This window comes from Mixophyes fleayi, chromosome 7 (assembly GCF_038048845.1).
Source record: "Mixophyes fleayi isolate aMixFle1 chromosome 7, aMixFle1.hap1, whole genome shotgun sequence".
In the NCBI taxonomy this organism is placed as follows: Eukaryota; Metazoa; Chordata; class Amphibia; order Anura; family Limnodynastidae; genus Mixophyes; species Mixophyes fleayi.
The window spans coordinates 60,594,566-60,666,654 of record NC_134408.1 but is presented as its reverse complement, the minus strand read 5'-3'; the positions used below and the strand labels follow the sequence as shown (position 1 = coordinate 60,666,654).

Sequence of the window (72,089 nt, the reverse complement as noted above, 5' to 3'; positions counted from 1 at the left end):
GTCAGCAGTATCTAAAACAATTTGTAGCACTACAAGTGCTTTGGGCTCATAATGGATTCAAAGCAGTCCACATATGAGCAGAATGATCAACCAGGTTCTGTCACCAGTCCTGATGGTAGGGTTCCCAGTACGTCATCTGGGAAAGGTGATGTCAAACTACACAGTCTTTTGAAATCAGTCAAAAAACCACACACCCCAAAAAAATGTACCGTGTTGAAGGGCTGCAAGAAAACAGTAAAGCATTAGAGGATAATGTATGCTCTGAATCAGAAATGACACCAATCCCTGTGGAGAGTCCTTCCACCAGTGGTATGTCTAATCGTGAGCATTCTGTTAGTGACAGTGTACCCATAAAGAAGGTTCCTTTCAGCAGTTCTGCTGATGTGTGCCTGAACAGCCCGAGTATAGTCGGTGATACACCAATTGAGGATGCCACTTTTGAATTAGAAGAGGATGAGGGGGAGATTTGTGTAGGCGACGAGGGCACTAATGATGATGTTGATGATTATGATGCAGACAGATACCAAATTGCCTTTCTCAATTTCTATTTATATTCTAGACTCTATAACGGATGAATAGTTTTCTATTTTACTACTAGTGGAGAGGGGGTCTGATGCAGACAGATACCAAACTACCTTGGTCCATTTATTTTTATTTTCTAATTCCACAGTCTATGCAGGCTGCTTTTTTTCTATTCAAATACAAGTGAGAGGGCGGCGGGGGGAAGGGGGGCATAGATAGCCACCAAACTACCTTGGTCCATTTATTTTTACTTTCTAATTCCACAGTTTATGCAGGCTGCTTTTTTTCTATTCAATTTCAAGTGGAGGGCGGAGGGGGGGGGGGGGGGGGGGCATAGATAGCCACCAAACTACCTTGGTCCATTTATTTTTACTTTCTAATTCCACAGTCTATGCAGGCTGCTTTTTTTCTATTCAACTTCAAGTGGAGGGCAGGGGGGCATAGATAGCCACCAAACTACCGTGGTCCATTTATTTTTACTTTCTAATTCCACAGTCTATGCAGGCTGCTTTTTTTTCTATTCAACTTTAATTGGAGGGTGGGGGGGTCATAGATAGCCACCAAACTATCTTGGTCCATTTATTTTTACTTTCTATTTCCACAGTCTATGCAGGCTGCTTTTTTCTATTCAACTACAAGTGGAGGGCGGAGAGGGCATAGATAGCCACCAAACTACCTTGGTCCATTTATTTTTACTTTCTAATTCCACAGTCTATGCAGGCTGCTTTTTTTCTATTCAACTACAAGTGAAGGGTGTAAAATGCACCCAAAGACGATGGCTACATTGTCAATAATCAAAGATGGAGGAGGTAGACAACCAGGTTTGTCTGTATAATTTGCAGACAAGTGTTCGAATTAAGGACGGCCTACCAGGGATTAAACTGTTTTTTTCATAATTTATTAGCTTTAGAATTACATTACTTATCCAAGAAACTGGTGGAGCACTAAATTAGGTTATTTTAGACCAAAAAAATAGTATTTTTTTCAAAAATAGCAAAACAAAACCAAACAAAACCAAAACCAAAACCAAAACACGCAAGAGCGGTTTGGCAAAACCAAGACCAAAACCAAAACACGACGGTAATCCAGATCCAAAACCAAAACCAAAACCAAAACACGGGGGTCAGTGAGCATCTCTAGTTTAAACAAACTTTTCAAAGACCGTGTGCGAAAAATGTGGCATGAATGGATGTCATCTGGTCAAGCCCGACTGACAAAAGTTGGAAATCTGATGAAGCCCGACATAGAATTGGTAGCAAAGTGGGTTCGTGATGCATGGGAAGAGATTCCAGAGGACATGGTGCAACGCGCCTTCAAGAAATGTGGCATTAGTAATGCTATGGATGGCAGTGAAGACAGCGCTTTGTATGAGAACGACAGCAGTAATGGTGATGACTGTGATCTCTGTGATGATGACAATGTCTATGCTGATAGCCTCACACCAGATAAAGTTGAAGCTCTGTTTGGACATAAAGATGATGAGGAGGAATCCAGTTTTGAAGGATTTTAACTCTTGTGTTTTAGCTTGGTTGCTGATTGAGCTTAGGTTATTGTACTTTTAAAGTTATTGTTGATACCATATTGGTTTTGTTGACCCTCTTTTCCACTTACAGAGCTAGTTTACTGTTTTTCTTTGAAATAAATATTCAAAAACATTTAACCAACTGATCCCTCAATTAATGTTATTTTATTGGTATCTATTTTTATTTTTGAAATTTACCAGTAGCTGCTGCATTTCCCACCCTAGGCTTATACTCGAGTTAATAAGTTTTCTCAGTTTTTTATGGTAAAATAAGGTGCCTCGGCTTATATTCGGGTCGACTTATACTCGAGTATATACGGTATCTGAATAGACATGAAACAGTTGCACGGCTAATGAATGAAGTACTATCAGCCTGGCGACCAATAAAAATGGTAAAGGTAAATTCAGGTTTGGGTGCACACTGTCTGTCCTTGCACAGTGGGGGCTGTGGAGCTCTTAGTCTCACAAATGAGATGAGGATCTTGTGACACTAGCAGCGAGATCAGGCCTCCACTGATCACACTGTGCAAGTAACCACCCTAAACATCTGTGACAGAACACAGCAGCAATGGTACTGTACAGAGCAAAATTAATGTGTGTGTGGCATGGCTCTGTTATATGGGGAAGATCAGCAGAGGAGAATCAGTACAAGAGGGGCATGGTATGGGGAGACTTAACATGGAAGGGCGTGATATGGGGAGAAACAATTCAGGGGAGCATGAAATATGGGAGCTTATAGAGGTGGAACCATGATATAGTGAGCATGCACTTGAAGGGGCATTATATAAGAACATCAATAAAGGGCAGGAGACATATGGATGAGCATCAGGAAATAGTAATGTTATGCCATTGAACACAATGTCCTACCGCAAATGACACATACTACTGTCTACGACTTGAATGGCAGAATGAGAGTAGACACAGATATACAGTCAAGTCCATAAATATTGGGACATCGACACAATTCTCATATTTTGGGCTCTATACACCACCACAATGGATTTGAAATTAAACCAACAAGATGTGCTTTAACTGCAGACTTTCAGCTTTAATTTGAGGGTATTTACATCCAAATCAGGTGAACGGTGTAGGAATTATAACGGTTTCTATATGTGCCTCACACTTTTTAAGGGACCAAAAGTAATGGGACAATCGACTCAAAACCTATTTCATGGACATGTGTGAGCTATTCCCTCATTATTTCATCATCAATTAAGCAGGTAAAAGGTCTGGAGTTGATTCTAGGTGTGACATTTGCATTTGGAATCTGTTGCTGTCGACTCTAATATGAGATCCAAAAAGCTGTCACTATCAGTGAAGCAAGCCATCATTAGGCTGAAAAATCAAAACAAACCCATCAGAGAGACAGCAAAAACATTAGGGGGTAAATGTATCAAGCTGAGAGTTATCTGGCGAGTTTGAAAAGTGGAGATGTTGCATATAGCAACCAATCAGATGCTAGCTGTCATTTTATAGAATGTACTAAATAAATGGTAGCTAGAATCTGATTGGTTTTTCAAACCTGCCGGAAAACTCTCAGCTTGATACATTTACCCCTGGGTGTGGCCAAATCAACTGTTTGGAACATTCTTAAAAAGAAAGAAAGCACCGGAGAGCTCAGCAACACCAAAAGACCCGGAAGACCACGGAAAACAACTGTGGTGGATGACAGAAGAATTTTTTCCCCGGTGAAGAAAAACCCTTTCACAACAGTTGGCCAAATCAAGAACACTCTCCAGGAGATAGGTGTATATGTGTCAAAGTCAACAATCAAGAGAAGACTTCACAAGAGTGAATATAGTGGGTTAATCACAAGATGTAAACCATTTGTCAGCCACAAAAACAGGAAGACCAGATTAGAGTTTGGCAAACAACATCTAAAAAAGCCATTACAGTTCTGGAACAACATCCTATGAACAGATGACACAAAGATCAACTTGTACCAGAGTGATGGGAAGAGAAGAAAGAGTATGGAGAAGGAAAGGAACTGCTCAGGATCCAAAACATACCACCTCATCAGTGAAGCATGGTGGTGGTAGTGTCATGGCGTGGGCATGTATGGCTGCCAATGGAACTGGTTCCCTTGTATTTATTGATGATGTGACTGCTGACAAAAGCAGCAGGATGAATTCTGAAGTTGTCGGGCAATATTATCAGCTCATATTCAGTCAAATGCTTCAGAACTCATTGGACGGCGCTTCACAGTGCAGATGGACAATGACCCGAAGCATACTGCAAAAGCAACCAAAGAGTTTTTTAAGGCTATCAAGTGGAATGTTATGCAATGGCCAAGTCAATCACCTGACCTGAATCCGATTGAGCATGCATTTCACTTGACGAAGACAAAACTGAAGGGAAAATGCCCCAAGAACAAGCAGGAACTGAAGACATTTGCAGTAGAGGCCTGGCAGAGCATCATCAGGGATGAAACCAAGCGTCTGGTGATGTCTATGCGTTCCAGACTTCAGGCTGCAATTGACTGCAGAGGATTTGCAACAAAGTATTAAAAAGTGAAAGTTTGGCTGAGCAAATCAGGCAACATCCTCAATTCCCAGGCATCACTTTAGCTGACACCACGCACAAATTATGTATTTTTGCAGACGGCATTTTGCTGTACGTGACTAGCCCGGAGACCTCACTTCCATTATTACATGATTTGCTACAAGAATTTGGAAGGGCTTCCTATTACAAATTAAACACAACTAAAACGGATGCTCTCCCTATTAACTTGGCAGAACCCCTTCTGGGTCGCCTCAAGGCAGCCTTTCCATACTCTTGGAGGCCCCTACACATGCCCTATCTAGGAATCATGATTACCTCCCACCTATACTCCCTCTTGGAGGCCAACTATGTCCCACTATTGATACAATTAAATACTCTTGCAAAAGCGTGGCAACATCATGAGATCTCCTGGCTAGGCAGGATAGCCGCGTTTAAAATGTCCCTCCTACCCAAAATGATGTATTTATTTAGGACTTTGCCTTTTAAGTTGCCCAAACTCTATATGGACAAATTATGCAACCTACTTACCTCTTATATATGGAAGGGGAAACCCCCTAAATTAGCTCATAGACCGGGGGTTTAGCCTTACCAGACTTGGTCAAATACCAGGAAGCAGCCATTTTAGCTCAGCTTTGAGACTGGTCTCTTCCAGGTTCCCGTAGATCCTGGGTTGACCTGGAGAGAGGCCTCAACATTGCATTCCCACTGGCTGATCTTCTCTGGATTCCCAAGCCCTGGAGACCCCCTCAGGCTACTATACCACGTCTCACTAGTGATGCTCTTGCAACATGGGACAAAATTCCTAAAGACCTCTAACCTTGTCAACCTCCCTATCTCTAATCTCTTCCTCCTTGCAGTATCGAAACTTTTTCCGAATCTAAATCTCTCCCTGTGGCATTTAAGGGGCATCACTAACCTCAAACTGCTCTATTCTGACTTAGGGCTACTTTCCTTCTCTGAATTGAGGGATAAAATCCATATTCCTAACCAGGATTTTTACAAGTACCTCCAGGTCAGGCATTGGTTATATTCCTTGCACCCATGGGGCTCCTCCCTACAACTCCCACCAGCCCCCTTTTTTTCCAGACTCTTAACTGGAAGTAACAAAGCGGCTATCTCCTTCTGGTACACCCACCTCAACACAGACCATCACCCGATAAAAACCTCTACCCAGATAGCTTGGGAGAGGGATATTGGCCGGGAATTTGAGCCGGATCAGTGGGATAAAATCTACCAAAATGCCCATCGAATGTCGAGGTGTTTGAACCACTCAGAGATGCTTTACAAGTTGCTTTACAGACTTTATATGACCCCCGATAGGTTGCACACGATATGGCCAGATCAGGTCAGGACCTGGTGGCGTGGATGTGGAGAGATATGGGATATTTTTCATGTTTTCTGGAGTTGCCCAGTGGTCAGAGTGCTTTGGGCAGAGGTGTACGCCTTAATATCCAAAGTTATTCGAACTCCGATTCCTAATACTCCAGTAGTTGCTCTCTTACATTTCTTTCCTCCACAAGTGTTATTAGGTGATCGGTATGTGATAGGTAACATCTTTAGAGCTACCCGTGCGGTGATTGCCCAAGCCTGGAAATCAGCTACGCTGCCCTCCATAGCCAAGATAATAACTAAAGTTCAGTTAAGTTGTGACATGGAAATGTTGGGGGTCCCTTACTCCTCCTCTGCCTCCTCTCCCGACATCAAGTGGTTTGAATGGAATCATTATGTCTCCAAATCTGTGGCCTTGCCCGCCCCTGGGGGATCCCCGTGTAACCCCCCCACAGTAATATCCTATGATCCATGTTGTATCTCAAATGATATGTAAATTCTGTAAAATGTTGCGGTTGGTTTTGTTTCATGCTACTGATACGTATTGATTGCCTCCCCCCTCCCCCTTGTCCACATTTACCCCTTGTTTATTACAATGTATGTCTGTTCGGGTTTTTTTGTGTACCCTGTAACCAAATGGAAAAACTTTAATAAAACCATTATTGAAAAAAAAAAAAAAAAAAGTGAAATTTAGATGTAGGATTGTTTAGTTTGTCCCATTACTTTTAGTCCCTTAAAAAGTTTGAGGCACATATAGAAACCGTTGTAATTCCTACACTGTTCACCTGATTTGGATGTAAATACCCTCAAATTAAAGCTGAAAGTCTGCAGTTAAAGTACATCTTGTTAGCTTCATTTCAAATCCATTGTGGTGGTGTATAGACCCCAAAATATGAGAATTGTGTCGACGTCCCAATATTTATGGACTTGACTGTAGCTATTTACAGCAAGAAAATGTGCATTTTTATTAGAGATAGTCACTGACCCCCGTGTTTTGGTTTTGGATTCGGTTTTGGATCTGGATTACAGTCGTGTTTTGGTTTTGGAAAACCGCCATTGCGTGTTTTGGTTTTGTTTGGTTTTGTTTTTCTATTTTGTTGGAAAATCAATGTTTTTGGGCCTAAAATAACCCAATTTAGTGCTCCAACTGTTTCATAGATAAGTAATCTAATTGTAGAGGTAATAAATCATCCAAAAAACAGTTTAATTCCTGGTAGGTAGGCCTTCATTTATTCTACACACAAAACAGATTGTCTTCCTCTCCATCTATGCATATTGGCAATGCAGCCATCTTCTTTGGATGTATATTACACCCTACACTTATAGTTAAATATGTAAAGAAATGGAAAAAGGCAGTTTGCTTTCTGTCTCTATAGGCCCCCTCCACTTGTTTAAAAAATCAAAAAATTCAGCTGTTATAATCTGTACAATATTAATTGAAATGGACAAAGCCAGTTTGGTGTCTGGCTCTATAGGCCCCCCTCCACTTGTCGAATATACAAAAAAATGCAGTCGTTATAGACTGTACATTATTAAGAGAAATGGACAAAGCCAGTTTGGTTTCTGGCTCTCTAGGCCCCCCTCCACTTGTCGAAAATAAAAAAAAAATTCAGCCATTATAGACTGTACAATATTAAGAGAAATGGACAAAGCCAGTTTGGTTTCTGGCTCTCTAGGCCCCCCTCCACTTGTCGAAAATACAAAAAAATTCAGCCGTTATAGACTGTACAATATTAAGAGAAATGGACAAAGCCAGTTTGGGGTCACTCTGTCTATGACACCCTACCCTTAAGGAGAAATTGCCCAAACAGCAGCCTTTCAAGACGGAACGTGATATGGAAATGCCCCAAGTCCCTTTCCTCTTTGGGGGTAGATTGCACCCTACACTTACATAGAAAGTTTTAAAAAGATGTTATCGTCATCATCTTCAGCTTCATCCTCACCCTCATCAGTGTGTACGTCATCATCACAGATTATCAATTCATCGCCGCTTGAATCCGCCATTAGAGAACAGTCAGTGCTTGGATGTCTTGGATGGTGAAGGCCTTCCTCGTGGAATATGTAGTTCATTTTTATAAACATCATTTTCTCCACATTTTTGGGAAGTAACCATCTACGGCGATCACTGACTAAGTTCCCTGCTGTGCTGAACACTCGTTCAGAGTACACACTGAAGGGTGGGCAGCTTAAGTATTGCAAAGCAAGTTTGTACATGGGGTTCCAAATGGCCTGCTTTTCTTCCCAGTAAGGAAAGGGACTATCTGACAATTACATATCAACTACCTCTTGAAAGTAATCCTCCACCATCCTTTGCATGTTTATACTCGTATTGGATGGAGTTATGGGCAAAGTGACACATTTTTTTGAAAAATCCTTCAAACCAGCCCAGATGTTATATTGTTCTGGTCTGCCCCCTGCGTCTTCCCTGCTTCTTTTTGGGAAATTACATTTTTTACGAGCAGCAGCAACTTGAGAAAGTGCAGGAGTACATGTCGTCAAGCCGAGGCCCAGTTCAGCGGCCAACTTGCTGAGCAATAGCTCTTTGCAAAAGTTCACATCTCGCTCATTTACAAGTAAAGACTCAATGCAGGTTTTAAACCTTGGATCAAGCACAGTGGCCAAAACGTACTGATCCGAGTTTAAAATCTTAATATCTTGAGGATCATTGTGAAGCGAATTAAGTACTTGATCGACAAGGCCAACATACTTTGCTGAATTGCTTGCTTTCAGCTCCTCCTTCATTTTCTCAAGCTGCTTTTCCAATAGTCTAATTAAAGGAATGACTTGGCTAAAAATAGCAGAGTCTGCACTCACCTCACACGTCACAGCTTCAAATGGTTTCAGCACCTTGCACAGCAATAAAAGGAATCCCCACTGTGCAAGAGTGAAATATATCCCCCCTCCTTTCCCAATGTCATGGCTTGTGCAATATGCTTGGATGGCTTTGCGCTATTCCTTTATCCTCTGAAGCATGTGCAGGGTGGAATTCCACCTAGTTACCACCTCTTGCTTAAGTTGGTGGCAGGGCAATTTAAACTGCTCTTGGAGCCGCTGTAATCTCCTACATGCTGTGGCTGAATGCCTAAATGGGCCTGAAATTTTACGGGCCACCGAAAGCATCACCTCACAGGTTTTTCGTAGGAAGCTCTGCACCACCAAGTTGATGGTGTGAGCAAAACAGGGAATGTGTTGGAAATCACCCAGCTGTAATGCTCGCACTATATTGTTGGCGTTATCAGAAATGACATACCCTGGGGAGAGTCCAAGTGGTATAAGCCATGCATCAATCACATCTCTCAGTTTGCGTAACAAATTTCAGCTGTATGCCTGTTAGTGAAGCCGGTGATACAAAGAGTGGCCTGCCTGTGACAAATGTTACGTAGTGGTGTACATGCTGCTGCTGTTCCTGCTGGTGTAGGTGAATGACCAACCCAGTGGGCTGTCACAGTCATAAAGTCTTTAGTTTGGCCACTTTCACTTGCCCACATATCTGTGGTGAAGTGGACAGTGGGCAGAATAGCATTTTTCAGCACAATCTCTACATTTTTACACACTTTTTGGTATAGTTGTGGATTTGCTTTACGGGAGAAATGGTGTCGCGATGGAATTCTGTAACGCGGACACAAAACCTCAATTAACTGTGAAAAACCAGCAGCGTTTATTGTGGAGATTGGACGCAGATCTAACACTATGGCGTCTGTGATTCGCTTGGCGACTGGGTGACTGTTGTCATATTTGCTTCCCCTCGCAAATGATTGTTTCACAGTTAATTGCTAAAATTTAGGACTGCTCATTTTCTTGACCTGCCTCTGGGATGACGATTCACCCCCAGCAGCAGCAACAGCAGCAGCAGTGGGACTAACGCTTTCTTCAGAGGAATTAATAATAGTGCAGGAGTCATCCAGCCTTAAGTGGGATGCCGGGCTAACTCCGAGCGCTACTAAGGATATCGATGAGAATGGTGTGGTAGGTGTATTTTGTAGCCGTCGGGATGTCAGTGAGCGGAGGGGTCTTAGCTGATGATGGAGTGCTTGTAATTTTTTGGGAAGAACTTTCAGCTTTTCCCAACACTTTGCCATGAACTCTCGTTAAATGGCGTAACATAGACGAGGTTTCAAGATGGTTATGGTCCCTCCCTTGACTGTCTGTGGCTTGACATACACTACAAATGGCTATACAATTGTTGTCTGGATTTGGGAAGAAATAATTCCACACATAAGAAGTGGATTTTTTTGTTTTATGCCCAGGCATGACAATGGCCTTTTTCTTGTCACGTGCCAGAACTGCTGCCACTGGTGCAGGACTTACACAAAAAACCTCATCCTCATTAACATCCTCATTAGCGCCCTCGTCGCTTACACAAATCTCCCCCTCATCCTCTTCTAATTCCAAAGTGGCATCCTCAATTTGTGTATCACCGGCTGCACTCGGGCTATTAAGGCACACATCAGCAGAATGCTCACGATTAGACACTCCACTGTTGGATGGACTCTCCACAGGGATTGGTGTCATTTGTGAATCAGAGCAAACATTATCCTCTAATGCCTTACTGTTATCTTGCAGCTCGGCTTTGATGTGTAACAGTAGTTGTGCACAGGGCCGTCTTCAGAAAAAATCAGGCCCAGTACGGGCCCCCCGTGCCACCCGGGCCCCCCCCTCATGAGCGCCCGCCCCCCATGAGCAACACATACTTTCATACTTACCTGGGGGTACGCCGCTGGTCTCCGCTATTCTGTCTTCAGCCTGGCTGTCACCGTGACAGCCAGGCACCACGATCCGATCGCAGGGGGGGAGAAATCATTCCCCCTGCGATCATGTGATCTGTCACAGGCAGAGCACATGATCGCAGGGGGAATGAATCCTCCACCCCTGCGATCGGATCCTGGTGCCTGGCTGTCACGGTGACAGCCAGGCTGAAGACAGAATAGTGGAGACCAGTGGCAGACCCCAGGTAAGTCTGTGCTGAGCTGTTGTACTGGGCCCCCTGGTGAGCCCGGGCCCGGTACAACAGTACCCCCCGTACCCCCCTGATGGCGGCCCTGGTTGTGCACCAATTGTAGGCTCGGTAACTTTTTGGGATATGCCACTAATAGGCAAAGGTGAAGGCCTCATTCTCTCTTTGCCACTGCGTGTGTAGAATGGCATGTTGGCAATTTTTTTTTTTAGCGGCACTTAACTTTTACTCAGTAACATTTCTTTTTCGCTTCAACACAGTAAATTTTTGGGGGGTTTTTGTTTTTTGGACTGACTTCGAAACACTGTGTAGTTTGACATTGCCTTGCTCAGATGACGTACTGGGAACACTAACATCAGGAATGGTGACAGAACCTGGTTGCTCATTCTGATCATATGTGGACTGCTTTGAATCCATTCTGAGCGCAAAGCACTGGGGAGTGCTAAAAATTATTTGGTAGATACTGCTGACAGATATGACTTTTGACAGCCAGAAATATTTATGCACAATTATGGGGGACACCCCAAAAGCACTGGGGAGTGCTAAAAATTATTTGGTAAATACTGCTGACAGATATGACTTTTGACAGCCAGCAATATTAATGCACAATTATGAGGGACACCCCAAAAGCACTGGGGAGTGCTAAAAATTATTTGGTAGATACTGCTGACAGATAGTAATTTTGACAGCCAGAAATATTTATGCACAATTATGAGGGACACCCCAAAAGCACTGGGGAGTGCCTAAAAAATTATTTGGTAGATACTGCTGACAGATATGACTTTTGACAGCCAGAAATATTTATCCACAATTATGGGGGACACCCCAAAAGCACTGGGGAGTGCCAAATATTAAAAGAATAAAATAAACCTCTATCCTCCTCTATTCTCTAGCGATTTTGTTTACAGCAATTGGAATAAGAATATTTTATTCTCTGTCCCTGCTCTAATCAGCCTGTGACTACACCCTGCTCTCTCCCTCTGTCAAATGGCGATGGATTGCTGTGTATTTATAATCTTGAAGTATCGCGAGAACCGAGCCACGAGATCCGACGACGTCACAATGACGTTCGGCCTCGATTTAGATTTGCAGCGGGTGGGAGAGTACCGAGCCACTCAGCTCGGTACTCGGATACCCAAAGTTCGGGTGGGTGCGGTTCTCGGGGAACCGGACCCGCCCATCTCTTTGCTGCTCACCATAAACTAGTGCTTGAGGCAGCTCCCAAAGTTTGCCTTCTTATAGACACTTCCTGCTGTACATATGGCTTTATAGCTAAGGAACTACATATAATGTGTTGTTTTTCTTTTAAAATAACACTTTATTTTTCATACAACAGATTTTATGCAGAGGCAACTCAATATTAATATAATCACAGAGATTTAGTAATATCCATGGCTCAGAGCAGCCACCAGGACTGCAATAAACTTCTCCCAGGCAGCTTGGACTTTAGGAGTGAATGCAGATCCCAGCTTGCCAGCCAAGACGATCACCAGCACCTCACCGAAACGCTGTGAATAGAGAGCAACATGATTAGTTTATTAAATCAGGTGAGGGGGGAATTGCGCATGGAAGTGAAAGGGGATAAACATACATTTATTTCTGAGATCATTGTACAGGTATTGTGCAGCTCATATGTACAGATGGGTCTGATACAGAACCTCTGTCTTTCCAGAAATTCCAAACCTAGAGTGCTCCTGGTTTTCACCCTAGACTGCTTCTGATTCTCACCCTGGAGTGCTTCTGATTCTCACCCTGGAGTGCTTCTGAATCTCAACCTAGAGTGCTTCTGATTCTCACCCTAGAATGCTTCTGATTCTCATCCTAGGGTGCTTCTGATTCTCACCCTAGAGTGCTTCTGATTCTTACCCTAGAGTGCTTCTGAATCTCAACCTAGAGTGCTTCTGATTCTCAACCTAGAATGATTCTGATTCTCATCCTAGGGTGCTTCTGATTTTCACCCTAGAATGCTTCCGATTCTCATCCTAGGGTGCTTCTGATTTCACCCTAGAGTGCTTCTGATTCGCATCCTAGAGTGCTTCTAATTCTCACCCAAGAGTGCTTCTGAATCTCAACCTAGAGTGCTTCTGATTCTCACCCTAGAATGCTTCTGATTCTCATCCTAGGGTGCTTCTGATTTTCACCCTAGAGTGCTTCTGATTCGCATCCTAGAGTACTTCTGATTCTCACCCAAGAGTGCTTCTGAACTAAAGTGTTTCTGGCTGCAGTGGTGCTCAGGGATGAGCATCACCTGAATGGCTGAAATTATTTTGGTTTGGGAGCTGCAAGTCTCACAGTTACATATTTATTATGTGTGGATATTTCCCTCTTGTTACATTGTGATTGTCTAATATTTTATTCTTGCATAATGTTAGCTATTTTCTTTATAATACGATTAGGGTAATCATTAAAATATTATTTACTTTCTAACTTAATACAATCTACTCAGAATTATTTGAAACAGAACTGAATGACAGTAAAATGATCTACTATCATGCATCTTTATCACTGTACCTTGAAATTTTCGGGGTCCACATGCAGCACCTGGGCGTGACTCTTGCTGAGGTCAGCCAGGTAATGTTTAATATCATCCAGATGTTTAATGGCATTGTCAATAGTGGTGAGCACCTTCTTGCCATGCTCACGGACCTTGGGATTACCAGTGATGGCAGTAATATTGGACAGGTTTCCAAAGCTGCTGAAATACCTCTGGGTCCAGGGGAAGACGAAAAGCAGCCTAATGCATACAAATAATTTGGAAAAGAAAAATTAGTAATATGTTCTGTTTTCAACTCTTTCTTTTTATGTCTATACTACGCTACTTACATAATTCTAATATATTAACACATTTTCTACATACATAAAAAAATTGTTATTCTTTTATTTTCTAAAATGTATTTTATACTGTATACCATATAAATGGATTTCCTGCACTGTGCAATGTACTATCTTAGAAATTTAAAGTTATGTGTTACCTGCTCAGAGCGTCCTGACCATCCTTTTCAAGATTGATTTTAGACCATGCAGCAGTGATGGCGGCTCTCTCTTCAGCTGTCCAGTGGACCATGGTGTCTTTCTGATAAGAGGTTGTTAGTACAGCTGCAGTAACAAGATGTGATAGTGGACACATGACAGACCGTTCCTATTTATAAGAACATTTTTCAAGGTCCACCCATGCTACACTATTGCTGTGTCATTCTTGTCCCCTTATCCACCAAAATCTGATAGGTCTGCAAATGGAAACTGCATTTTAAGCATTTTCAAACTGCTTTACTTACAGTGCACTAATTTCATGTAGTTTTACAATTGCTTTATGATTATATTTCTTTGTGCAATTATAAGTTGTGTTCAAAAATATGACATAGAGAAACATTTGCTAGAAAATCATACCTCTTTTTAAAGATCTAGGCTACAGTTAAACTACATAATGGTGCCTCTAATAATTATTATACTGCATTGCCAAAAGTAAAGCTTAGGCATACTGTGGCAGTCAAGATGCGGTGGAACAGCAATTCCCAGCATGCCTTGTCTTTTCTTGAGGTCCATTCATGCTACACTATTTCTATGCCATTCTTGTACTCGTATCTACTAACATCTGTAAGGTTTGCAAATACAAACGGCATTTTAAGCATTTTCAAACTGTTTTACATACAGTGCACTCATTTCAATCAACAAATTTAGTTTTACAATAAATTGTTTTATATGTTTACATTATTTGTGCATAATCATTTCTTCAAAAATATAAAAATAACCACACTTAGACAAATGTCTAGCAGAAAGTTATATTCAGTTTTATAGATTAGGGCTACAGTAAAACTATATAATGTAAAGACTAAGGGATGCTTCTAATAGTTATTATACTGAATTACCAAAAATAGAGCTCAAGCAAACTGTGACACTCAAGCTGCTTTTGAACTGCAAATCCCAGCATGCCCTGTTAGCTGAAGGGACTTGTAATTTCACAGTACCTAGAGAGCCATAGGTTGCTTAAGCCTTCTAAAAGTATTTAAAGCTGTAATTATTTCATTATAGTGATGAAAATACCATTGTGTATTTCATATATTACTAGAACAAATATGACCATTGTGCGGTGTCTTTTGGGGTAAGGCAGGGTAGAATTTCACCCAAATTCAACAGCACGCGTAGCTTGAGATCCGTGCCTTGATAAATTCGGGAATGTGCAAAGCCGATTTGCATGCATATTGAAACCAGTGCATGTTGCACTCCTTGGGTCAGATTCATTAAGCAAAGTAAATCCAAAAAAAGGAGTAAATTTGCAATTTGTTTTAAAAATAAAGCTTTCAAGTATTTATGTTGTAGAGGAAATAGCAGCTTTATGTGCAAAATAATAAACTCATGTATACCCCTTGGATTACAACATGGTTTTGCCAAGGTTCAAAGGTACTCATTTCTTTGTTTTTCTTTCCTTAATGAATCAGGCCCGGTTTGTCCATGAGACAATTTAATAATTTTTTTGCCTTACTGTCCTTAATGAATCAGGCCCATTATGCGTGCCTTGATGAATCAGGCCCCCAATGTGCATATGCATTTTTTGCGGTTTGTAAATTATCCTTAGTGCCTCCAGCTGGTCATTGGGTATACCGAAGTCTTGTGTGTAAAATATGTCTGGAAGGGATAGCATATATCTAAATACACTAGCATTGCTAGATAGCAATATGTGATGAAGAAGATGTGCCTGACTAGGGATTATCTCCTATATCCTAGGTGGGAAGCAATCAGCCTTCTATAAATGAACTAAAAATGTGTATTATTTTAATTCAAAAATCGATGTACCTATTTAAACAACAATTGTAACAATAACTTAATAGCAAAATAATAAAATGGACCAAGTCATATAAAACCACTTGCACAGAATTAATAAACAGTAGGAGTCAATCCTTGAAAGTCTCTGAATCCAAATTTACGCATTAAAACATGTCCATACAGAAAAAAGATAAAAAAAAATTCAAGAGAATTGTTGTAAATGGAATACTTGCTGTTGAGAAGTGTGCACACTTTAGAATGTTCAAAGGGCCAGTTGTCATGGAGCCTAAGTTTGGAATAGGCCTCGAAGCTCTGCTCTAGATAGACTTGCTGTCACGGTTGGCTTACAGGAAATTGATCCCTAGGCTCTGCTGAACATGGCTAAGCCCACCCATGGGCGCGGAGTCTAACAGACAGGTGGTTTTCACCAGGAATCCCCGCAAGGAGGTATGGTCTTAGCTGCACCAAGTCTGCAATTCGCGGTCCCGTGAGTGAGTGTACAGCAGAACGATGTGGGGGAGCCAGGTGAGGTGGATGGAGATGAAGGAGTCCACAGATGAGTGGTATAAATACAGGCACAACAATAATATAGGCTGATGGTCAGCAGCCAATGAGTCACTAGGAGAATAGGTGCTCTGTGGTATACAACGAGAGGACAGAGGCTGTCACTATGAAGTACTCTGGAGATGGTAATGGAAGTACTGGAGCAGCAATAGTTCAACACAACCAGATGCTGAAGGCTGACTGGAGTGGTGGAGGTAACTCGTAGTAACAGCTGATGAGTCCTAGATGAAATAGCAGCTCTGAACGGTAGTGATGAGAGAACTGGTACTGTCACAATAGAGTACACTGGAGATGGTAATAGAGGTACTGGAACAGCGATAGTTCAACACGGCTGCAGACTGAGAGCAAACTGGAGTTGTGGAGGTAACTCGTAGTAACAGCTGATGAGTCACAGAGAGAGTAGTGGCTCTGAGTGGTAGCGATGAGAGAACTGAAGCTGTCATGATGAAGTACACTGGAGATGGTAAGTGAGGTACTGGAGCAGTGAAGGTTCAACACGGCCAGAGACTGAGAGCAGGCTGGAGTAGCGGAGGTAACTCAAGATAGCAGCTGAGGAGTCACAGTTGTAATAGCGTCTCTGAGTGGTAGTGATGAGAGAACTGGAGCTGTCATGATGAAGTACACTGGAGATGGTAAGAGAGGTACTGGAACAGCGATGGTTTAGCACAGACCATGAACTGAGAGCAGACTGGAACACAGGCAAACCACCAGGAGAACAGGAACCAGAACCACAGGCTGCAGGAAGTGAGCTCGAAGAACAGGCATCAGACAGGTGAATCCAGGAGGTTTAAATAGTGCTCCAGAAGTGCTTAGCTAATGAAAAAGAGGGAGGAGGTCCTGAAGTGCAATAGGCTTGCACCTGCACAGATCTGAATATAGCTGAATAAGTGAACTGGAGAATGTCTGATGCTAGGACATGGCAGTTTCCAGATGAATGGACTGCTGGTAATGAGACAGGTACTATCTGTGGGACCGGAGCGTTACACTTACCTCCAGAGAGGTGCGGAGTCTAATGGCAGAGAGGTATTCACCAGGGATTTCCGCAAGGGAATATGTAATGAGCTGCTCTATAGCTTTGGTTCGCGGTCCTCTTAGGGGGAATAGAGCAGGGTGAGATGGAACCGTGGAGTGGAGCAGAACTGCTGGACGATAAATGCAGAGGTTCAGGTGAATGACAGTGAACCAAAGCGTTGAGGTCTTTAGAAAGTGAATAGCTGAGAACAGGACTGATTATGAGGCACGAGGTTCCTGCAACAATACCGCAGGTCTTGATCGTGAAACAGGTAACACAGGATACCGATGTGCAGACGGGAGCCAGAGAGAACAGCGTCCTAACAGGTAAGGAGATCTGAAAATCTGGCAATTTAGTAGAGAAGCAGGTGCTTTAAATAGACAGCGCTGACAGACAATTAGCTAATCAAGAGAATGCAGGAAGTTTCAAAAGACCTGGTATGCTCATGTTCAGGGGCGGGCTGGACCGGGGGGCAAGGGGGCAGCGGGCACCCGGGCCGCTCAGTCTAATGGCTGTTCGGGCCGGCCTCCCCCGTGGATGCAATAATTTGCTAATATTGCCGCGATGACAATTTGCTAATATGACACGCGATGCGGCCGCGTCAGTGCACAGATGGCCGCATCGCGTGTCATTTGAGGCGTCTGCCTGTGCGCCCCCCGGGCTAAAACCTCCCAGCCCGCTCCTGCTCATGTTCAGTTCAGAGCAGCAAGTGAATGCAGGAAATGAGAACCAAGGGAGCCAGGTAAGAACAGTGATTAAAATGTAGGTTAGCTGGTGCAATGTGTGACACCAGCACTTCCAGAACGGGTAAAATCACTTTGTAGTCAGCTGCATCTGGCTCCCAGCGTGCGTTCTGACGTACGTGTGGTGTGCGTTAACGCCCTTCATCGCCATTGAGTAACTTTTTCTAAGGGTAAAGCCTTATGTCTTGCGACCTCCTTTTTGTATTCTTGAATCTGGTCACATGATTGATCTTGATGTATATATAGTCTACAGTTAGATTAAAGCAACTTGTTTTTTGTTTTTTTAATAGCCAATACCTATGACAAGTTGCTTTAATCTAACTGTGGACTATATACATCAAAATCGACCATGTGACCAGATTCAAAAATATTATAGCTTTAATTGTTATTATTTTTGGTATATGTACATTGATTTGTAGCATTAAAATAATACACATTTTTGTTGGATTATAGTAGGCTGATTGTTTCCCACCTAGGATATAGGAGATAATCCTAGTCAGGAACATCTTCTTCATCACATATTGCTATCTAACAATGTTAGTGTATTTAGGTATATCATATCCCTTCCAGACATATTTTACACACAAGACTTGGAGCACTGAATTTATAGATTTATTGTGCAATTATATATAAGGACTGGACACCCTACAGATTGATAACTGCTCCTTTCTCAGATCTTATCTTCCTGGATGCGAAACATGTGCGTACAAAACTTATATTTCATTATTTATGGTCATTGGTTATGAATTTCAAAAAGTGTGTACTGACAAAAACTATTTTAGCTTAATAGGTAAGTGTGTGTGCAGCAACTACCTGAGGCGGTAACTAAAATGGTGCCCTTGTAATACTCTACACAAACTACCATAAACATTTTTATATCATTAATGTACCAAGTTACAAAGAAGTATTGCAATTGTCAACATAATTATTAGAGATGGTCACTGACCCCCGTGTTTTGGTTTTGGATTCGGTTTTGGATCTGGATTACCGTCGTGTTTTGGTTTTGGTTTTGGTTTTGCAAAACCGCCATTGCGTGTTTTGGTTTTGGTTTTGGTTTTGTTTGGTTTTGTTTTGCTATTTTTTGGGAAAATCCATGTTTTTGGGCCTAAATTAACCCAATTTAGTGCTCCAACTGTTTTAGAGACAAGTAATCTAATTGTTGAGGTAATAAATCATCCAAAAAAACAGTTTAATTCTTCGTTGGTAGGCCTTCATTTATTCTACACACAAAACAGATTGTCTTCCTCTCCATCTATGCATATTGGCAATGCAGCCATCGTCTTTGGATGTATATTACACCCTACACTTATAGTTAAATATGTAAAGAAATGGAAAAAGACAGTTTGCTTTCTGTCTCTATAGGCCCCCCTCCACTTTTTTAAAAAAACTAAAAATTCAGCCATTATAGACTGTACAATATTAATTGACATGGAGAAAGCCAGTTTGGTTTCTGTCTCTCTAGGCCCCCCTCCACTTGTATAAAATACCAAAAAATCCAGCCATTATAGACTGTACAATATTAATTGACATGGAGAAAGCCAGTTTGGTTTCTGTCTCTCTAGGCCCCCCTCCACTTGTATAAAATACTAATAAATTCCGCCGTTATATATTGTACAATATAAATTGAAATGGACAAAGGCAGTTTGGTATCTGTCTGCATCAGATCCTCTCTCCACTAGGAGTAAAATAGAAAACTATTCAGCCGTTATATAATCTAGAATATAAATAGAAATTGAGAAAGGCAATTTGGTATCTGTCTGCATCATAATCATCAACATCATCATTAGCGCCCTCGTCGCCTACACAAATCTCCCCCTCATCCTCTTCTAATTCCAAAGTGGCATCCTCAATTTGTGTATCACCGGCTACACTCGGGCTATTAAGGCACACATCAGCAGAATGCTCACTATTAGACATCCCACTGTTGGATGGACTCTCCACAGGGATTGTTGTCATTTGTGAATCAGAGCAAATATTCTCCTGTAATGCCTCACTGTTATCTTGCAGCTCGGCTTTGACGCGTAACAGTAGTTGTGCACCAATTGTAGGCTGGGTAAATTTTTGGGATCTGCCACTAATAGCCAAAGGTGAAGGCCTCATTCTCTCTTTGCCACTGCGTGTGTAGAATGGCATGCTTGCAATTTTTTTTTTATCGTCACTTAACTTTTGCTCAGTTACACTTCTTTTTCGCTTCAATACAGTAAATTTTTTTTTGGTTTTTGTTTTTTGCACTAATTTGAAAACACTCTGTTGTTTGACATCGCCTTGGCCAGATGACGTACTGGGAACACTAACATCAGGACTGGTGACAGAACCTGGTTGCTCATTCAGATCATATGTGGACTGCTTTGAATCCATTCTGAGCGCAAACCACTGGGGAGTGCTAAAAATTATTTGGTAGATACTGCTGACAGATATGACTTTTGACAGCCAGAAATATTAATGCACAATTAGGGAGGACACCCCAAAAGCACTGAGGAGTGCTAAAAATGATTTAGTAGATACTGCTGACAGATATGACTTTTGACAGCCAGAAATATTAATGCACAATTAGGGAGGACACCCCAAAAGCACTGAGGAGTGCTAAAAATTATTTAGTAGATACTGCTGACAGTTATGACTTTTGACAGCCAGAAATATTAATGCACAATTAGGGAGGACACCCCAAAAACACTGAGGAGTGCTAAAAATTATTGAGTAGATACTGCTGACAGATATGACTTTTGACAGCCAGAAATATTAATGCACAATTAGGGAGGACACCCCAAAAACACTGAGGAGTGCTAAAAATTATTGAGTAGATACTGCTGACAGATATGACTTTTGACAGCCAGAAATATTAATGCACAATTAGGGAGGACACCCCAAAAACACTGAGGAGTGCTAAAAATTATTGAGTAGATACTGCTGACAGATATGACTTTTGACAGCCAGAAATATTAATGCACAATTAGGGAGGACACCCCAAAAACACTGAGGAGTGCTAAAAATTATTGAGTAGATACTGCTGACAGATATGACTTTTGACAGCCAGAAATATTAATGCACAATTAGGGAGGACACCCCAAAAACACTGAGGAGTGCTAAAAATTATTGAGTAGATACTGCTGACAGATATGACTTTTGACAGCCAGAAATATTAATGCACAATTAGGGAGGACACCCCAAAAACACTGAGGAGTGCTAAAAATTATTGAGTAGATACTGCTGACAGATATGACTTTTGACAGCCAGAAATATTAATGCACAATTAGGGAGGACACCCCAAAAACACTGAGGAGTGCTAAAAATTATTGAGTAGATACTGCTGACAGATATGACTTTTGACAGCCAGAAATATTAATGCACAATTAGGGAGGACACCCCAAAAACACTGAGGAGTGCTAAAAATTATTGAGTAGATACTGCTGACAGATATGACTTTTGACAGCCAGAAATATTAATGCACAATTAGGGAGGACACCCCAAAAACACTGAGGAGTGCTAAAAATTATTGAGTAGATACTGCTGACAGATATGACTTTTGACAGCCAGAAATATTAATGCACAATTAGGGAGGACACCCCAAAAACACTGAGGAGTGCTAAAAATTATTGAGTAGATACTGCTGACAGATATGACTTTTGACAGCCAGAAATATTAATGCACAATTAGGGAGGACACCCCAAAAACACTGAGGAGTGCTAAAAATTATTGAGTAGATACTGCTGACAGATATGACTTTTGACAGCCAGAAATATTAATGCACAATTAGGGAGGACACCCCAAAAACACTGAGGAGTGCTAAAAATTATTGAGTAGATACTGCTGACAGATATGACTTTTGACAGCCAGAAATATTAATGCACAATTAGGGAGGACACCCCAAAAACACTGAGGAGTGCTAAAAATTATTGAGTAGATACTGCTGACAGATATGACTTTTGACAGCCAGAAATATTAATGCACAATTAGGGAGGACACCCCAAAAACACTGAGGTGTGCTACAAATTATTTAGTAGATACTGCTGACAGATATGACTTTTGACAGCCAGAAATATTAATGCACAATTATGGGGGACACCCCAAAAGCGCTGGGGAGTGCCAAATATGAAGAAAAAATAATAAACCTCTATCCTCCTCTCTGCACTAGCGATTTTGGTTAGAGCAATTGCAAGAACAATATGGTATTCTCTGTCCCTGCTCTAATTAGCCTATGGCTACACCCTGCTCTCTCCCTCTGTCAAATGGCGATGGATTGCTGTGGAGGCGTGTATTTATAAAGTTGAAGTATCGCGAGAACCGAGTCCCGAGATCCGACGACGTCACAATGACGTTCGGCCTCGATTTGGATTCGGAATGGGCGGGAGAGTACCGAGCTGCTCAGCTCGGTACTCGGATACCCAAAGTTCGGGTGGGTTCGGTTCTCGGAGAACCGGACCCGCCCATCTCTAATAATTATATCTTCCAACATGGCAGAACACACAGATATAGATCCCGGGCAGATCCCTGGCAGGGGGTGTGGTTAGAGGGCAGGAGGGGGTGGGATGCGGTCAATCGCTTCATTTTGGCCCCACCCCCACGATGAAAACGTAATTTTGTCGCGGTGGGTCGGGGGCAAAAAATTACACTATTCACCATGAATCGCGTCATTTTTGCAAGTCAATTCCAGTATGCTGGATACTTGCCTGCTCTCCCAGGAGTCAGGGAGACGTACCCGGATTTCGGGAGTCTCCCGGACATTTCTGGAGAGTTAGCAAGTATTGATATAGACATCTGCTGAAAAAAAATGTGGATTACTTATATTATTTCCCTACAGTTTTCTGCTCACCAAGACCTGCTGCTTGAGGCAGCTCCCACAGTTTGCATTCTTATATACACCTCCTGATATATCTATAACTTTATACCTAAGGAACTACACATTGGGTTACTTTATATGGGTGAATAGTTCATTATGTGTGTACCACATGACTAAGCTTTGTCATCATTAATCCAAAATGATAACAAATTTTTATTGACTTTGCCATTAAGTTTTATTTTATTGAAAGAGAGGAATCTAAAAGCATAGTTTTTTTTAAAATAACACTTTATTTTACATACAACAGATTTTATGCAGAGGTGACTGTTTAGTAATATCCATGGCTCAGAGCAGCCACCAGGACTGCAATAAACTTCTCCCAGGCAGCTTGGACTTTAGGGGTGAATGCAGCACCCAGCTTGCCAGCCAAGACGATCACCAGCACCTCACCGAAACGCTGTGAATAGAGAGGAACATGATTAGTTTATTAAATTGTGCTTGTAAGTGAAAGGTGATAAACATACATTCATTTGTGAGATCATTGCTTTCTCACAGGTATTGTGCAGCTAATATGTACAGATGGGTCTGATACAGGACCTCTGTCTTTCCAGAGATTCTCACCCTAGAATGCTTCTGATTCTCAACCTAGAGTGCATCTGATTATCACCCTAGAGTGCTTCTGATTCTCAACCTAGAGTGCTTCTGAACTAAAGTGTTTCTGGCTGCAGTGGCGCTCAGGGATGATTATTACCTGTATGGCTGAAACTATGTAGGTTTAGGAGCGGCAAGTCTCATAGTTACATGTTTTTTATGTGTGGATATTTCCCTCTCCTTTCATAGATAGATTTCTGAATTACATTACATATTATTAGCTATTTTCTTTAAAAGACAGTTTAGGTAATCATTAAAATATTACTTACTTTATAACTTAATATTCAGAATTATTTGAAAGAGAACTGAATGACAGTAAAACAATCTATTGTCATGCAGCTTTATTACTGTACCTTGAAGTTCTCGGGGTCCACATGCAGCACCTGGGCGTGACTCTTGCTGAGGTCAGCCAGGTAATGTTTAATATCATCCAGATGTTTAATGGAATTGTCAATAGTTGTGAGCACCTTCTTGCCATGCTCACGGACCTTGGGATTACCAGTGATGGCAGTAATGTTGGACAGGTTTCCAAAGCTGCTGAAATACCTCTGGGTCCAGGGGAAGACGAAAAGCAGCCTAATACATACAAGTAGATTGGAAAAGAAAAATGATTAATAGGTTCTGTTTTCAACTCTTCCTTTCTATGTCTATACTACGCTACTTACATAATTCTAATATATTTACACATGTTCTACATACTTAAAGAAATTGTTATTCTTTTATTTTCTAAAATGTATTTTATACTGTATACCATATAAATGGATTTCCTGCACTGTGCAATGTACTATCCTAGAAATGTAAAGTTATGTGTTACCTGCTCAGTGCATCCTGACCATCCTTTTCAAGATTGATTTTGGCCCATGCAGAAGTGATGGCGGCTCTCTCTTCAGCTGTCCAGTGGACCATAGTGGCTTTCTGATAAGAGGTTGTTAGTACAGCTGCAGTAACAAGATGGGATAGTGGACACATGGCAGACCGTTCCTATTTATAAGAGCATTTTTCAAGATCCACCCATGCTACACTATTGCTGTGTCATTCTTGTCCCCTTATCCACCAAAATCTGATAGGTCTGCAAATGGAAACTGCATTTTAAGCATTTTCAAACTGCTTTACTTACAGTGCACTAATTTCATGTAGTTTTACAATTGCTTTATGATTATATTCTTTGTGCAATTATAAGTTGTGTTTAAAATTATGACATAGAGAAACATATGCCAGAAAATCATACCTATAAAAATAACGACATTTAGACAAATGTCTAGCAGAAAGTTATATTCAGTTTTGTAGATTAGGGCTACAGTAAAACTATATAATGTAAAGACTAAGGGATGCTTCTAATAGTTATTATACCGCATTGCCAAAAATAGAGCTCAAGCAAACTGTGACACTCAAGCTACTGTTGAACTGCAAATCCCAGCCTGCCCTGTTAGCTGAAGGGACTTGTAATTCTGCAGTAGCTAGAGAGTCATATGTTGCTTAAGCCTTCTATAAGTGTTTAAAGCTGTAATTATTTCATTATAGTGATGAAAATACCATTGTGTATTTCATATATTACTAGAACAAATATGACCATTGTGCGGTGTCTTTTGGGGTAAGGCAGGGTAGAACTACACCCAAATTCAACAGCACTCGTGGCTTGAGATCCGTGCCTTGAATAATTCGGGAGTGTGCAAAGCTGATTTGCGTGCATATTAAAACCAGTGCATGTTGCGCTCATTGGGTCACATTCATTAAGCAAAGTAAATCCAAAAAAAGGAGTCAATTTGCAATTTTTTAAAAAAAATAAAGCTTTCAAGTATTTATGTTGTAGAGGAAATTGCAGCCTTATGTGCAAAATAATAAACTCATGTGCACCCCTTGGATTACAACACGGTTTTACCAAGGTTCAAAGTTACTCATTTCTTTGCTTTACTTTCCTTAATGAATCAGGCCCGGTTTGTCCAAGAGACAATTTAATAATTTTTTTTGCCTTACTGTCCTTAATGAATCAGGCCCATTATGCGTGCCTTGATGAATCAGGCCCCCAATGTGGATATGCATTTATTGCGGTTTGTATATTATCCTTAGTGCCTCCAGCTGGTCATTGGGTATAATGAAGTCTTGTGTGTAAAATATGTCTGGGAGGGAGAGCATATACCTAAATACACTAGCATTGCTAGATAGCAATATGTGATGAAGAAGATGTGCCTGATTTGGGATTATCTCCTATATCCTAGGTGGGAAACAATCAGCTTGCTATAAATGAACTAAAAATGTATATTATTTTAATAAAAAAATCGATGTACCTATTTAAAAAACAATGAACCCTGTACATTAACTTTTACAAACAACATAAATATTCCAAGCCCCCAGCCAGAGTTTTCTCAAGAAGATTAAAAAAATCCAAGAGAATTGTTGTAAATGGAATACTTGCTGTTGAGAAGTGTGCGAACTTTAGAATGTTCAAAGCGCATATTGTCATGGAGCCTGACTTTGGAATAGGCCTCGAAGCTCCGTGTCACAAGGAGGATTGCGACACCTGCAGGTATTGGCACAGCTACGCTAGGAGGCGCGGAGTCTAACACGCCACCGGTCTTCACCAGGGACCCCCACAAGGGAGTTTGGACTCCGCGGCGAACGACGTGCAGGTCGCGGCCCTCCCAGGGAGCTACCTGCGAGATGGAGGAGGTAATCGTGGTCGTACGGGCTGAAGTCAGGAACCGGGCTGGCAGATGAGGTACAAAATCGGAAGCAGAGAATAATCAACAGGCCAAAGGTCAAAACCGGAGCGAGCAATGCAGGACAAAAGGATAATTCAAAAGGCAAGGTCAGGGAGAGCCGGGTCGGTACACAGGAGTAACGCAGGAGACTAGCAGGAACTAGTTGCTCTGGCACCATAGTGGTGTCAGAGCAGGCTTTAAATAAGAAGAAGTCTGCTGTCATTGGTGGGCAGCGGGTCGGCGGTCAGACGCGCTTACCGCCGTCAGGAAGCGATGAAAGCGCATCCCGTTGCTAGGCAACGGGAGCGCATGCACAGAGGCCAGCCGGAAGGAGCGTCCCCGTTGCCTAGCAACGGGGCGCTCCGTCAGAAGAGAACGACTGTCCCCGGCGAGCGAGGTGCGGGGACGGCGTCTGATAGTACCCCCACCCTCACAATTGGGACAATCAGCGGGTAACAACCGCCGTTTAAGGAAGGCGGCCAATAATCCTTGGGGCATGCAAGTCCTCCTTAAAAACCCAGGACCTCTCCTCCGGTCCGAAGCCCCTCCAATGCACAAGGTATTGAAAACATCCTCGAACTTTGCGTTCAGCCAGGACTTGACTAACCTCATATTCATCACCCGTGGTGGTCGGGATGGCTCGAGGAACCAAGGTGGCATGGGAGAATTTGTTGAGAACCAGAGGTTTAAGGAGTGAGATATGGAAGGTGTTATGGATCTTCAAAGCCGGAGGGAGTTTGAGTCTGAAGGTAACTTGATTAATTACTTGAATCACTGGAAAGGGACCAATGAAGCGAGGTGCAAGTTTCATAGAGTGGACCCATAGTCTAAGGTTCTGAGTGGACAGTCACACTTTGTCCAGAACTTGGAGAGCCGGCAGAAGTCTCCTGTGATGGTCAGCTGAGGATTTATAATGACGTCCGGACTTTAGAATGTTCTGCGGATGGGTACCATACACAGTGAAGAAAAGAGAATATCCAGAAGAAGAATGACTATGATTGTTTTGGGCAAATTCAGCCCAAGGCAGCAGAGGACTCCAATTGGACTGGTTATGGGATGAGAAGCAGCGGAGAAATAATTCCAAGTACTGATTTAACTGTTCTGTCTGCCTGTTGGTTTGTGGGTGATAGCCAGAAGAATACTTAAGGGCAATGTCTAAATCCTTGCAAAAGGCTGTCCAAAAGCGGGATATGAACTGGACGCCACGGTCAGAGATTATTTCCTGAGGACAACCGTGGAGGCGAAAGATCTCCTTGATTAATACCTGTGCCAATTTGGAAGCAGATGGAAGACCTTTTAGAGGGACAAAATTTGCCATCTTAGAAAATCTGTCCACTGTCACCCAAATGGTGTTGAAGCCACAGCTGGGAGGCAAATCAGTGATGAAATCCATTGAGATACTCGACCATGGACGATCAGGAATGGGAAGAGGTTGCAATAGTCTTGCGGGGAGTTGCCTGGGAACTTTGTTCCGAGCACAGATAATACAAGAGGTTACGAAGTCCCTGACATCCGTACGAACAGTTGGCCACCAATAATGCCGAGATAAAAGCGAGAGGGTCTTCTCTGTACCAGCATGTCCAGCAAATCTTGAAACATGTGCCCAACGGAGCGCCTTCAGGTATAGGTGAGATTCTAGAAAAGAACAACCGACATGGGGGGTACGAGTGATAGTCACAATGCAGGAATGTTCGATCACCGGTGGAGGTTCAGTAACGGGTGGGACATCTGAGACATCAAAGGACCGAGAGAGAGCATCAGCCTTGGAATTCAGGGTACCAGCACAGTAGGTAAGTTTCAGATCAAACCGAGCAAAAAATGAGGACCACCTTGCTTGAGGGGATTCAGACACCGGACATCCCGAAGATAAATAAGGTTTTTATGATTGGTGAAGACAGTGACCGGGTAAAGAGCGCCCTCAAGAAGGTGACGCCATTCCTCTGGCGCAGACTTTATAGCAAGTAACTCCTTGTCACCAATGCCATAGCTAGTCTTGGAGGGAGAGAATCTCCTAGAGAAGAAGCCACCAGGGAGAAGTGTCCCAGAGATGGATTCCTGCGACAATACTGCCCCGACACCAACAGAGGAGGCATCAACTTCTACTAGGAAGGGTGTGCTCTGATCAGGCTGAGCAAGCACGGAAGCAGATGAAAAGGCCTTCTTGAGTAAATCAAAGGCGGAGATGGCCTCCGAAGACCAGTTCAGGGGGTTAGCTGACCCTTTGGTTAGGGCAGTGATAGGAGCAATGATGGAAGAAAATTGCGGAATAAACTGCCAGTAATAGTTGGCGAAACCAATAAATCTCTGAACTGCCTTTAGGCCAATAGGTCTTGGCCAATTGAGAATAGCGGACAACTTCACAGGATCCATCTGGAGGCCGGTTCAAGAGACAATGTAGCCCAGAAAAGTAATCTGTGGAACTTCGAAGACACACTTTTCAAGCTTACAATATAACTTATTAGCACGTAAGCAGGATTAAACCTCCTTCACATGAAGACGATGGGAAGATAGATCAGGAGAGAAGATTAAAATGTCATCTAGGTAGGCTACTACAGATACATAGAGAAGGTCTTGAAAAATCTCATTGATAAAAGACTGGAAAACAGCAGGGGCGTTGCAAAGGCCGAAGGGCATGACAAGGTACTCAAAGTGGCCTTCTCTTGTACAGAAAGCAGACTTCCACTCGTCTCCTGGGCGTATGTGAATGAGGTTATACGCTCCTCGCATATCCAACTTAGTAAAGACCTTAGATCCAGCGTTCCTGTTGAAAAGTTCGGAGATAAGTGGTAAGGGGTACCTGTTCTTGACGGTGATGGCATTCAGTCGCCGGTAATCAATACAAGGCCATAAGGTGCCATCCTTCTTCTTAACAAAGAAGAATCCTACGCCAGCGGGGGAGGTAGACTTCCTGATGAAGCCTCACTGGAGATTTTATGAGATATATGTAGATATAGCAGAATTCTCTGGAAGGGACAATGGATAGATTCTGCCTTTGGGAAGCGGTTTATCTGGTAGTAGTTCGATAGCGCAGTCCCAGGGGTGGTGAGGAGGAAGAGATTCTGCAGCAGTCTTGCAAAACACATCCAGGAAGGATATGTAGGGAGACGGCAGGTCGATCTGAGGAGACGTCAAACTACACGGGAGAGAGGATTGCCCGGGTTTAACGCTGGAGAGGCAGGACTTGAAGCATCGGGAGCCCCATAATATAACCATCGCTGAATTCCAATCGAATTGGGGAGAATGAAGCTTGAGCCAAGGTAATCCTAGAATAACAGAATTCACAGAATGAGGAAGAACCAAGAACTCGATAACTTCAGAATGTAGCACCCCTACCATCAGCCGAATGGGAGAGCAGATGTAGGAAACGGAACCATTGGAAATTCGATTCCCATCCACAGCGGTGAGAAAGAACGGCTGTGGAAATTTTTGAGTGGACAATTGGAGTTGCGATGCCAGTGTGGCAGAGATGAAATTCCCGGCAGAACCACAGAGTCCACAAAGGTTAAGGTCTCAAAGGGGCCGACCTCAGTATCCAGAGAGATGGGCATGAGGCAATCAGTGCCGGAATTAGAGTAGGGAATAGTAACCCCAAAGCCTAGGTCGGCCTCCCTGTCACTGACTAGGAGGGGGCATTTCCCGGCCTCTTGGTGCAAGAAGAAATAACATAACCTGGTTCCCTGCAGTATAAACACAGATTTTGCTTGAAGCGTCGCTGACGTTCTTCAGGCGATAACCGGGAACGGCCAATCTGCATTGGTTCATCCATAGGTGCAGGGTTCTGAAAGAGGGGAGCAAGACATGGAGAGATCCGTCTGGTAGCAGTACGTTCCCAGGTACGCTCCCGAAAGCGTAGATCAATGCGGTTGCATAGGGAAATCAGGGAGTCAAGATCCGTAGGGAGTTCTCGTGAAACTAACTCGTCTTTCATGCGATCTGCCAGGCCTTTCCAGAATGTTGCTACTAAGGCTTCATTATTCCATCGAAGTTCGGAGGAAAGTGTGCGAAATTAAATCGCGTACTGACCGACTGTCACAGATCCCTGGCGAAGGTTCAAAAGACTGGAGGCAGCGGATGATACCCGGCCGGGTTCATCAAAAACTCTCCAAAAGGCCTCGATAAAGGAGGACACATTAGACAAGAGAGGGTCATTCCGCTCCCACAGAAGGGAAGGGGGCTTCTCTGGACAAGAGGGATATAATGAAGGCCACCTTTATCCGCTTAGAAGGAAAGGATGCAGGATTACACTCGAAGTGGATTAGGCACTGATTAAGGAATCCTCTGCATTTCTTGGGTTCCCTATCAAACTTGTCCGGCGGGGGAAGTTTTAAAGAGGTGGTGGAGGCCACAACCGGAGAAGGTGAGGTAGCCGTGGCACCAGAGGTCGTCACAGGAACGGCTTGGGCGGAGGTCACAGAATCCTGGAGGGATTTGAGGTGTGCAGCGACATCCTGGATGCATTGGAGCAACTGTGCCTGTTCGGACTCCTGTTTCTCTACTCTGTGGGCGAGGTGGAGAAGTAGGTCACGGGTAGACGGCTCGACTGGTGTATCTGTCGACATGGCCAGAGCAAGCTGTCACAAGGAGGATTGCGGCACCTATAGGTATTGGCACAGCTACGCCAGGAGGCGCGGAGTCTAACACGCCGCCGGTCTTCACCAGGGACCCCCGCAAGGGAGTTTGTACTCCGCTGCGAATGATGTGCAGGTCGCAGCCCTCCCTGGGAGCTACCTGTGAGATGGAGGAGGTAATTGTGGTCGTACAGGCTGAAGTCAGGAACTTGGCTGGCAGATGAGGTACAAAATTGGAAGCAGAGAATAATCAAACAAGCCAAAGGTCAAAATCAGAAGCGAGCAATGCAGGACAAAAGGATAATCCAAAAGGCAAGGTCAGGGAGAGCCGGGTCGGTACACAGAAGTCTATAATCAGAGTACATATACAGCTATATAACTAAACGCTGGAGGCTAGCAGGAACTAGTTGCTCTGGCACCATAGTGGTGTCAGAGCAGGCTTTAAATAAGAAGAAGTCAGCTGTCATTGGTGGGCAGCGGGTCGGCGGTCAGGCGCGCTGACCGCCGACAGGAAGTGGTGAAGTGCGTCCCGTTGCTAGGCAACGGGCACACATGTGCAGAGGCCCGCCGGAAGGAGCATCCCCATTGCCTAGCAACGGGGCACTCCGTCAGGAGAGGACGATCGTCCTCGGCAAGCGAGGCGTGGGGACGGCGTCTGATACTCCGTTCTAGATAGACTTACCTCCAAAGAGGTGCGGAGTCTAATGACAGAGAGGCATTCACCAGGGATCGCCGCAAAGCAATATGTACTGAGCTGCTCTCTAGCTTTAGGTCATGGTCCTCTAAGGGGGATTAGAGCAGGGTGAGATGGAACTGTGAAGTGGAGCAGAACTGCTGGACGATAAATGCAGAGGTTCAGGTGAATGACAGTGAACCGAAGCGCTGAGGTCTTTAGAAAGCAAATATCTGAGAACAGGACTGATTATGAGGGTCGAGATTCCTTCAACAATACCGCAGGTCTTGATCGTGGAACAGGTAACAGAGAATACCAACTGAGAGGTGATGAACTGCAGAGAACTGATGCACTGAGATCCCTGGAAAGCAAATAACTTGAGGACGGGACCGGTGATGAGGCACAAGGTTCTTGCAATAATACCACAGGTCTTGATCGTGAAACAGGTAACACATGATACCGATGTGCAGACGAGAGCCAGATAGAACAGCATCCTAACAGGTAAGGAGATCTGAAGATCTGGCAACTTAGTAGAGAAGCAGGTGCTTTAAATTGACAGCGCTGACAGACAATTAGCTAATCAAGAGAATGCAGGAAGTTTGAAAAGACCTGGTGTGCGCATGTTCAGTTTAGTTCACAGGCGGCCGCATCACATGACACGCGATGCGGCCGCATCGCGTGTCATTTGATGCGGCTGCCTGTGCACTCCCCGGGCTGAAACCTCCCAGTCCGCGCCTGCTCAGTTCAGACCAGCAAGTGAATGCAGGAAGTGAGAACCAAGGGAGCCAGGTAAGAACAGTGAAAAAATGCAAGATAGCTGGTGCAATGTGTGACACCAGCACTTTCAGAACGGGTAAAATCACTTTGTAGTCGGCTGCATCTGGCTCCCAGCGTGCGTTCTGACGTATGTGTGGCGTGCGTTAACGCCCTTCATCGCCATTGAGTGACTTTTTCAAAGGGTAAAGCCTTATGTCTTTCAACCTCCTTTTTGTATTCTTGATTCTGGTCAAATGATCGATCTTGATGTGTATATATAGTTTACAGTTAGATTAAAGCAACTTGTTTTTTGTTTTTTTAATAATCAATACCTATGACAAGTTGGACTATATACATCAAGATCGATCATGTGACCAGATTCAAGAATATTATAGCTATTATTGTTATTGTTTTTTGTATATGTACATTGATTTTTAGCATTACAATAATACACATTTTTGTTGGATTATAGTAGGCTGATTGTTTCCAACCTAGGATATAGGAGATAACCCTAGTCAGGCACATCTTCTTCATCACATATTGCTATCTAACAATGTTAGTGTATTTAGGTATATCATATCCCTTCCAGACATATTTTACACACAAGACTTGGAGCACTGAATTTATAGATTTATTGTGCAATTATATATAAGGACTGGACACCCTACAGATTGATAACTGCTCCTTTCTCAGATCTTATTCTCCTGGATGCGAAACATGTGCGTACAAAACTTATATTTCATTATTTATGGTCATTCGTTATGAATTTCAAAAAGTGTGTACTGACAAAAACTATTTTAGCTTAACAGGTAAGTGTGTGTGCAGCAACTACCTGAGGCGGTAACTGAAATGGTGAAAACAACCATAAACATTTTTATACACAGAACACACAGATATAGACCATACTTGCCAACCTTTCCCGCGCAGGGGGCGTGGTTGGAGGGCGGAGGGGGTGGTGCACGGTCAATTGCTTCATTTTGGCCCCACCCCCGCAATGAAAACTTTATTGTGTTGCGGGGGGCGGGGTCAAAATTACACTATTTACCGTGAATCGCGTCATTTTGGCAAGTAAATTCCAGTTTGTGGGATACTTGCCTGCTCTCCCAGGAGTCCGGGAGACGTACCCGGATTTCGGGAGTCTCCCGGACATTTCGGGAGAGTTTGCAAGTATGATATAGACATCTGCTGAAAAAAAATGTGGATTTCTTATATTATTTCCCTACAGTTTTCTTCACACCAAGACCTGCTGCTTGAGGCAGCTCCCACAGTTTGCCTTCTTATAGACACCTACTGATGTATCTATAACTTTATACCTAAGGAACTACACATTGGGTTACTTTATATGGGTGAATAGTACATTATGTGTGTACCACATGACTAAGCTTTGTCATCATTAATCCAAAATGATAACAAATTTTTATTGACTTTGCCATGATGTTTTAATTTATTGAGAGATAGGAATCTAAAAGCATAGTTTCTTTTAAAATAACACTTTATTTTACATACAACAGATTTTATGCAGAGGTGACTGTTTAGTAATATCCATGGCTCAGAGCAGCCACCAGGACTGCAATAAACTTCTCCCAGGCAGCTTGGACTTTAGGGGTGAATGCAGCACCCAACTTGCCAGCCAAGACGATCACCAGCACCTCACCGAAACGCTGTGAATAGAGAGCAACATGATTAGTTTATTAAATTGTGCTTGTAAGTGAAAGGTGATAAACATACATTCATTTCTGAGATCATTGCTTTCTCATAGGTATTGTGCAGCTAATATGTACAGATGGGTCTGATACAGGACCTCTGTCTTTCCAGAGATTCTCACCCTAGAGTGCTTCTGATTCTCACCCTAGAGTGCATCTGATTCTCATCCTAGAGTGCATCTGATTCTCACCCTAGAGTGCTACTGATTCTCAACCTAGAGTGCTTCTGAACAAAAGTGTTTCTGGCTGCAGTGGCGCTCAGGGATGATTATTACCTGTATGGCTGAAACTATGTAGGTTTAGGAGCGGCAAGTCTCATAGTTACCTGTTTTTTATGTGTGAATATTTCCCTCTCCTTTCATAGATAGATTTCTGAATTAGAGATGGTATATAGGCAAAATGTACTTTATGTCTAATATATTATTCTTTCATAATATTAGCTATTTTCTTTAAAAGACAGTTTAGGTAATCATTAAAATTTTACTTACTTTGTAACTTAATATTCAGAATTATTTGAAAGAGAACTGAATGACAGTAAAACAATCTACTGTCATGCAGCTTTATTACTGTACCTTGAAGTTCTCTGGGTCCACATGCAGCACCTGGGCGTGACTCTTGCTGAGGTCAGCCAGGTAATGTTTAATATCATCCAGATGTTTAATGGAATTGTCAATAGTGGTGAGCACCTTCTTGCCATGCTCACGGACCTTGGGATTACCAGTGATGGCAGTAATATTGGACAGGTTTCCAAAGCTGCTGAAATACCTCTGGGTCCAGGGGAAGACGAAAAGCAGCCTAATGTATACAAATAGTTTGGAAAAGAAAAATGATTAATAGGTTCTGTTTTCAACTCTTCCTTTCTATGTCTATACTACGCTACTTACATAATTCCAATATATTTCCACATTTTCTACATATTTAAAGAAATTGTTATTCTTTTATTTTCTAAAATGTATTTTCATACTGTATACCATATAAATGGATTTTCTGCACTGTACAATGTACTATCTTATAAATATAAAGTTATGTGTTACCTGCTCAGAGCGTCATGACCATCCTTTTCAAGATTGATTTTGGCCCATGCAGAAGTGATGGCGGCTCTCTCTTCAGCTGTCCAGTGGACCATGGTGGATTTCTGATTAGAGGTTGTTAGTACAGCTGCAGTAACAAGATGGGATAGTGGACACATGACAGACTCTTCCTATTTATAAGAGCGTTTCTCAAGGTCCACCCATGCTACACTATTGCTGTGTCATTCTTGTCCCCTTATCCACCAAAATCTGATAGGTCTGCAAATGGAAACTGCATTTTAAGCATTTTCAAACTGCTTTACCTACAGTGGACTAATTTCATGTAGTTTTACAATTGCTTTATGATTATATTTCTTCGTGCAATTATAAGTTGTGTTCAAAAATATGACATAGAGAAACATATGCCAGAAAATCATACCTCTTTTTAAAGATTTATGCTACAGTTAAACTACATAATTGTGCCTCTGATAACTATTATACTGCATTGCCAAAAGTAAAGCTTAGGCATACTGTGGCAGTCAAGCTGCTGTGGAACTGCAATTCCCAGCATGCCTTGACTTTTCTTTAAAAATATAAAAATAACCACATTTAGACAAATGTCTACCAGAAAGTTATATTCAGTTTTATAGATTAGGGCTACAGTAAAACTATATAATGGTGAAGACTAAAGGATGTTTCTAATAGTTATTATACTGCATTACCAAAAATAGAGATTAAGCAAACTGTGACACTCAAGCTGCTGTTGAACTGCAAATCCCAGCATGCCCTGTTAGCTGAAGGGACTTGTAATTCCGCAGTAGCTAGAGAGCCATAGGTTGCTTAAGCCTTCTATAAGTGTTTAAAGCTGTAATTATTTCATTATAGTGATGAAAATACCATTGTGTATTTCATATATTACTAGAACAAAAATGAAAATTGTCTTCAGGAAACTCGGAGATGTCATTAAAAAGATATGTGAGTAATAGCTTAAAACAGACAGTATAGAGCTCCCAAATTTGCCAACATTGTAAAATAATTTCCATGGACATTGTGGACTTTATTTAGAGTCGGACGCAAGCACAGTTTCGGACGGGGGAGTGGCGTGCAGCTCAATATGGTATTCCGAGTGGGACGTAAGTCGCATTGCGTGCCATTCAAAATACTATAAGTTGCGACCAGGTGCCTGCTGCATTTTGCGTTTCCGTCTTAGACGGATGTAGTGACAAGTGAGCATCTGCAATTTCGGATGCATTTTGTGCTGACATTGCTTTTGTAACTTGCATATGCTAATTGCCGCAGTATTGTAAGTATAAAGGATCTTTGGGCAACACAGTGGCCTAGTGGTTAGCACTTCTGCCTCACAGCACTGGGGTCATGAGTTTGATTCCCAACCATGGCCTTATCTGTGTGGAGTTTGTATGTTCTCCCTGTGTTTGCGTGGGTTTCCTCCGGGTGCTCCGGTTTCCTCCCACACTCCAAAAACATACTGGTAGGTTAATTGGCTGCTATCAAAATTGACCGTAGTCTCTGTCTCCCTCTGTGTCTGTGTGTGAGTGTGTGTCTATATTAGGGAATTTAGACTGCAAGCTCCAATGGGGCAGGGACTGATGTGAATGAGTTCTCTGTACAGCGCTGCGGAATTAGTGGCGCTATATAAATAAATGATGATGATGATGATGATGATGATCTTTACATGTTTGCGACAATGCAAATTGCTGATTTATTCTTCTTATGCTTTGTGGCCCAGTGTGCATGATAGACTTAAGTTTCTGTCTGAGTGGTTCTGTAAAATTAATAAATGTATAATCTCATGTATGTTCAGATGCCTTTAATGTCTAAAAACTTTTCAGTTTCTGCGCTAATTCTGCAAAGATTTGGGATGTTCATATGTATAATAGCCCATTAATACTACACTTCAAATCCTGGCTTAAGGCGGGGCAAGCCCAGACGAAGGGGGTTTATACACAGTATGAATAGTGTCAGTGAAAAATCCTGCAGTGCTGCAGGGATGCAATGGCCGTTCTACGAACACTGCAACATGGTGTTTGGGAATTCAGCAATTTAAAATCTCCATCTACTTGCCGGGATGCTCCTACTCCTGCAACAGAAAGCAGTCAGTCTAGCCAGGCCGCAATGGTGACTAGTGACAAATCAGTAGAGGTACATGCTGATTTGGAGTGGTCTAACAGTGCAGAAGACACAATCAATCTGTCCGCAGAAGAATGTGTAGATTTGGCAACTTTGGCATCAGCACAGCCTGCAGCAGATACGCTGTTGTCATAGAACCAACCTTTGCAATCACCGTAGAGTCCAACGTTACGTTCAAACAGTAATTTCCGCGATTTGCTAATGAAATTTAGGAAATTAAATGAATGCAACTGTGAAATTACTAAACTAACAACTAGGTGCAACTACAACTATAAAACTACAGAGCTGTTTGTTTGACACTTGTTTTGTGGTACACTTCCTTGCCTTATCAGGTTATGGATCCTGGGTACAGATGCTGACTAATATTGAGTGCTATAGTAAGCTGAGGGCTCCCCTATGGTTTTTTTGTTTGCAAAATATATGTTACAAATGCTTATTTAAAGTATGTTATTGGTTTAAAACAATAAACAATATCTATAAAAGAAATACTAATTATTAAATGTACTACATAAATTGAGCATCGAGGCCCATGTGTGTCCCACAGTAGTCTCCCCGGCTTAGAATCAGAGCCTACATCTACATGCAGGGCAGTGAACTGTTAAAGGATGGGAGGCTCCCACACACACACACACACACAGAACAAAGGTTTGCTAAGGCATTTTGGTGAGTAGCTGGGCCAAGGAGGAAAAAATTAGCTTTCAAACAAAAACACAAGACAAAAAAAAGAAGGGTTGGGGGGGGGGGGTATTGAGTGGTGGAGCAAGCCAAAATACAAACACGTGGCTGAGAGGGGAGTGTATCCCTGTAATATTGTTTGGGGGCTCAACCAAAGGGAATATAGAGGCAAGGCAGAGTCTCTATGACAGTACGTGAGGTGTTGAGAAGAGGAGGTAGCAGTATCTATTAGACCCCTGTATACAGTTGAGCCATGTAGCTTACTTCAAGCTGTTGCAGAGCAGACTACACCGACTGCTGTTTGGTTTCAAGTTCAAAAAGAGGATTGGAGTAACGAAAAAAACATCAGAGTGATAGTGACAGACAATGGGCCCAACTTAAAGTTTGACACAAGTACAAATAATAAACGCACAAAGCACTTTTAGGTACGTATCTGTCTGAATTTGCACTTGGACTGAGATGGATCTCCCCCATTTAATCTCCCTGTGCTTCTAGAGGTGGATTGGGGAAGGTAGTGGGCGAACCTAGCAATGTAAAGGCGTGGTTAGGCTCTCGACATGCTAGGCTGAGTTCAAAGCAATCGCAGAGTCTCTCCTAGAGCCCTAGATCATTGTGCAACAGACATTGCTGTATTTGTCATATTTTGTATTAAACAAATTATATTGTTTCGATATTTGTGCACAACCTCTCAATTAGGCAAAACAAACCTTGTGCTTTTTTTTTTGGGGGGGGGGGGCTAACATTAATCCAAATCATCAAAATGCTGTTTCCCAGGTTTACAGGACCACTGTGACTGATACACTAAAGTGTATCATGCACACTGGGCCCTGACTCAGATAGATAGGTGTGTCCCTGCAACTTTGAGGCCTATGTAACTTGTGGGATGCTATTAACACTTACATTTTCATGTTGAATTGCATACCACTGTACATGAGGCCCACAGTGAGAAGAAGCAAAAGCTCTTTGGAAAATAGCTCAGCAACTGGAGTTCTGACTGGCCAAAGGGTTGTACCCAAAATCAAAGTTCGAAAGAGGTTAATGCATCTTTATGCATTATATACAGGTATGTTATCATACGTGTAATGTTTTGAGTTTTTGCTTTGCATGGAAAGTAAATAATGTTATGCACCTATTATCACAATGGTCATTTAAGTCCTCATGAACTTTTCAACACACTGTGAATATTATAAAGAATCAATCTAACTTATTATTATTATATGATTACAATATTCTAATAATCACAAATACAATTGAACTAGGAAACAATTGTTTAATTTGGTTTGGCTTGTGGTAAAGAATCAACTGAAAAAATAGCAAAAAAATTAAGACTGAAACAGATTGTCCACATTATCCAGAATGTGGCCAAACACCACATGGGCCTCCTGTAGGTGACCAACCAGCTCACGCATCTGGGTCTGGAGCCTGTCCCATTGTAAGCTTGTGAATGAGAAGACAAATGGGTTATAGGTTTCACACAAATCTCTTTTACGGTTATTATTTACTTTCATTTTACAGTAACATTGTATGGTTAACCAAACTAGACTAAACAGAATAGATGATTTAGGTAATCATTTGTGCTGATGTATACTTGGATTGGAGTAATCCATGTTAATCTATGGTTAACACAATTCATCAATGGCAGGATATACATGATCAAAGTCCTCAAGTACCACTAACAGTGCATGTTTTCCATATCTCCTTGCTGGAGCACAGGTGTATTCATTACTGACTGACACATTGCCACAGATCCAGCTGTGCATTTTTTTAAAAAAAGTTGATTCTAGATTTTCCAAACTGTTTGATTTGCGGAATACTTGGGATTACAAAGATGTGGCAACCAAATGTTATAAATATTTCATCACCCACACCTCACTTTCAGCTGTTAGCATGTAGGACCTCGATGTGTGCCTTCAACACGGTTGGGTTTTTGGAAAAGCAAATGTGTTATAGATGTATATTCTGGATGTTGGTGAACAATAAAAAGGGTCAATGATGCTTGGTTATTGTGGTGTTTGTTAAATTTCGGAACCCATTTTATCTCTGTAAATTAATTATTAATGTAAAGGGTCAGTGAAGGACCCCGGGCCTGCTGTTACTTTGGGTTGTCCAAATGACAGCATACCCTGCCACCAAGTAGTGCAATCTAAATAGGGCTGGATACAGCTAAGGGGGGCCGGGCCTGTGCCTTTTAAAAAAATATCTCCACAGTATTGCAAGCACTATGTATAGTGTTCTTGTTAATAACGTTGATAATATTTACCTAACTAGGGTGACTCTGGGGATCATCCTCCATATCCAGCTCAACCACTTCTAGCTCTGAGATGGTTGAGGCCAAGTCCACCTCATAACACTCAGACTTTGAGTTGGCTGGGTGTTGTTGTTGTCCTGCAACCCGGCCTCATCTTGCGGTCGGACTCTGCACCGTCCTCATCCTGCCGGTCGGACTCTGCACCGCCCTCATCCTGCCGGTTGGACTCTGCACCGCCCTCATCCTGCCGGTCGGACTCTGCACCGCCCTCATCCTGCCGGTTGGACTCTGCACCGCCCTCATCCTGCCGGTCGGACACCGCACCGCCCCATCAAGCAGGTCTAAATCTTCAGCAGCAACATTATGCTGGGGAGGTGTCTGCCCAGCTTCTTCCCTGGCATAGCGTTCATCCTGTTGGTTGCGAGGCGCAAATTAGCAGGATGTGAGCGCTGTTGTAAGTGGCTTTCTGTAAAAGGTAACAAATCTCAGATGTGACGCACAAATATTGCTAAACCTTGGACACACTGTCTACACTCTAAATATGCTTTCAACAGTCATGTTTGTCTTGTCTTCATTTTTACATATATTTAATGTTCATAAAACATGTTGATTGTGCCTTAGATATTTAGAAATCAAGCACAATGATAGTGGCTGGCTAATATTGTAATGCAACGTGGAATCAAGTTGCTTTGTTTAACAAAGCATGAAACATGAGCATTAATCTTGGATGATTACTGTTATGAATCCCAGTGCATTCCCGAAGAGCAACGGAAGTGTAAGGCAAAGTGTCTTTATTTAGGTAAATATATTAACAAAGATAACTCAAATCCATGGATAACAGGTTCCAAAAGAGACTGTATAGTAAAATGGCAGGAACAAGTATAATAAGTTTACCCCAGTCCAGAAGGCACAAGGCTGTCCAGGAAAGCAGACAGAGTCCAGGGATAAAGCAGTGATCATACAAACAAATCCAAATAGCCAGGCAGAGATCAAGCAAATTAGCGAGGTCCAGAAGTCTGTCCAAAAGGTCAGGGCAACAGGCAAAACAGCGTGGTCCAATGTACAGGCAAATGATTTGGGGTCTCAGGCAAGCAGGCAAGGTCCAAGGTACAGGCAGGGGTCATACACAGAAGTTCAGTCCAGCAGGTATATACCAAATAGCACAGGAGCAGGTTAGCAGCAGCCAGGAACAAACAGGATGAACTGCTCAGAGCACAACTAGAGGCAGGTACTTAAAGAGGTGCAACAGGTGCAGTTCTAATCAGGCATAATGCAAGGAGCTTAACTCCTTCACGCACGTAGAAGAGTTCAGGAACAGAACAGCAGCACCTCTGGTGGTATGAGGCACTGCTGCTAGGTACAAACAACAGACAGAGTTGTAACAATTACAAGACAAGATAATTTCAAAATTACGTTGTCTTTTTATGTGGTTGTAAGTAAGCTCTTGGCAAAGGTTAAGTGTTGGCCAGAGACAGGCCAAATATAGTCCAGTAGGCAACATGTATTTTGCAAATAGAATCAACTTTAAAGATTGCGAGACAGAAGATAAAGCTCTGATACATGTGGCTTCTAATATGAAATCTGTGACCATTGACTAAATAACCACTTTTTTCTCATCCATGTTGCCTTGGGACATACATTATGGCTATTATTGTAAGCAATGGAAACACATTTTTCAACATGCTCAATGTAGATAGAGGTTTTACATTAAGAACGTATGTGTTCTTGCCGCTTTGGGTCAACATAAACAGTTGTAAACAGACAGTAATTTAAGTTTTTGTGTTGTACATATATGTTGTCTGCCACACAAGACAGTTCATAGTTTCCATTATACAATTGTGTCACTCAATATTTTTTTGGGGTGGAGTTAGGTATGTTATTCAAACTATATAATGTAAACCGAACCAGAGCTTGAAAACACATATATACTTTTTAAAATAATCCACTTTTTCAACACTGTAACCCACCACTTCGAATATTTCGATGAAGTTGCCGCAGTAGGTCTGGCTGTTGGCGTGTTAAGTCACTCCATCTCCTTTGTATTTGGCGGATAGAGCGAGTTACATGAAGCCTTCTTCAAATTTTACTACAGATGTCTGTGTAGGCCCTCAATTTGAGTCGATTGGTGACAGGCACCCTTGAACTAAGGTGTCTGTCACGGTATTTTACCCTGTGTCACTCACCAGACTGTGAGTGCTTCTTCCCGTGTGTTTAGGAACCGTGGCCGTCCACCATCCTGAGGGTCTGCGCATGCGCAGCCCTTTTAAAACCTTCAGTACCTGTCCCTTTACTTAATTGGCTGATCAGGCAACACTCCCTATTTAAAGCACCTGCTGTCCATACCTCATTGCCTGATCTTGGAGTCTCATTCCCCATGAGCCTCTGAAGGTGCTCCTGTGTTTCCTCGTGTATTCAGCGCTGCTGATTCCTGTGGTTTCCAGACCACTTCTACTCCTGTGGTTTCCAGACCACTCCAACTCTCCTGTGTTTCATCGTGACTGTTAGCTGATTCCTATCCACTGCCTCCGTGCACTACAGTCTTCAGACCACTTCAACTCTCCTGTGTTTCATCGTGACTGTTAGCTGATTCCTATCCACTGCCTCCGTGCACTACAGTCTTCAGACCACTTCAACTCTCCTGTGTTTCATCGTGACTGTTAGCTGATTCCAATCCGCTGCCTCCGTGCACTACAGTCTTCAGACCACTTCAACTCTCCTGTGTTTCATCGTGACTGTTTAGCTGATTCCTATCCGCTGCCTCCGTGCGCTACAGTCTTCAGCTCATCTCAACTCTCCTGTGTTTCCTCGAGACTGCTACAACTGATTCTCCGTGCTCAACAGTTCCAGCTCAGCTCTACTCTCCCGTGTTTCATCGTGGCTGCACCTGCTGGTTGCTATCCGCTACCTCTGTGTACCTGCAGAGTCCTGCTGGCTGCTACTCCTCAGTTCTACTCATGTCTGCAGCAGCTGATCCGCTCTCCGTGCTTCTCAGTGTTCCTGCTGGTGTCTACTCGCCAGTCTGCATCGGATCTGCGCCTCACTGCTTTCATCTCGTCTAGACCATCGCTACTCTTCAGGGTCCTCCAGGAGTCCAGTTCTACATACTACTGCTTCCTGAGTATTTGTTCCCCTGCTGGTCTACCTACCTGTGCGCTGCACCTACTTGATTACCGCTTCACCCTCCAGGGACTTCGCATCCTGCCGGCCTCAAGCCGTTCAGGTATCTCTGCACTCCTGTTTGACAGCCTGCTCCTGAACCACGGTATGAATACTTCTCATTGACTGTGCTGGTGTATTGCATATCTTGCTGGACTGAGTTGTTCTCCTCTGGAGCTTACTATCCGCTGAGACTTTTGCCATCATTGACTGTGTTATCTTTTGCCCGGATAGTTTCTATGACTTTGTATTATTGCAGTGCTGTTCAGTCATTACTATATTGTGCATGTCATTGTGGATCAAGTTCAAGGTGCCCGTGTATCCTCTGTATTGCAGTCTCTCCCCGTGCTCCTCCTCACTCATATGTTCAGTGGTACAACTTGCTAGAGGCAGACCACTGATTCCTGTTTCCTGTGTCACCTGTGCCAGTGTCCTCTCACATAGCAGTGGTACAACTTGCTAATGCAGACCATTGACTCCCCGGATACCTTCACCTGGATTCTATTCCTTCACCCAGACAGCGGTACAACTTGCTAAACGCAGACCGCTGACTCTCATCACCTCCTCGTTTCTGTTGGACATTCCTCCTCACTATAGCAGTGGTACAACTTGCTACCGCAGACCACTGACTACCCTCACGTGTCCTTTGTCCATTCAGTTCCTCGTGTATTTCTACATATATATTACCAGTGCTGCTAGTCATAGACTTTCCCGAGCATCTCTATCATCTGCTGTCTCCTGTTCCGTGATCACCCCGCTACCAGAGTACCATATTACCATCTATACTGCTCTGGTAAGCTTATCACCTGGTGATCCCTGGGTAAAGACTCCTAGTGCCCGTGACAGTAAGATCAGGCCATGACAGACCCAGATACGGAACATACAGCCAAAGAGATGCTGCAGCATCTGGTCACCCGTGTGGAGCAACAGGATGCTCGCCAACAGCTGTTACTTCAATGCTACCAGTCGTTAGCCTCCCAAGGAACATCTGGACAGACCGTTACAGCTAATGTTGAAGCTCCTGTGCTTTCCTCCGTTCCCCCAGTGCCATCCCAGGTGTCTACGGCTTCCACGCTTCACCTGCCTACTCCGTCAAAATACGATGGAGACCCCAAAACTTGTAGGGGTTTTCTCAACCAATGCTCAGTTCATTTTGAGCTCCAACCTCAAAATTTTTCTACCCATCGTTCCAGAGTGGCCTATCTTATCTCATTGTTTTCTGGACAAGCTCTGGCTTGGGCCTCCCCTCTGTGGGAGAGAAACGATCCTGTATTACAAGATAGTGCCAAATTCATTTCTATGTTCCGAAGTGTGTTCGATGAACCAGGTCGTGTGACCTCCGCTGCTTCCAGCATTCTTCGTTTACGTCAGGGTTCTCATACATTAGGCCAGTACGTCATTCAATTTAGGATATTAGCCTCTGAACTTCAGTGGAACACTGAAGCATTAATTGCCGCCTTCTGGCAGGGGCTCTCCGATAAAATTAAAGATGCACTGACTACCCAAGAGCTTCCTACGTCATTAGAAGATTTGATCTCTCTTTGCCATCGTGTAGACATGAGGTTTCGTGAAAGAGAATCTGAGAAAACAACTTCAGTTAAAGCACCTCTTCGCTCAACCCCTCAATTTCGTCCAGCTTCACCTTCTGTGATCCCCATGGAGATAGGACGTTCCAAATTAACTTCAGAGGAGAGGAACCGAAGAGTAAAGAATAGACTTTGTATCTATTGTGCTGATTCCACACATATGCTCAGTTCTTGCCCTAAGAAATTGGGAAATGCCAGGCCCTAACTAGTTCTGGAGAGGTGAAGTTAGGGTCCCTGGAGTCCTCTCCATCTTCTACGAAATTAAAAGTCTGCGCTTTTGATGTTACGATTTCCTTTGCTACCAAATCCTTTGAGTCTCAAGCACTGATTGATTCTGGAGCAGCAGGAAATTTCATTTCTAAATCCCTAGTGAATCAATGGTCCCTACCAGTGATTACTTTGAAAACACCGATTACTGTGACTGCTATAGATGGATTACGTCTCATCAATGGTCTCATCACCCAGAGTACGTCTCCAGTAACGCTTCAGATTGGTGTGCTACACCATGAAGAGATTTCGTTTTTAATTCTTCCTGTTACGACAAGTCTGATTGTCTTAGGCCTTCCATGGCTTCAATGTCATTCTCCCCAGATTGACTGGCGCACTCCTCAAGTTACGTCTTGGGGAGCTGAATGTCATCATCGTTGTCTTTCTCAAGTCATTCCTCTTAAAATACAGCAATCTTCCATCTCATCTTCCTCACCGGGACTCCCTCCTCAGTATGCTTCATTTGCCGATGTTTTTGATAAAGCTCAGTCTGAACGTCTTCCTCCTCATCGTTCATGGGATTGTCAGATCGATCTTCTACCTGGCAAGACTCCTCCTAGGGGTCGGGTCTATCCACTTTCGTTACCTGAAACTCAAGCTACATCTGATTACATCCAGGAGAATCTCCAGCGAGGGTTTATTCGACCTTCCACCTCTCCCGCTGGAGCCGGGTTCTTCTTCGTAAAAAAGAAGGATGGATCACTACGCCCCTGCATAGATTTTCGTGGACTCAATGCCATTACTATTAAAAATCGGTATCCCATTCCGTTGATCACTGAGTTATTTGATCGCATCAAGGGAGCTCGGATCTTTACCAAGTTGGATCTTCGTGGTGCCTATAATTTAATTAGAATCCGGCCCGGTGACGAATGGAAGACAGCGTTCAACACCAGAGATGGGCATTATGAATATCTAGTAATGCCTTTCGGGTTGTGTAATGCCCCCGCTGTTTTCCAGGGCTTCGTTAATGAGATCTTTCGGGACTTGTTATATGTATATGTGTCGTTGTCTACCTGGACGACATATTGATCTTTTCACAGGACCTGCCTTCTCATCACCTACATGTGGCAGAGGTCCTTTCCAGACTCCGGAAAAATTCATTATTCTGCAAACTAGAAAAATGTTCATTCGAGTTGCCCCAGATTCCATTTTTGGGGTATATTGTTTCCGGAGTTGGCCTGAAAATGGATCCAGAAAAGATGAATGCTGTATTACATTGGCCCCAGCCAACTACTCTTCGTGCTATCCAGCGTTTTTTAGGTTTTGCCAATTACTATAGACGCTTCATTCAAGACTTCTCGTCCATTGCATCTCCTATTGTGGCCCTGACTCGTAAAGGGGCCAATACTAAGCAATGGTCATCCGAGGCCCTCCAAGCCTTTCAATTTCTTAAAGAGTCCTTCTCCTCTGCTCCCATTCTTCGACAGCCTGATGTGACACTTCCCTTCTTCCTAGAAGTAGATGCCTCTAATGTGGGCTTAGGAGCCATTCTCTCCCAACGATCGGAGCAACAAAAATTCCATCCTTGTGCCTTTTACTCTCGGGGTCTCCTGCCTGCGGAGAAAAATTACACTATCGGGGACAAGGAGTTGCTGGCTATCAAAGTTGCATTAGAGGAGTGGAGATACTTATTGGAAGGAGCTCGTCACCCTGTGACGATTTTCACGGATCATAAGAACTTGTCATACCTACAGTCTGCCCAATGCTTGAATCCTCATCAAGCAAGATGGTCTCTTTTCTTTTCCCGTTTCGAATTAATCATAACCTTCAAACCAGCTGCCAAGAACAAGAAAGCTGACGCTCTATCTCGAGCTTTTGTGACGTCCTCTGACGTTGAAGAGGTTCCCAACCATTCTATACTAGACCCCAAATGTATCTCGCTGGCTGCTTCTTCCACTAAAGTGCTACCATTTGGGAAGACCCTCGTGCCTCCTACTCTTAGGAGGAAAATCCTTTCGTGGTTCCATTCTTCTCGTTTTTCTGGACATGCCGGTGAACGCAAGACCTTTGAGATTCTCTCTCGAAGTTACTGGTGGCCCTCGATGAGGAGAGACGTCAAAGAGTTTGTTGCTTCTTGTGAATTGTGTTCTCAGTTTAAATCCCCCCGCAGAACTCCAGCGGGGTTGCTGCAACCACTACCCATTCCGTCCAAGCCCTGGACCCATATTAGTATGGACTTTGTTACTGATCTGCCACCTAGTAAAAATTGTAATACTATTTGGGCAGTGGTAGATAGATTTTCGAAGATGGCTCATTTTGTCCCTTTGTCTGGTTTGCCTTCCTCGTCTACTCTGGCTGAACATTTCGTTAAGAAAATCTTTCGTATTCATGGATGTCCATCTGAGATTGTGTCAGATAGAGGAGTACAATTCGTTTCCAGATTCTGGCGGGCCCTTTGTAAAACCTTGGGCATACGATTAGCACTCTCATCTTCTTACCATCCGCAATCAAACGGACAAACTGAACGGGTCAATCAAGATCTCGAGACCTTTATAAGGATGTTCTCATCAGCCAATCAAGACAACTGGGTAGAATTGCTTCCTTGGGCTGAATTCGCTCATAACAACATGTACCATGAGTCATCGTCCAAAACTCCATTCTTTGTGGTTTACAATCACCATCCGTCTTTTCCGGAATTTCCTGCCCTCCCTCCCACCCAAGTTCCTGCTGTAGAGACTGTTTGTCAGACCTTCAAAAATATTTGGTCTCAGGTCAAAACCTGTTTAAAGAAGACATCTGCCAAATATAAGTCTTTCGCAGATAAGAAGAGGCGGGCTATTCCACCACTGAAAATTGGAGATCGTGTCTGGTTATCTACCAAAAATATTCGTTTGAAGGTCCCATCTATGAAATTCGCTCCCCGTTTTATTGGTCCATATAGGATCATTCAAGTGATAAATCCAGTTTGTTTCAAACTTCTACTTCCTATGAACCTTCGTATTTCCAATGCCTTCCATGTGTCCTTGCTCAAACCTCTCATCATCAACCGTTTCTCGGCTCCTCCTTCAGCACCTCAGCCAGTTCAAGTTCATCAGGAGGAAGATTTCGAGATTACTCATGTATTGGACGCAAAAATTTCGTGAGGAGTTTTCCGTTTCCTCGTTCATTGGAAGGGCTTTGGTCCTGAGGAGCGTTCATGGATCAAAGCTGAAGATCTCAACGCCCCAGCTCTTCTTAAGAAGTTTTATTCCAAAAATTCGGACAAGCCCGGTTCCAGGCGTTCTGTGCCCACCTTTAAAAGGGGGGGTACTGTCACTCACCAGACTGTAAGTGCTTCTTCCCGTGTGTTTAGGAACCGTGGCCGTCCACCATCCTGAGGGTCTGCGCATGCGCAGCCCTTTCAAAACCTTCAGTACCTGTCCCTTTACTTAATTGGCTGATCAGGCAACACTCCCTATTTAAAGCACCTGCTGTCCATACCTCGTTGCCTGATCTTGGAGTCTCATTCCCCATGAGCCTCTGAAGGTGCTCCTGTGTTTCCTCGTGTATTCAGCGCTGCTGATTCCTGTGGTTTCCAGACCACTTCTACTCCTGTGGTTTCCAGACCACTCCAACTCTCCTGTGTTTCATCGTGACTGTTAGCTGATTCCTATCCGCTGCCTCCGTGCACTACAGTCTTCAGACCACTTCAACTCTCCTGTGTTTCATCGTGACTGTTAGCTGATTCCTATCCGCTGCCTCCGTGCACTACAGTCTTCAGACCACTTCAACTCTCCTGTGTTTCATCGTGACTGTTAGCTGATTCCAATCCGCTGCCTCCGTGTACTACAGTCTTCAGACCACTTCAACTCTCCTGTGTTTCATCGTGACTGTTTAGCTGATTCCTATCCGCTGCCTCCGTGTGCTACAGTCTTCAGCTCATCTCAACTCTCCTGTGTTTCCTCGAGACTGCTACAACTGATTCCTATCCGCTGCTCTCCGTGCTCAACAGTTCCAGCCAGCTCTACTCTACCGTGTTTCATCGTGGCTGCACCTGCTGGTTGCTATCCGCTACCTCCGTGTACCTGCAGAGTCCTGCTGGCTGCTACTCCTCAGTTCTACTCGTTTCTGCAGCAGCTGATCCGCTCTCCGTGCTTCTCAGTGTTCCTGCTGGTGTCTACTCGCCAGTCTGCATCGGATCTGCGCCTCACTGCTTTCATCTCGTCTAGACCATCGCTACTCTTCAGGGTCCTCCAGGAGTCCAGTTCTACATACTACTGCTTCCTGAGTATTTGTTCCCCTGCTGGTCTACCTACCTGTGCGCTGCACCTATTTGATTACCGCTTCACCCTCCAGGGACTTCGCATCCTGCCGGCCTCCAGCCGTTCAGGTATCTCTGCACTCCTGTCTGACAGCCTGCTCCTGAACCACGGTATGCATACTTCTCATTGACTGTGCTGGTGTATTGCATATCTTGCTGGACTGAGTTGTTCTCCTCTCGAGCTTACTATCCGCTGAGACTTTTGCCATCATTGACTGTGTTATCTTTTGCCCGGATAGTTTCTATGACTTTGTATTATTGCAGTGCTGTTCAGTCATTACTATATTGTGCATGTCATTGTGGATCAAGTTCAAGGTGCCCGTGTATCCTCTGTATTGCAGTCTCTCCCCGTGCTCCTCCTCACTCATATGTTCAGTGGTACAACTTGCTAGAGGCAGACCACTGATTCCTGTTTCCTGTGTCACCTGTGCCAGTGTCCTCTCACATAGCAATGGTACAACTTGCTAACGCAGACCACTGACTCCCCGGATACCTTCACCTGGATTCTATTCCTTCACCCAGACAGCGGTACAACTTGCTAAACGCAGACCGCTGACTCTCATCACCTCCTCGTTTCTGTTGGACATTCCTCCTCACTATAGCAGTGGTACAACTTGCTACCGCAGACCACTGACTACCCTCACGTGTCCTTTGTCCATTCAGTTCCTCGTGTATTTCTACATATATATTACCAGTGCTGCTAGTCATAGACTTTCCCGAGCATCTCTATCATCTGCTGTCTCCTGTTCCGTGATCACCCCGCTACCAGAGTACCATATTACCATCTATACTGCTCTGGTAAGCTTATCAACTGGTGATCCCTGGGTAAAGACTCCTAGTGCCCGTGACAGTAAGATCAGGCCATGACAGACCCAGATACGGAACCTACAGCCAAAGAGATGCTGCAGCATCTGGTCACCCGTGTGGAGCAACAGGATGCTCGCCAACAGCTGTTACTTCAATGCTACCAGTCGTTAGCCTCCCAAGTAACATCTGGATAGACCGTTACAGCTAATGTTGAAGCTCCTGTGCTTTCCTCCGTTCCCCCAGTGCCATCCCAGGTGTCTACGGCTTCCACGCTTCACCTGCCTACTCCGTCAAAATACGATGGAGACCCCAAAACTTGTAGGGGTTTTCTCAACCAATGCTCAGTTCATTTTGAGCTCCAACCTCAAAATTTTTCTACCCATCGTTCCAGAGTGGCCTATCTTATCTCATTGTTTTCTGGACAAGCTCTGGCTTGGGCCTCCCCTCTGTGGGAGAGAAACGATCCTGTATTACAAGATAGTGCCAAATTCATTTCTATGTTCCGAAGTGTGTTCGATGAACCAGGTCGTGTGACCTCCGCTGCTTCCAGCATTCTTCGTTTACGTCAGGGTTCTCATACAGTAGGCCAGTACGTCATTCAATTTAGGATATTAGCCTCTGAACTTCAGTGTGTGAGAGAGGCTGGGGGGGCTGTTGGCTATGTGTGTGTGTGTGTGAGAGCAGCTGGGGGTGCCTGTTGGCTATGTGTGTGTGTCTGTGTGTGTGTGTGAGAGAGCAGCTGGGGGGGCCTGTTGGCTATGTGTGTGTGGGTAAGCAGCTGGGGGGCCTGTTGGCTATGTGTGTGTGTGTGTGAGCAGCTGGGGGGGCCTGTTGGCTATGTGTGTGTGTGTGTGTGTGAGCAGCTGGGGGGGCCTTTTGGCTATGTGTGTGTGTGTGTGTGAGAGCAGCTAGGGGTGCCTGTTGGCTATGTGTTTGTGGGTGAGCAGCTGGGGGGGGGGGCCTGTTGGCTATGTGTGTGTGGGTGAGCAGCTTGGGAGGGCTGTTATCTATGTGTGTGTGGGTGAGCAGCTTGCGGGGGCCTGTTGGCTATGTGTGTGTGGGTGAGCAGCTGGGGGGGCCTGTTGGCTATGTGTGTGTGTGTGAGCAGCTGGGGGGGCCTGTTGGCTATGTGTGTGTGTGTGTGTGTGTGAGCAGCTGGGGGGGCCTTTTGGCTATGTGTGTGTGTGTGTGTGAGAGCAGCTAGGGGGGCCTGTTGGCTATGTGTTTGTGGGTGAGCAGCTGGGGGGGGCCTGTTGGCTATGTGTGTGTGGGTGAGCAGCTGGGGAGGGCTGTTATCTATGTGTGTGTGGGTGAGCAGCTTGCGGGGGCCTGTTGGCTATGTGTGTGTGGGTGAGCAGCTGGGGGGGCCTGTTGGCTGTGTGTGTGTGCATGTGGGGGGGGGGCAGGGGAAGATGACAAAGTTGTGTGTGTGGGCAGTAGTGTCGGGGGGGGGCTGATGGCAAAGTTGAGTATGTGAGGACAGCAGTGGGGGGGAGGGGGCTGATGGCAATGTTGTGTGTGTGATGGGGGGCTGATGTCAGTGTTGTGTGTGTGTGTGTGTGTGTGTGTGAAGGAGGGGCTGATGTCAGTGTTGTGTGTTTGTGTGTGAAGGGGGGCTGATGTCAGTGTTGTGTGTGTGTTTGTGTGTGTGTGAAGGGGGGGCTGATGTCAGTGTTGTGTGTGTGTGTGAAGGGGGGCTGATGTCACTGTTGTGTGTGTGTGTGTGTGTGTGAAGGGGGGCTGATGTCAGTGCTGTGTGTGTGTGTGTGTGTGTGTGTGTGTGATGACAAGGGGGCATGTGGCAATGTAATGTGGGGTAGGTGGTGGCTAATAGGTGCTATTTTGTTTGTGGGGTGATGGTGGGGTAATGTAATTTAATAGTGGGGCCTATTAATTTAAGATGGGTGGTTTATGGGGCTATTAATTGAATGTGAGGGCGAGTTTGGGGACAATGAGGTCTATTTATTAAATTTGAATATGAATTATTTATTGCCAGGATAGTTGTGAGAAATGGTTATGTTTATTAAATGTAAATGCTATTAATTTATTGCTGGGGCTCTTGGAGCGAGGTTTATTTATTCAATGTGAATGCTAGTTGGGGTTGGAGGGAGGCCTTATCATTATATGTGGGTTATTTTGATTTAACACCAGAGCTCCTTAGAGTTTTCTAAATTTCATGTACCCATTTTCTTTTCCAGATAGGGCACCAAGCATTTCAGGATCCAGACAAGCGGCAAACTGAGCAAGAGACACCAGAATCCACAGGTAATAGAGAGCAGGACAGTCTGCCAACTGTATTTTTCTATATTAGCAGTTCCTTTGCACCCTGTTATTAAATAAACACAAATATGTACAGTCATGGCCAAATGTTTTGAGAATAACACAAGTATTGGTTTTCACAAAGTTTTAGACCTTTTTGTCAGATATTGCTATGGTATACTGAAGTAAAATTACAAGCATTTCATAAGTGTCAAAGGCTTTTATTGACCATTACATTAACTTTATGCAAAGAGTCAATATTTGCAGTGTTGACCCTTCTTTTTGAAGACCTCTACAATTTGCCCTGGCATGCTGTCAAACAACTTCTGGGCCACATACTGATTGATGGCCGCCCATTCTTGCCTAATCAATACTTGGAGTTTGTCAAAATTTGAGGGTTTTTGTTTGTCTATCCGCCTCTTGAGGATTGACCACAAGCTCTCAATGGGATTAGGTCTGGGGAGTTTCCTGGCCATGGACCCAAAATTTTGATGTTTTGATCCCTGAGCCACTTAGTTATCACTTTTGCCTTATGGTAAGGTGTCCATCATGCTGGAAAAGGCATTGTTCATTATCAAAATTTTCTTGGATGGCTGGGAGAAGTTGCTCTTGGAGGATGTTTTGGTACCATTCTTTGTTCATGGCTGTGTTCTTAGGCAAAATTGTAAGTGAGCCCACTCCCTTGGCTGAGAAGCAACCTCACACATGAATGGTCTCAGGATGCTTTACTATTGGCATGAAACAGGACTGATGGTAGTCCTCACCTTTTCTTCTCTGGACAAGCATTTTTCCAGGTGCCCCAAACAATCTGAAAGGGGATTCATCAGAGAGAATTACTTTACCCCAGTCCTCAGCAGTCCATTCCTTGTACCTTTTGCATAATATCAGTCTGTCCCTGATGTTTTTACTGGAGAGAAGTGGCTTCTTTGCTGGCCTTCTTGACTTCAGGACGTCCTCCAAAACTCTTTGCCTCACTGTGTGTGCAGATGCACTCACACCTGCCTGTTGCAAATACTGAGAAAGCTATGCACTGGTGGTGCCTCGATCCCACATTCCGGGGTATATGCAAATTGCCATCATAAAAACTGAGACAGCAGACTTTGGGAAAATAATGTTTGTGCCATTCTCAAATTTTGCCCATGACTATATATTGTGATGACATTTTCTGTTACTGGTTTACTACTGCTAAATTTAGTTGCTCATTTTGTCCTACTTACTATGTATTAGTCAAAGTGTACCCATCACTCGTACACAGAGAAGGCAGCCATTATGTGGGTGAACCAATAATACCACCCAACTGTCCCGATTTCAGTGGGACAGTCCTGATTTAGGGTTCTGTCCTGAACAGCTTATACAAATCCAAACAGAGCAAGTGTCCCTTCAACAGCGGCAGACAAGAGCTCTGGAAAGTAAATATGACATTTTAAATACTAAAAGTTACACATCTTAACACATTATATGTATCTATCTATCGATCTAGGTTTATTTTACTTAGTTTTGGTCTAAATCAAAGTAAATATGAGCATTTACAATATTCTTCTATTTGCATTAACAGACATATCTTCAACAATGCAAGAGATGTATGCTGCCCAAGAGAGGCAGACCGAAATGTTGCATGGTGTGCTGTCTGTCTTGTTGACTGCAGTAATTTATAATATGGGTAGCGTATTCCAGCAAGGCCAACCCTCAGACCAAAATCCAACCACACCACTTGAGGAAACCAGTCCATGGTCACATTTGCACATTTCTACTCAAGCCCCTGCTGGTGTACATGCCCCATGCCCTACTTCTACCTGGGCACCCCCTGCTGGTGTACATGGCCCACGCCCTACTTCGACCTGGCGCCCCCTTGTTGGGGAACATGGCCCTCACCCTGCTTATACCTGGGCCCCCCTGCTCGGGAACATGGGCCATGCACTGCTTATACCTGGCCCCCCTGCTGGGGAACATGGGCCACAGCCGACTTATACCTGGCCACCCCCTGCTGGGGAACACAGCCACCCCCCAACCACTACAGCCCCAAACACAGCACCAGCAGTGGATTGTCCTCAAACCAGCCACGTCCATACCCAGCAACAATCTCCACTGTGACAGCATAAGTGGTAGAAAAGTGGAAACTTCTAAGTAATAATAAAAACTTTGTATGCATTTACCAATGTGGATGTGCCTGTGTAACAAAACCATTTGTACGCCTTGAATTTAAACATAACATTTTGGATTAGGAAATCTAATGTTTTGGAATATGCAAAGAAACCAGTAATTGTGTGATTACAATACCACCTTAACAAACATTTGGTATGAGTTACATGTGGAAAGTACAAATAAGTTGCATTACACACAAATGCTAGACTGTGGGGGATTGTACACAACTTGGGCAGGTGATGTCAGAGACGACCAGACCTGTATAGAGTTTATAACAAAAAAATATTTAAGATTTAATATGCTTATTTGGAATAGGCAAACTTGACATGCCCATAAACACAAACATGTGTTTCATTAAGGAAAGTAATAATAAAAAGACAACAAAAATGTACATGTGATATGTGATATCGGTCAGTTAACCAGGACAAACCATGTTCCAATGGAAGGGGGCCAATCTTGTTTAAGATGTTGCTCTTATGTAAAATACTGCCAGCATCTCCATGTACAACAACTCTACTTGCTAACTTTATTTATACACTTATATGTAACGATCATCTGTAAACTGCCATACCCCAACGAAAAATCCGCCACCACATTTAAAATGTACTGCAACCTCCAATGCAACATTGTTTTACAAAGGTGCAATATTTAAAATTTGTGCCCTTTACTTTCCTTAATGACTCAGCCCATATATACTATTTTGAAACCAAATAAAAAGGAAGAGTATGATATACTTACAAGTGAAGTAGAGTTGTATCACACAATCCCTGATACTCTGGCCACTTTCATGACTCTCAAGAAGAAGGTCAGGCTCCAACTCTTCCTCCACTACAACAACCTCCTCCTCTAGAGGCACCCCCTTCAGAATGGCTATATTATGAAAGATTGCACACAGAGCAATAATTTGCCATACAATTTGTGGCGAATACATAAGGGACCCACCAGACCGGTCCAGCATCTGAAATGCCCCTGCAGAAGGCCAAACGTTCTTTCTATGACCAATCTGGTTGAGGCATGTGCAGAATTGTATGCCAAATCATGCTCTGTGGCAGGGTGCAAGAGAGGATCTATGGTCGGGCAGGATAAGCACCGTCACCTCTAATAAGTCCAACATTTAGATCCAAAGGAGTAGAGTGAGCTTACCGTATATGATCGTGTATAAGCCGAGTTTTTCAGCATACTTTTGTATGCTGAAAAAGGGCACTCGGCTTATACACGGGTGAACTTACCTGCTGTCCGGTCCCTCGGCTTCAACTTCTGCATATGCGTTCCAACACATGAAGTTCGGCATTTGGAACGCAAACTTGCGTTCCAAATGCCGAACTTCCTGTTGTTGGAACGCATATGCGTTCCACTTCCGGGTACGTGAGAAAAAAAAATCTCTCTCTCTCTCTCTCTCTCTCTCGTGCAATTACATAATGAACAAACAATACAGCCACCATGTTCATACATTTATATCCCTACCCCTTATATACCCCTTTATTTAGGTTAGGTTGTACCCAATGCCAATGATTTTATAATCATTTATGAATGTTCCTTGTCATCTACTGTTATTTATGGTTTAGCTAAAAATGATTTCATAGATTGAACCTATCATTTTTATTTAAGTTTTTAAATTAGCGCTCTTTTCCACCCTAGGCTTATACTCGAGTCAATAAGTTTTCCCAGTTTTATGTAGTAAAATTAGGTGCCTCGGCTTATATTCGGGTCGACTTATACTCGAGTATATACGGTACATACAATGATACTGTGGAAATGGACAATGGCAATAAAGTAGAGGTTTGTGAACTATCTGTAAATAAGTTGGGTTCATATTGTAGGACATTGTACATGTTCTGCAATATTTACTGAAGACCTTAATATGTTCAATTATATGTTGGTATGCGACTGTATATAACAACATTATTGACTCTGAAAGTCCGTGCCAATTTCAGTGATCACTTTAAAAACACCCATATGTTGGACAGGAATATCTTTTCATGCTGCATATAAAAGTATAAGTATTTCACAAAGCAATGAAAATGTAACACAGTTGGACTAAAGAGTAAAAACTAACAGTACAGACATTTAACTTTGATGTGCTTACGTGAGCAGAGAATATAGATGGCTTTTTGGAAGAGGGGAGTGGCCATGGATTTGAAAAAACAGATTACATAACAATATGTTACACGAAAAGTTAAAAACTCACCAAAAAAGGGTCATAGGCAATAATAAGCACACCTGTAAAACAGCTACAATAGAAGGGCAAGTTGCACTATTATAGTTCCTATTGTTAGGCTTTCACAAAAGGCTCCCATACTTAGTTAAGTGTGGGAACAATGGCCCTCATTTATCTCCTTAGCATTGTAATTGTAGCCACAAGCATGATACAGACAGCATGGAGAATTTAATGTACTCATTCACACTTACCTAATAGCCACGCGTCCTGACCTTGCCTCTCAGGCAATCTTTCCCATATGCTAGATTGCCTCATGATGTAGGAATCATGTGTATTTCCAGGAAAATTTGCACTCAGGCTACGGATAAGGAGGGAACCATCACATATGGCCTGCATATTGATTGAATGGTAGTGCTTCCTATTGCGGTACATGGCCTCATTTTGGTAGGGTGGTACCAGGGCTATATGCATAGCATTCACTGCCCCTATAACGTGTAGAAAATTAGCAATACTATAAAACTGCTGCTTGATCCGTACCAGAGATTCGTAAACCAATGGAAAGTTTATAAACTGGGTGATGCGTGACAGGAATGCCCACAGTACACGCTTCAGTACATGACTGAAAGTAGGCTGGGACATTCCTGCTGCAACACCCGCTGTCGTCTGGAAGGAGCCTGATGCACAAAAATGTAGAACTGACAACAATTGTGTCAAGGGTGGAACTGCAGTGCAGATGGGGATCATCGGCTCCAGGTCACTTTGCACAATGGCCAGAGTTTCAAGGATTACTTGTGGTGGGAGCCTGAACCGACAACTGACCTCGTTGACAGACAGCCCAAACACGCTCCCTGCGCTGCACCTGGTGTTGTTGTTGCTGTATCCGCCATTGCCATCTATGTCTTTGCCGTCTCACCAACATGGACTGCCACGGGCTCGATAGTAGGCCTACATAAAGAAATGGAGAGTGTATGAGCAAAAAATATAAGCAAAGAGCAGGATGGCACAGATAATTACAGATGTCCCAACTTGTGTTTTTAAAATTACCTCATGCAGACCCATATACTGCTCATCAGAGAGTATGTCAGCATTCATGTTTGGTCTGTAATAAATTAAAAATATTTGCTATGCTAATTGTGTCATTTAGAAAAGAAAAGATGTTTCCTCATTAGAAGAAAAAAATAAGAATCAAAATAAGATTTGAAAAAAAAAATGCTAAAGATTTGTTTTGGTCCAATCAGAGGCCATCATGATGAGCCAATCGGAGCTCAGCGTGGATATTCTGGATGTAAATACAGTAACAGGCAGAGGTCATTGGATGGACTGTGTTATGAATGAATAGAGTTGGATATTTATAAAAGTAAATATATGAACGTGGCCTGCACTCATACCAAAAACGTCAAAGATAGTATTATGCACTTCTCGATGGGCAGAGCATTTATCATTAGCCTATGAGTAAGGTAGATCTGTGGTTCACGGTCTGCATCCTGCATCTCCTGTCTGCCAGGTACTTTATTGGACCTTTGTATATATTTGTATCCTGCTTGTAGTACCACTGTCCACCAAAGGGGCCACTGTGTTACTTAGACTGCTCTTACCTGCCAGAGCTACCTCGTTATTGCTGGAAGCTTAAGCACTTGCCTCTGGCCTATTTAAGCCTGCCTGTCCCAAACAACCTTTGCCAGATCATCTGTTGCATTTACCTGTGTTGCTGTTCCCTGGCTCCTATTATTGCTACCTGTTCTCTGAATCTCCAGCACATCTTGCCGCAGATCATCTCAGCCACTATGACTACTCCACTATCCTGCGGTAACGCTCTGCAGATTGTTGCTATCTGTTCTCTGAATCTCCAGCACATCTATCCGCAGATCAACACAGCCACTGTGTCTACTCCACTATCCTGTGGTAACACTTTGCATATTATTGCCACCTGTTCTCTGAATCTTCAGTGCCTTGCTCCGCAGACCATTGCACCTTGTGTGCCATCTTCACTACTTCATGGTAAGGTCCTGAGGATCATCGCATTCTGCATCTGTTATCCACTGTGTTCTTTAGCTATTTCTGCCATACCCTACCGTACTGAAACCGGTGTTAATAAAAACCATTTCATTTCACTACTCTCTCTGTGGTTTTTATTGGGAATCCTGTTACTGTGCTGTAATGTTGCCCTTCTGAATCAAACAAGGGGAATCATATATATTTATGTTGAGGGCTGAAGAATCAGTCCCTTGGGACAAGCTTCTTCCACCTCCAAGGTCAAAAGGACTGCCTAAGACTTGCAGCAGAGGTAGTCCCCAAGACCAATGTATATAAATATGGAATGTATATAAATAGTATATATATATGTTCTATTAGTGATGTGTAAGTAATTAGAGATGAGCGGGCTCGGATATCTGAAATCCGAGCCCACCCGAACGCTTCCGATCCGAGCCGGATCCGAGACAGATCCGGGTATTCCCGCCAATTGCAAAACTGAAACCGAGGCTCTGAGTCATAATCCAGCTGTCGGATCTTGCGATACTCGGATCCTATAAATTCCCCGCTAGTCGCCGCCATCTTCACTCGGGCATTGATCAGGGTAGAGGGAGGTTGTGTTAGGTGGTCCTCTGTCCTGCTATATCTCGTGCTGTGCTGTGCTGTTCAGTTCTGTGCTGTGCTGTGCTGTGTTCTGCTCAGTCCAGTGGTGCTGTGTCCTGTGCTCTGTCCTTCTGAGTTCAGTGGTGCTGCTGGGTCCTGTGCTTTGTCCTGTTCAGTCCAGTGGTGCTGTGTCCTGTGCTCTGTCCTTCTGAGTTCAGTGGTGCTGCTGGGTCCTGTACTGTGTCCTGTTAAGTCCAGTGGTGCTGTGTCCTGTGCTCTGTCCTTCTAAGGGCATTGTTATTTCCCCATTATTCCCAAATTATAAAAAAATTCAAAAAAAGTTATAAAAAAAATTACAAAAAAAGGAATTATAAAAATAATAAAAAAAAAATCCCAAAACAATCCTGCAGTATAAGTCCATTGGTACTGCTATATTACAAAGTTCACTGATTCTGCAGTATAAGTCCAGTGGTACTGTTATATTACAAAGTTCACTGATTCAGCAGTATAAGTCCAGTGGTACTGATATATTACAAAGTTCACTGATTCAGCAGTATAAGTCCAGTGGTACTGATATATTACAAAGTTCACTGATTCAGCAGTATAAGTCCAGTGGTACTGCTATTACAAAGTTCACTGATTCAGCAGTATAAGTTCAGTGGTACTGATATATTACAAAGTTCACTGATTCAGCAGTATAAGTCCAGTGGTACTGATATATTACAAAGTTCACTGATTCAGCAGTATAAGTCCAGTGGTACTGATATATTACAAAGTTTACTGATTCAGCAGTATAAGTCCAGTGGTACTGCTATTACAAAGTTCACTGATTCAGCAGTATAAGTCCAGTGGTACTGATATATTACAAAGTTCACTGATTCAGCAGTATAAGTCCAGTGGTACTGATATATTACAAAGTTTACTGATTCAGCAGTATAAGTCCAGTGGTACTGATATATTACAAAGTTTACTGATTCAGCAGTATAAGTCCAGTGGTACTGCTATTACAAAGTTTACTGATTCAGCAGTATAAGTCCAGTGGTACTGATATATTACAAAGTTCACTGATTCAGCAGTATAAGTCCAGTGGTACTGATATATTACAAAGTTCACTGATTCAGCAGTATAAGTCCAGTGGTACTGATATATTACAAAGTTCACTGATTCAGCAGTATAAGTCCAGTGGTACTGATATATTACAAAGTTCACTGATTCAGCAGTATAAGTCCAGTGGTACTCTCCTGTGCCGCATATAACTTTTAAAGGCTTTGCCGAGTGTGTGTGGCTTAGGGGTAAGCTCTCTTGTGCTACATATAATGGAAAACAAAAATTTGGAGGATAAAGTAGGGAAAGATCAAGACCCACTTCCTCCTAATGCTGAAGCTGCTGCCACTAGTCATGACATAGACGATGAAATGCCATCAACGTCATCTGGCAAGCCCGATGCCCAATCTCCTAGTACAGGGCATGTAAAATCCAAAAAGCCCAAGTTCTCAAAAAGTAGCAAAAAGAGAAACTTAAAATCATCTGAGGAGAAACGTAAAGTTGGCAATATGCCATTTACGACACGTAGTGGCAAGGAACGGCTTAGGCCCTGGCCCGTGTTCATGACTAGTGGTCCAGCTTCACCCAAGGATCTAAGCCCTCCTCCCCCCCCCTACAAAAAATTTAAGAGAGTTATGCTGTCAGCAACAACAACAAAACAGCAAAGAACTCTGCCTTCTAAACAGATGACATCACAAATCCCCAAGGTGAGTCCAAGGGTGTTGGTGGTTGTAAAGCCTGACCTTCCCATCACTGTACGGGAAGAGGTGACTCCATCCAGCATTTGCAGCACGCCCTCTGCATATGCTGGAAGGATCACCCACAGTCCAGTTACAGATTTGGCTAATGAAGGTGTGAATGTTGTACACTGGGGGGAGGATATTGATGTAGCTGGCGCTGAGGAGGATGTTGATGATTATGATGCAGACAGATACCAAATTGCCTTTCTCAATCTCTATTTATATTCTAGATTATATAACGGCTGAATAGTTTTCTATTTTACTCCTAGTGGAGAGGGGATCTGATGCAGACAGATACCAAACTGCCTTTGTCCATTTCTTTGTATATTTGAATTTCTAGTTCTACAGTCTGTGCAGGCTGCTTTTTTATATTCAACTACAAGTGTAGGGCGGGGGGGGGGGGGCATAGATAGCCACCAAAGTAACGTGGTCCATTTAAATTCACTTTCTAGCTCCACAGTCTGTGCAGCCTGCTTTTTTTATCTTCAAAGTATTTACAAGCCTTGCAATCTAAATTAACTAGAGGTAGTGACGTGCTAGAACTCCACCCTCTATATGCTGCAGAGGATGGAGGAGCATCAAAAGGCCATTCAAGCCTACACAGCCACCTACTACATAGGAAAAGGAGTGGGGATGCGCCTGAGTCAAGCACACTGGTCAATGCGCAGTCCAGATACTTGTTTGGTGGAATTCAGACCAGTTGAGGTTTTTTTTTATTATATTGTGGGGACCACTCCACTACGCAGTCCAGATACTTGTTTGGTGGAATTCAGACCAGTTGAGGGTTTTTTTATTATATTGTGGGGACCACTCCACTACGCAGTCCAGATACTTTTTTGGTGGAATTGAGACCAGTTAAGGGTTTTTTTTATTATATTGTGGCCCCGGTATCAAATTGGGTATCGGGGCCACTCCACTACGCAGTCCAGATACTTGTTTGGTGGAATTCAGACCAGTTGAGGTTTTTTTTTTATTATATTGTGGGGACCACTCCACTACGCAGTCCAGATACTTTTTTGGTGGAATTGAGACCAGTTGAGGGTGATATATTGTGGCCCCGGTACCAAATTGTGTACCGGGACCACTGCACTATGCAGTCCAGAAAGCTACCTCGGTGAAACGTTTTGGACTAAAAACAATATTGTGAGGTGTGAGGTGTTCAGAATAGACTGGGAATTAGTGGAAATGATTGCTAATGAATGTTATTTAGGTTAATAATAGCGTAGGAGTGAAAATAAACCCAAAAAAACTTGATTTTAACACTTTTTATGTTTTTTTCAAAATAAATCCGAATCCAAAACCTTAAATCCGAACCAAAACCTTTCGTCAGGTGTTTTGCAAAACAAATCCGAACCCAAAACCTCAAGCAAATCCGAATCCAAAACACAAAACACGAGACACCAAAAGTGGCCGGTGCACATTCCTATAAGTAATATGTAAAACAGAAGTTAAGATAGGCCAATAGTTGTTCTTCCCACACAAGTAAGTATAATGCTCACATTGATGCAGATTGAGTTGCCCAAAACATGTCTTGACAATGCAATTATGAGTGCGTTGATGAATGAGGCCCGCAATATGAATTTTTTGTGGTTTGTAAATTATCGTTAGTGCCTCCAGCTGGTCATTGGGTATAAATTTCAAAAATTGAGTACTGACAAAAAACTATTTTAGCCTAATAAGTAAGTGTGTGTGCAGCAACTGCCTGAAGTGATAACTGAAAAAGTGCCCTTTTAATAACCCACACCAATAACCATAAACATTTTTATATCAGTAATGTACCCACTTACAGAGAAATGTTGAGAATGTCGACATAATTGTCTCTTTCAACATGGCAGAACACACAGATTTAGACATCTGCAGAAATGTGGATTTATATTATTTCCCTACAGTTTTTTGCTCACCAAGACCTGCTACCTCAGGCAGCTCCCACAGTTTGCATTCTTATAGACACCTCCTGATGTATATATGACTTTATACCTAAGGAACCACACATTGGGTTACTTTATATGGGTGGGAAGAAATAGTACATTATGTGTCTACCACATGACTAACTTTGTCATCATTGATCCAAAAATGAAAGCACATTTTTATTGACTTTGCCATTCAGTTTTAATTTGAGAGAGAGGAATCTAAAAGCAGATTTTCTTTTAAAATAACACTTTATTTTACATACAGATTTTATGCAGAGGTGACTATTTAGTAATATCCATGACTCAGAGCAGCCACCAGAACTGCAATAAACTTCTCCCAGGCAGCTTGGACTTTAGGGGTGAATGCAGCACCCAGCTTGCCAGCCAAGACGATCACCAGCACCTCACCGAAACGCTGTGAATAGAGAGCAACATGATTAGTTTATTAAATCAGGTGGGATGGGAGTTGTACATAGAAGTGAAAGGTGATAAACATACATTTATTTCTGAGATCATTGCTTTCTCACATGTATTGTGCAGCTTATATGTAGAGATGGGTCTGATACAGGACCTCTGTCATTCCAGAGATTCTCACCCTAGAGTGCTGTTAATTCTCATCCTAGAACGCTTCTGATTCTCACCACAGAGTGCTTCTGATTCTCATCCTAGGACGCTTCTGATTCTCACCACAGAGTGCTTCTGAACTAAAGTGCTTCTGGCTGCAGTGGCACTTAGGTGTGATTATCACCTGAATGTCTGAAATCCCATTGGTTTAGGAGCGGCAAGTCTCACGGTTACATGTTTATTATGTGTGGAAATTTCCCTCTCCTTTCATTGTGATAGATTTCTGAATTACAGATAGTATATAGGTAACAATGTTGTTTATGTCGTAATATAATATTCTTTCATATTAAATATTTTCTTTAATGAACAGTTTAGGTAATGATCAGACTAGTACTTGCTGTCATCAGGTCTGATTCATTAAGGAAAGTTAAGTAAAAAAATTGAGTAAGTAGTCTCCTGGACAAAACCATATTTCAATGCAGGGGGTGCAAATTAGTTTTCTTTGAAAAAACAGACAGTATTTAACTTATGTGCAAAATAGAAAACTAATTTGCACCCCTTGCATTGAAACATGGTTTTGTCCGGGAGACTACTTACTCAATTTTTTTACTTAACTTTCCTTTATGAATCAGGCCCATCATGACTAAGTTCTACCTACTTTTTACCTTAATAGCATAAACTCAGAATTATTTGAAAGAGAACTGAATGACAGTAAAACAATCTACTATCATGCAGTTTTATTATTGTACCTTGAAGTTCTCGGGGTCCACATTCAGCACCTGGGCGTGAGTCTTGCTGAGGTCAGCCAGGTAATGTTTAATATCATCCAGGTGTTTAATGGCATTGTCAATAGTGGTGAGCACCTTCTTGCCATGCTCACGGACCTTGGGATTACCAGTGATGGCAGTAATATTGGACAGGTTTCCAAAGCTGCTGAAATACCTCTGGGTCCAGGGGAAGACGAAAAGCAGCCTAATGCATACAAATAGATTGCAGAAGAAAAATTATTAATATGTTCTGTTTTCATCTTTTCCTTTCTATGTCTATACTATGCTAATTAAATAATTCTAATATTTTCTACATACTTAAAGAAATGATTATACTTTTATTTTCTAAAAATGTTTTTTACACCGTATACCATATAAATGGATTTCCTGAACTGTACAATGTACTATCTTATAAATATAAAGTTATGTGTTACCTGCTCAGAGCGTCCTGACCATCCTGTTCAAGATTGATTTTGGCCCATGCAGAAGTGATGGCGGCTCTCTCTTCAGCTGTCCAGTGGACCATGATGGCTTTCTGATTAGAGGTTGTTAGTACAGCTGCAGTAACAAGATGGAATAGTGGACACATGACAGACCGTTCCTATTTATAAGAGCATTTCTCAAGGTCCACCCATGCTACACTATTGCTGTGTCATTCTTGTCCCCTTATCCACTAAAATCTGATAGGTCTGCAAATGGAAACTGCATTTTAAGCATTTTCAAACTGCTTTACCTACAGTGGACTAATTTCATGTAGTTTTACAATTGCTTTATATGTTTATATTTCTTTCTGCAATTATACATTTTGCTAAAAAATATGACATAGAGAAATATATACCAGAAAATCATAACTCTTTTAAAGATTTAGGTTGCAGTTAAACTATAATGGTGCCTCTAATAACTATTATACTGCATTGCCAGATGTAAAGCTTAGGCAAACTGTGGCACTCAAGATTCTGTGGAACTGCAAGTCCCAGCATGCCTTGTCCTTTCTCAAAGTCCACCCATGCTACTATTTCTGTGTCATTCTTGTACTCGTATCTACTAACACTTGTTATGTTTGCAAATGTAAGCTGCATTTTAAGCATTTGCAATAAGTTTTACATACAGTGCATTTATTTCAATCAACAAATTTAGATTTACAATAAATTGTTTTATATATTTACATTTGTTGTGTATAATACATTGTGTTTCTTTAAAAATATAAAAATAACCACATATAGAGAAATGTATACTGGAAACAGCGGCGCACGGAGGATTGTCGGGGGGGTTTCCCCCCACCGACCCAAAAAACCCCCCAGAAAAAACCCAGAGAGAGCATGCGCAGCAGCTCCGTTTCGCCAGCGCTGTCCTATACAGCAGCCGCGGCGCTGTCTAAGAAGCGTCTGCGGCAGTGCTGTATACAATACAGCACCGCCGCGGACGCTTCTTTGACAGCGCTGCGGCTGCTGTATAGAACATACTTGACAACTCTCCCGGAATGTCCGGGAGACTCCCGAAATTCGGTTCAGTCTCTCGTTGGCATTTCTCCCGCATCCTGGATTTCACCGAGAATCGCGTTAAATGACGCGATTCTCGATGATTGACGCAATTTTGGAGGGCAGGAGAGGGCGGGATGAGGCCAATCGCGTCATTTTGGCCCCGCCCCCGCGACGTAAATTACGCTTTCGCGGGGGGTGGGACCAAAATGACACCTTTGGCCTCGTCCTGCCCCCTCCCGCCCTCCAGTCATGCCCCCTCTCCCGGAAACTTGTTTCCGAGAGTTGGCAAGTATGGTATAGAACAGTGGCCACTTAGTTAGCGCAGGGGGGGGTTCTAGAGACTCAGAAACCCCCCCTGCGTGCGCCACTGGGAAAGTTATATTCAGTTTTAAAGGTTTGGGCTACATTAAAACTATATAATGGTAAAGACTAAGGGGTGTCTCTAACAATTACAGTCAAGTTCATAAATATTGGGACATCGACACAATTCTCATATTTTGGACTCTATACACCACCACAATGGATTTAAAATGAAACTAACAAGATGTGCTTTAACTGCAGACTTTCAGCTTTAATTTGAGGATATTTACATCCAAATCAGGTGAACAGTGTATGAAGTACAAAGGTTTCTATATGTGCCTCACACTTTTTAAGGGACCAAAAGTAATGGGACAAACTAAACAATCCTACATTAAACTTTCACTTTTTTTTTTTTTAACTCAAAAGGTTTTTATTGAATTTTTTAGAAAAGCATATTACAAACATAGCAGTGGTTGCAGAGTACATACAGCAGATCAGTTATATTGAACAATCCACACTGCTTAGATAAACAATCAAACAAGTAAATAAAAATAAGAAAAAACATTGGTACAGACAACAACACATCTTATGACTCAGTATACATAAGCCGAAGACAGCAAAGAGAACAGACAAGAAAAACAGATGGATAAAGGGGGGGAGGGGGGGACAAGACAAGACAAGACAAGAGACTATCCGGTTATAGCAAGTGTACCAGTGGGTCTAGCCCAATGTAACAGATTCTGGATACTATATTACTAATCTTGATTAGCGCTGGCTTACCTGAGGTGCAGAGTCTAACGATCTCCTCTGTGTTCACCAAGAACCGCCGCAAGGCGGGGTGGGCTTCGCTGCCAGGAGTCGCAGGTCGCGGTCCCCAGGTTCGCCCCAAGATGTAGTACAGCGGAGTGAAGCGGAGGTAGCGGAGTCAAACAAGCCGGTTCGGTACACAGGAATGGAGTCAGGCAGAATCAGAAGGCAACTCGGAGTCAACAAGCCAGGGTCGGTACATGGGTCACAAGAATAGGAGAATGGTCAGCAAGCCGGGTCGGTACACAGGGATAGGAGAACCAGGGAAGTCAAACAGGCAGAGATCAGCACACAGGAAGACACTGGAAACTGGAAGACACTGCAATCCACGAAGAACAGGAGCCAGGAACAGGTAAGTGTTGCTCTGACACTCAGCGAGTGCCAGAGTGAGGTTTTTATGCTGAAGGGGATTCAAAATCCCCGCCTCTGGGTTGTGGTCATGTGACCGCCTCCGGGTGCGGTCACGTAGTCCTGGATGCGGAAGTGCGGCTTCTGGACGGAGCGGCGGGGATCAGGTAAGTCCGTTACAGTACCCCTTGCCATAAAGGTGGAGTCCGAACACCTAATAGGGTTTCAAAGGAAATTTTTTATGGAAGGATTTAAGCAGACGGGGAGCTTGCAGATCAATGGCTCTTACCCATGAGCGCTCCTCAGGGCCGTAACCCTTCCAATCCACCAAGAACTGTATGGCACCTTGAACTTTCCGAGAATCTAGGATAGTTTTAATCTCGTATTCGACTTGATCCCGATCCACAACAGGAGGAGGAGTTCTGGATGAGGTGGAGAATCTGTTGGTTACCATCGGTTTTAACAAGGAGACATGAAAGACATTGGGTATACGTAAAGAGGGAGGCAGACTCAATCTAAAGGCTACGGGATTAATAATCTCAGAAATAGCGAATGGGCCAATAAACTTGGGAGCAAATTTTTTACTGGGAACCTTTAAACGAATGTTCTGGGTGGATAGCCATACGCTGTCACCGACTGAAAAACTTGGAGTCATTCTTTTCCTTTTATCATAGAATTTCTTGGAACGAGTGGTTGCTTTCTTTAAATTTGTCTTGGTCTGTTCCCAAATAGCGGAGAAGTTACGAAACAGAGAGTCCACCGCCGGAACTTCAGAAGATGAGATTTGAGAGAAGGTGGGTAGTCTAGGATGGCAGCCATAAAGAACAAAAAAGGGGGAGTTAGAGATGGCCTCATGGAAATGGTTGTTATGGGCGAACTCGGCCCAAGGGAGAAGGTCCACCCAGTTGTCTTGGTTACTTGAGATAAATATTCTTAGAAATTTCTCTAATTCTTGGTTGGTTCTCTCAGTAGCCCCATTGGACTGGGGATGATATGCGGAAGAGAAGTCAAGCTTAATCCCGGATTTATTGCAAAAAGACAGCCAAAATTTTGATATGAATTGTGATCCCCTATCGGAGACAATATGTTGAGGACAGCCGTGGAGGCGAAATATTTCTTTGATAAAAATATCGGCTAAGAAGGAGGAAGAAGGAAGGCCTTTAAGAGCAATAAAGTGAGCTGTTTTAGAGAAGCGATCTATGACCACAAGCACCACAGTACAGGATTTGGAAGGAGGAAGGTCCGTGATAAAATCCATGGAGATCTGTGACCACGGGTAATCAGGAATGGGTAATGGGAGCAAGCATCCATAAGGCTTCTTCCTAGAGGTCTTGTGTTGAGCACATTTGGAACAAGCAGCAACAAATCTCTTCACATCTTCCAGCAAGGAAGGCCACCAGTAGCTTCGGGACAATAAGTCCCAGGTCTTGCGAATGCTGGCATGCCCAGAGAAGAGTGAGTGATGAGCCCAGTTAAGGAGCTGGGTGCGTAGATGTGGCAAGATGTATGTTTTGCCCGGAGGACAACCCTTTTTCAGGTGTGTAGCTGCCAATACTTGACATGGATTTACAATGAATTTATTATCTTCCGAGGATTCCATGTCAGCTGGATCAAAAGAGCGAGATAAGGCGTCTGCTTTCATATTCTTGGATCCCGAGTGAAAAGTGATGTTGAAATCAAAACGTGAGAAGAATAAGGACCACCTTGCTTGTCGAGGGTTTAGACATTGAGCAGTGCGTAAGTAAAGCAAATTCTTATGGTCGGTATATATGGTGATAGGAAATTGCGCTCCTTCTAGTAGATGTCTCCATTCGGAGAGAGCCAACTTGATGGCCAGGAGCTCTTTGTTGCCAATCCCATAATTCCTCTCAGCAGGTAAAAAGCGACGGGAGAAGAATCCGCAGGAATGAAGTTTTCCACAAGGGCTTCGTTGTGATAGTACAGCTCCTGTGCCAACAGAAGAGGCATCTACCTCCAGGACAAAAGGACGTGAACAATTCGGCTGTTGAAGAATGGGTGCAGATGAAAAAAGAGACTTTAATAATATAAAGGCTTGGATAGCCTCAGTGGACCAAATACTAGCATCAGCAGATTTACGGGTCAATGCTGTGATGGGAGCCACGAGAGAAGAGGACCCTTTGATAAATTGACGATAATAGTTGGAGAATCCTAGGAAGCGTTGAGTGGCCTTAAGGCCTGAAGGTTGAGGCCAGTCAAGTATGGCTTTCAATTTCGTGGGATCCATCTGTAGACCGGTGCCCGAAATAATATATCCCAGGAAGGGAATTTGTTTCTGCTCGAAGGTGCATTTCTCCAATTTGCAAAATAGATGATTTTCTCGGATACGAGAGAGGACCTCCAATACATGAGTGCGATGGGATACTAGATTTTGAGAAAAGATGAGAATGTCGTCCAAGTAGATGACTACGGATTGGTACAAGAGGTCTTGAAACAGCTCATTCATAAAGCCCTGAAAGATGGCCGGGACATTGCATAACCCAAAGGGCATGACCAGGTATTCGAAGTGGCCATCTCGGGTGTTGAACGCCACCTTCCATTCATCCCCCTCCTTAATGCGTATGAGGTTATACGCTCCTCTGTTTAGAAAAGATGGTGGCACCCTTAATCCGGTCAAATAATTCAGAAATCAGTGGTAGTGGATACCGATTTTTAACGGTAATGGCATTCAGGCCTCTGTAGTCAATGCAAGGGAGGAGGCCCCCATCTTTCTTTTTTACGAAGAAGAAGCCAGCCCCAGCTGGGGAGGCAGACTTGCGGATGAAGCCCCTTTTTAGATTTTCTTGGACGTACTCCTCCATAGCCTTAGACTCCGGGAGGGAAAGTGGGTAAACACGGTCCCTGGGAATGGGTTTACCAGGTATCAGATCAATGCCACAATCCCAGATTCTGTGAGGAGGAAGTCTAGTGGCTTCTTGTAGACAAAAAACATCAGAGAAGGTTTGGTATGGTTCAGGCAAAAGAGTCACAGGAAATTCTTGGGAACGTCTGGGACTATTCGGAAGAACCACTCTCTGTAGGCAGTGAGAGAAGCAGGACTGTCCCCAGGACAATATGTGACCTGATTTCCAGTCCAAGGTGGAGGAGTGGAGACGAAGCCATGGAAGTCCTAGGATGACTGGGTTGGTAGATCTTTGAATTGCTAGGAAAGAAATCTTCTCCCGATGAAGCGCTCCTATCTGAAGCAGTAGGGGAATAGTGCGTACCAGAATGGACCCCTCAGGAATTCTTTCCCCATCAATGGCCATTAGAGAGATGGGTTGTTCCAAGGCTTGTGTGGGTATAGCAAATCGTTTAACTACCGCGGCAGAGATGAAATTTCCTGCGGCTCCGGAATCAAGAAGAGCCGACTGCGGGAAAGTCTTTTGTCCTAACTGAAGGGAAATGGGAATAGACAGGCAATCATTACTACTGGGAACTGACTGACACTGAGAAAAGAGGCCCAACGATACAGCTCCTGAACTCGTTAGGCCCTGTCGTTTCCCGAGCGTTTAGAACAATAACTCAGAAGATGGCCGCTCTCTCCACAATATAAATACAACTTGTTCCGAAATCTCCTCTCCCTCTCTTTGGCTGACAGCGGGTCCTCCCCAGTTGCATGGGCTCTTCAGGAGGAAGAACAGGGGTTTGGAAGTTGGGAGCCAAGCAAATCATACTACGCCGAGACTGTTCCTTCTCGGAATTACGTTCCTTGAAACGCAAATCAACTTTGACACAGAGGGAGATAATATCGTCCAAAGACGTAGGGAGTTCCTGAGATACCAGCTCGTCTTTGATTCGGTCTGAAAGGCCCTGCCAGAACGTAGCTACTAGGGCTTCATCGTTCCAGCTAAGTTCAGAGGCCATAGTTCTGAAGTGGACCGCATACTGTCCCACAGACTGGTTTCCCTGGCGGAGACGTAATAAGCCGGAAGCGGCATTGGACACCCTTCCTGGTTCATCAAATATTTTCTTGAAAGTGGACAAAAAGACGCTGAAGTTATGTAGAAAGGGGTCGTCCCTCTCCCATAAGGGGGAAGCCCATGCTAAGGCTTGACCGGACAATAACGTAATCACATAGGCCACTTTTGTTTTTTTGGAAGGGAAGTTCCCTGGTAAAAGCTCGAATTGTATGGAGCATTGATTTAAAAATCCTCTGCAATACTTGGGGTCTCCATCGAACTTGGGTGGGTTAGGTAACCGTAACTGTGAGGAAGAAGCTGCTGCTACGGCCTGAGGTATAGGTGCCACTGCCGGCCCAGATGATCCACCAGCCACTAGGGTGTTCTGGACAACATCCAACCGAGTAGATAAACTATTGAGGAATTTTAAAAGTTGCTCTTGGTTAGCTTCTTGCTTATCCATCCTTCCTACTAAATGCTCCAACAGATCTTTAGCTGTGGTATCCATGGTCAGAGCAAACTGTAACAGATTCTGGATACTATATTACTAATCTTGATTAGCGCTGGCTTACCTGAGGTGCGGAGTCTAACGATCTCCTCGGTGTTCACCAAGAACCGCCGCAAGGCGGGGTGGGCTTCGCTGCCAGGAGTCGCAGGTCGCGGTCCCCAGGTTCGCCCCAAGATGTAGTACAGCGGAGTAAAGCGGAGGTAGCGGAGTCAAACAAGCCAGTTCGGTACACAGGAATGGAGTCAGGCAGAATCAGAAGGCAACTTGGAGTCAACAAGCCAGGTTCGGTACATGGGTCACAAGAATAGGAGAATGGTCAGCAAGCCGGGTCGGTACACAGGGATAGGAGAACCAGGGAAGTCAAACAGGCAGAGATCAGCACACAGGAAGACACTGGAAACTGGAAGACACTGCAATCCACGAAGAACAGGAGCCAGGAACAGGTAAGTGTTGCTCTGACACTCAGCGAGTGCCAGAGTGAGGTTTTTATGCTGAAGGGGATTCAAAATCCCCGCCTCTGGGTTGTGGTCATGTGACCGCCTCCGGGTGCGGTCATGTGACCGCCTGCGGGTGCGGTCACGTAGTCCTGGATGCGGAAGTGCGGCTTCTGGACGGAGCGGCGGGGATCAGGTAAGTCCGTTACACCCAAGTACCCAACTTAACTCAAAAACTATTCCACAGTACTCACGGATCAAAGATTGAGCTGTGATTCGTA

General features: G+C 43.4%; 3 protein-coding genes across 4 annotated transcripts in view; all 3 read right to left on the bottom strand.

Annotated features, from left to right (window-relative positions):
• Nucleotides 1-12,208: 12,208 nt before the first annotated feature.
• Nucleotides 12,209-13,893, bottom strand: LOC142096952 (hemoglobin larval subunit beta-1-like). The gene is made up of 3 exons (XM_075178577.1): nt 13,802-13,893; nt 13,341-13,563; nt 12,209-12,337 (listed from the first exon to the last, which is right to left on the bottom strand). The coding sequence occupies exons 1-3, from the start codon at nt 13,891-13,893 to the stop codon at nt 12,209-12,211; spliced, it is 444 nt and encodes a 147-aa protein (XP_075034678.1).
• A 19,672-nt stretch (nt 13,894-33,565) lies between these two features.
• LOC142096951 (hemoglobin larval subunit beta-1-like) lies at nt 33,566-34,988 on the bottom strand. Its single transcript, XM_075178576.1, has 3 exons — nt 34,771-34,988; nt 34,309-34,531; nt 33,566-33,694 (listed from the first exon to the last, which is right to left on the bottom strand). The coding sequence occupies exons 1-3, from the start codon at nt 34,923-34,925 to the stop codon at nt 33,566-33,568; spliced, it is 507 nt and encodes a 168-aa protein (XP_075034677.1). The 5' UTR covers nt 34,926-34,988.
• Nucleotides 34,989-62,967: 27,979 nt separating this feature from the next.
• The window catches only part of LOC142096950 (hemoglobin larval subunit beta-1-like), a 12,563-nt gene continuing 3,441 nt past the window's right edge, over nt 62,968-72,089 (bottom strand). Inside the window, exons 2-4 of one of the 2 annotated variants that reach the window (XM_075178575.1) lie at nt 64,466-64,589; nt 64,014-64,236; nt 62,968-63,115 (exon numbers count right to left, since the gene is read on the bottom strand). In XM_075178575.1, coding sequence (XP_075034676.1) covers nt 62,987-63,115; nt 64,014-64,236; nt 64,466-64,557 — 444 coding nt within the window. In that variant the 5' untranslated portion in view covers nt 64,558-64,589 and the 3' untranslated portion in view covers nt 62,968-62,986. Of the gene's footprint in view, nt 63,116-64,013; nt 64,237-64,465; nt 65,163-72,089 lie in introns of those variants that run through there. The other variant, XM_075178574.1, reaches the window with a different exon arrangement.

Excerpts from the sequence above, each read along its gene's own strand:
- LOC142096952 (XM_075178577.1), bottom strand. The coding sequence starts at position 13,893 with ATGGTCCACTGGACAGCTGAAGAGAGAGCCGCCATCACTGCTGCATGG. Across the intron at positions 13,564-13,801 it reads GGTCAGGACGCTCTGAGCAG|GCTGCTTTTCGTCTTCCCCT; the intron begins GTAACACATAAC and ends TGTATGCATTAG. Across the intron at positions 12,338-13,340 it reads TGGACCCCGAAAATTTCAAG|CGTTTCGGTGAGGTGCTGGT; the intron begins GTACAGTGATAA and ends CTCTATTCACAG.
- LOC142096951 (XM_075178576.1), bottom strand. The coding sequence starts at position 34,925 with ATGTGTCCACTATCCCATCTTGTTACTGCAGCTGTACTAACAACCTCT. Across the intron at positions 34,532-34,770 it reads GGTCATGACGCTCTGAGCAG|GCTGCTTTTCGTCTTCCCCT; the intron begins GTAACACATAAC and ends TGTATACATTAG. Across the intron at positions 33,695-34,308 it reads TGGACCCAGAGAACTTCAAG|CGTTTCGGTGAGGTGCTGGT; the intron begins GTACAGTAATAA and ends CTCTATTCACAG.